The sequence below is a fragment of the Haemaphysalis longicornis genome, unplaced genomic scaffold (assembly GCF_048455015.1).
Source record: "Haemaphysalis longicornis isolate Haplotype H1 unplaced genomic scaffold, Haemaphysalis longicornis Haplotype H1 scaffold_7, whole genome shotgun sequence".
NCBI lineage: Eukaryota > Metazoa > Arthropoda > Arachnida > Ixodida > Ixodidae > Haemaphysalis > Haemaphysalis longicornis.
Window position 1 is genome coordinate 110,501,963 of NW_027526422.1, and position 66,011 is coordinate 110,567,973.

Here is a 66,011-nt window from a genome sequence, read left to right on the forward strand (position 1 = left end):
TTCGTGCTATGAGGGCAATGGTGAACAAGATTACATCATTTCGTGTGATATACGCATCTGTGGCTCTGGTAGCGGAGGAAGACTTCCATTGTTCCTTTTCAGGTTCTCAAGATGCAATCTTCGCAGCTTTTGTGCAGCCATATTGAGAACCTTGGCATTATGAGCGTTTTTCACGGGATTCTAGTCGAATTACAGAATCTAGTCGAATCACGGGATTGAACTTCAGCGAAACTTCAGCGTATTATGCTACGTATTAATCTTTATGCTCAAATTCTTTTATAGAACATGGTTTCATCCCTGATAAGCTTAAGATCGCCCTGGTCAAGCCGCTCAATAAAGGAGGAAGCTTTGAAAGGATTGAGAATTACAGACCGCTACCTATCCTACCTTGTATCGCACAAATCTTATAAAAGCATCTTTTCCCTACAATGAGCCCTTTTCTCCAAAATAATAACCTTCTTTCAGATTCTCAGTTTAGATTTAGGGCAGGAAAGAGTACTACAACGCTTTTAGAAGAGTTCTGTGATCATATTTATTCCGCCTTTGATAATAATGAGGTCTCCTGTGCTCTTTTCCTGGATGCCAGCAAAGCATTTGACTCTCTTTCTCATTCATTATTGTTTAAAAAGCTTGAACTTGTGGGTTTTCGGGAGGTCCTTTTCTTAAACTCTTAACAAAATTCTTCCACAACCGGGCTCAAATTGTGCGGATAAACGGTTTCTCGAGTTCCAAACGTTCTTTGCAATCAGGACTGAAACAGGGGTTTATTTTATCGCCAATGTTGTTTAACCTGTACGTCAATGGTTTTGGGTTCTGTCACAACGAGGAGTCGCCTGTATCAGTATATATACAGACGACACTGTTCTTCGGTCTACTCACTCTCTTTACAGTTCAGCGATTCACTCACTTCAAACCAATGCAATTGCGGCTATGCATTCGTATTCCTACAACGGTAGTTGTATTAACACAAAAAAAATGTGTGTTCCCATAATCCTCACAAGAATATTGACTGTACGCCGATTTTACTCCATAACTCAAGGTATAAAGATTGCCATTGTACTCCTCTTCCTTTCTCGACAAGCGTGAAGTACCTAGGTGTATATTTTGATAGCGACATGACGTGGAACACCCAGATGAACTACGGTTGTAACAAGCTTCGGGGCGTATCTTGGGTTTTAAATAATGTTCATTCCTTCATGCCAGTCCCAACACGCAAACTTATTGCGCACTCACTCGCTTACAGCATTCTCAGATATGAGATATCTTTGTTTTACCATTGCTCTTTCACTTGGCGTTCAAAAGTAAACTGTATATTGAAAAACATTGTCCCAAGCGTTGCAAACAATGTAGATATCCAGGTTAACGTTGAGTGCTTCTCTTATTTCAGTATGCCTACGTTTGATGCCCGGTTTTTTTAAACGAATATTTTAAAGAACTTCTGGTGCAGCTCTTTTTTCTCCCATCATGTGCCGGTGCGAGCGTTCAGACATAGTCCTCGATTGGTTATACGGCATTGCTACACACATTTTGGATCCTACGTTAGACCTCACTATGTCTAAAAAATTTTCAACTCCTTACCCGGCGAGAGATTTTCTATTTCTTCTCTGTGCGGCCTGAGAACGTATCCGCGCAAAAAGTTTTCTGTTTTGTCTACCTCTAACAAATACCATTTATTGCCTGTGCTGACTGCCGGGTACGGCCCCACAAGCCTTGCATGGCTTGTGCTGACCCGATGTTGATTTGCATATTTCAAAAGATGAAAATAAAATATTACTATTACTATTACTATTACCATTCCGATTACTACGACGCTTTGGTTCCAAAGGTTTCTGTACATTATGGTGGGAGCACGTTCATAGTTTGCATGCAGGACCACATAGTCTGTGTTCACTTCATGAGGGAACGCAGCCATTCAAACATTTCTTGGTGAGCGCCAGCCGTGAATAATGCTTAGATTACATTCGAACCCGTGTGTCTGGCTGCAGTAATCTTCAAACAGGTTCTTACTGCTGTCTAAACGGACAACCATTTTCATGGCTCGTTTTTGTGTGGCGGTGTTTTGAGGGTTACCACGTACATTTCTTGTTTGTGCCTCTTAAAGAATATATACTTTATAATAGTATGCAGATGAGCTTTCACAAAAAAGATGGACAGTTGTTTCGAATTCCTTTCATTCGCGGAGTAGCGAATATTCAGATCTGACAAAGACATTCTGGTTTTCTTGCTTTCAGAAATTATTTACCCCGGCGCCCCCGTAAGAATCCCACTGGGCTGTACAGCGTCGGGAGATCTTTTACGGATGCCCTTAACAAGAGATTTTTTTAGTTTTCGCACACGTGTCTCCTACCAAGGCTGAGATCTGTCGATGACGTTCATGACCACACTACCCATCGTAGCAAATCCAAAAAACTTAAACGTGTCTTACGACCTATGAACGCGTTTATGTGTAAATTGAGTTTTGTGTATTGTTGAACATTACTTCTCCATAAGGATGTGCCCCGGTGATCACCTTTACTGATGGCGAGAAATAAACGGTAAAAAAAACGCCTCACGATGAATACTGCCTAATGCGAAATTTGTGTGCAGCGCAGGCTGCACCGTCCTCGGTCACAGGGCATAGCTGCTGCGTGTCGGGAAGTGATCACGTGATCAGCGGACAAACGGCACCGCGTACAACTCTTGAGTTATCTCGCCACCGTCACCGCCGCCGAGCATGTTGTAAATCCGGTCTGAACCTCCCGCTCAAATACCACTTGGTTCGGATGAGCCACCCAACAAGGAGCTTGTCTTGCGTCCCCTTCACAATTTCGCCAAGCTTCGGCGCTGATGAGCGTATCATCCATGTTCGGCGTACTGCCGTACCCCTTACACTTTTGTGCCTTACCACTCACACAGCCCCACTTTTCTCCGCCTTTTTCTTTCTGTCTTCCCCAGTCGTTTACAACACCGTCGCCATCGCGCCAAACTAGAGTTCCGGCCGCTATTGTGCTTCACAGTAAAATATCCTCCTTCACGGAACATCGCCACAAATTCACGTTTTTTTTAAAAGTCGAATTGCATGTGGGCATGACAGGGCATATGCCATTATTTTAAAAAAAACTTTACACAGTACCGAAACATCAAGGAGCCGTGGTACTCTCACAAAAAACAATTGGCTCACCAGGCACCGGCAGGATGAAGACCGTACAGAAGAATTTTTGGATCGCCGGCGGCCGAACACGTGTGCACTTGAAGAAGCGCCAGATAGACGTTGCCGTTATTTGCTGCTCAGATAGCATAGTACCAATGCTATAACTTATCGTGGCCTCTAATGAGTGCCAATGCCTGAAATGCCGAACATCTCTTGTTTGCAGGAACCGCATGTGAGGCCTTCGCTTTTTAGAAAATTTGTTTAAACATCCGCTATTCCGGGTAATTAAGGCTTTAAGGTTATATATATATATATATATATATATATATATATATATATATATATATATATATATATATATATATATTTACTTAATATATAATTATATTTTCAGAAACTGAACCAATACACAATTTTTGTACAGGCCACGTGTCTTGTGATGACGTAGATATCTGCGCCTTGGGTTTTTGTGCAGGGCACAACTGTGGTAAAACGCAAGCGTTTTTTTAAAGGAGGTGAGCATTGCCTACGATAACAGGACTTATTCTGACACTGGAAATATTCTCTGGTAATGATAATGTCATGTCACTCTTGAAGCAATATTTGTCAAGAGATCAGTTTGTGTGCATGGCTTTCCAAACTCCGTGTGTTTCGTCACAGTCAAATATCGTGACTAGGAACCCAACAGTAACGAATTTGTCAAATTTTCGAATATTTTAAGAGTCCGTGCCAGATTGCATATATTTTTAATGTAAAAATATTTCAGAAATACGAATTTAAATACTGGCGATATTTCAAAATAGGGTCAGTAATTTTTTTCTAATTGTAATCGAGGAAAATGAGTAATACAAATTCGGCGAAAAGTAACAGCGCTGCAACTCTTGCACGAAACAGAAACCGGCGTTTCTCGGTGTATTCCCAGAGTGCAGTAGCTATCATCATCACCATGTCGAGTCGCAACACCTTGCGCCACCAGAAAGCTGTTATTTTAATTTAGGCAGCCTAGCAGGCCAAGCCTTGTTTGCCGCTTTTCTCTATCGTTATTTTCGGGGTCAGTAGCCGTCGGTCGTTCTCCAGGCTAATCACGTTGGCGGGTAGGTATTCATTTGTTGTGGGTCATTTTGCTCTGGACGTCGTGCGAGATCCACTGATCTCGCACGACAATGCAGCGAGCGGCAAAGCAAACAAGTAGCGCGAGCAGTCATTTTCTTTAGTGATGATGACGACAGGAAGAAAAACGACTGTGCCGAATTTTGACCTTTTAGTGCATATAACCAAAGCCAGAACTTTCACTGATCGGTGCAATAACGTATCCGATGAGGTATTGGGCAAGCTGGAATATGTAGAGGCGTTTCTAAACGGTCGAGCAATCTGCACTAACCACATGAATATAACGTATTTCTTTACACAAAGCAGATTTGTAGTTAGCGCAACATTTCTATTTGAGAGTTTGCCTGTCTTCACAGGCTTACGTCATTTTCATTCCTAGTTTGAGCCATGGCTTATAACCGCCCTTTTAATTAGAACAATATTTAAAAATAATTAAAGCTGTCCGGTGGTCCCGCGTAGTTCGTTATATCGACATTTGACTGTTAATATACGTTGTTTTATTCGCAACGGAGAAGTGAAAAATAAGAGATTAGGAACACATCTAGGTATGTAGATTTGTTCTGCCACAGTTTTTCTTTAAAAATTAGGGTAAGTAAAAAAAGCGGCGTATATTTGTTAAGGTGTTCAATTTTTAAAGATCCATCATTAGGCTGTACCCCACTACGCTAAACGGTAACTTTATCAATGAGAAAGGAATCTTTTAATTCCCTCATTTTTACCTTCGAAAAGGACGTCAATATATTTAGGACTACAAATTGTTCAGTGCCGTATTCTGCTCAGCCGATAAATTGAAACCTTTGTTATCTAACCGGCTTCCATTTCGGTACCATAATTAAGGCATTTGTCCGAAGAGGCCAGGAAGATAATAAGATGAAGGAACTGCATAGCAGTCATCACAAAAACAAAACAGCACACCATCTGGACAGAAGGATAACAATAAAAACGCACAAGAACAATTTTTCTTCTCGTTCGATAGAGTTTTCGCGTAGCTTTGTTTAAAATAGCGAGCATGAATACGACGCGTTTATCAGCTTTTTTACACTGTCTAGCAGGAGCCTACAATTGTCACGTCTTTGGAAACTACGCTACAAAGCAAGGCACAGCGCAAAAGTGGAACAAATTCGCAAGTGATCCGGTGTAACAAATGACTACTCTCTTCTTTTTGCATTTGAGGAAGGCTAAAGCCAGCAACCCTGAAAAAGGCTCTTTTTGGTGATTGTAATCACGTCATTACATAGCTATGTAGGCGCTCTTTACACTACAGGCAGTTGTAGCGCCATGCAGGGCACTGGTGTTCGAGTTGCCCCATGGCGGCTAATACAGCGGCCTAGACTTAGAGTGGGATCAGTATATAATATTGCCCCATATCCAGACAAGCTACTCGCTTCTACGGTGAAACAAGAAGTTTTAAACAATGGCGTCAACTTTTTTGTGAAGCCTAGCACAGCTTGACCATGCGTTTTGCTGTCCATTCACAGCCTTTAGAACACATTACAGGCCACTAGCGGTGGGCGGGGTAAAAATAAAACTTAGATTTACGACATTCTGCATGTAAAATCTGAGAACTCCTGTTTCTGTGCTTAGCTTTGGAAATATTGTTTAGTTTGATTAAGAACCCCGTCACTGGCATGGCTGGCGTTGACATGTATTGTCTGGAACATTATTTTTAAGCAGTATGAGGCGGATAACTCGGTAATACGGGAATCAGGAGAAAGGCACATTGGGTAAACAGGAGATTATTTTCAGAGCGGTTACCGAAAATATACCTCGGCAACTGGCGAACAGATGCCAGGGCACTTGTACGAGCAATGTCTTTTGCACCAGTAAATAGCCCGTCGAACATCGAGCGCTTTGTTACGTGCACAGCGCATGCTCTAATTGCATCCACGTCTCCAGCTTTGGTCAAATGGTCAGCTCACCGTTTGTGTGCAAAGGAAGGAGTGTGCGAATACCCGTATGCTCCTTTTCGCTTTTCTTCCGGCTTTTACGAAATTTTCTCCCCCGGCGTTTGCCCCATACGTCCGCCACTGATACCCCGGAGCAGATTTCTTTCGCTCGTTTCATTTTGCCAGATGGAACAAATCGTTGATACACTTTTCCTAACAGCTACCATTGTCTGGACGAAACGTTTTGGGGAAGCATGGAAACATACACACAGACACACACGTACACGCACAAGCGCATATACATGCACACACACACACACGCACAAAAACAACCAAACGCCCACTCGCCTGCACACGCGCACGGGCGCGCGCACGTGCACACGCACATGCACATACACACGCCCAGTCACAACCACACACGCATACGCACACAGACGCGCACATGCGCCACACACACGCATACACACACATGCGCACACTCACACGCACATGTACACGCGTACACACACGCGCAAACATGCACTCGTACACACACACGCACACGTACACGAACGCGCACAGACGCACGGACTGACACACGAACACACACGCACAAACAAGTCCACACACACACAAACGTACACGCACTAGCATATGCACCCGCACACGCACACACACACGCACGCACACCCACACGCATGCACACATAAACACACACACAATTTTTTTCCAGGTCAAGTATCTTTATATTTGTTATCACAAGACGTAATGAAAAAATCGAAAAGCACCATGAAATACAAAATAGATTGAGTATTTTGTTTTCCATAATCTCTTTAGGTCCTCGTTTTGCTCTCTAAATGTATCAAAGACGTAGGAGCAGGCGGTACGCAACCAAAAGAACCAGCTGCATATACACTCGAGATGCAGCCTTTACAAAGCGAAAAATTCCCTTGCAGTGATGGAACAAAGCGAACCAATATTAAAGCACCAAAATGCCCCTACATGAAAAGCAACTATGTCAACAATAAAATACTTGAATACTATGGTGGAATTCGCCGTAGAGCCAAGGAGTGCAAATCCCAAAGAAATTTTTTAACCAGTGCAACCGGATTGTAAAACAATCTCTGTACCAATAGATGGGTGTAAGTTATTGCAAAATGTTTTTTGATTGATTGATTGTAGGATTTAAGTCGCCGACGGAACGCAGGCGATGAGGCGCGCCGTAGTAGAGGGCTTCGAATTAATCTTGACCACCTGGGGATCTTCAACATGCGCTGAATTCTCGTATGCACGAGCGTTTTTGCTTTTCGCCTCCATCAGAAAAGCGGCCGCCGCGGAAGGGAATCGAACCCGCGACTTCGTGCTCCACCACGCAACGCCTTAGTCACTGAGCCATAACGGTGGGTACACAACACAAATGGCAAAGTGAAAACAAGCAACTGCCTATTTATTGAAACGCCTCCTACGGTTGTACACAAAAAAGAAGAAACAAACACTAAAAAGGGAGGGAGGGAACAGTAAGGGACGGGAACAACTTACATTGTAGGTTTGCTCTTTTTTCCGTGTACTATGCCCAACACCCTTTGAAATATAAGAAGCTATGTTCAGTAGGGCAGGTTTATCGGTTTTTTATTAAAAAGAAGAAAAACGCAGCTATATATACACAAGTTTTCTTTTTGCTCTCTCTGGTTATCTTGCTTGTCGCGTAAAAAAGTTGTGCGCACCGCGAGAAAAGTTGGTGCTCTTGTGACATCGTTCCAAAAAATATGTCACAAGCTAGTTCTATCACGTTCTGTGCCTGTAACTTGCAGTCCCGCGGGTGACCACCATGAAGATTGGAGTCGCTATTTTCGCCATGGCATTTCTTGACTTCTTCTCATGTCGGGTTCGATGAGAGACATATAAATATAATGCATTTAGCTTCGATATTTGTTAACATACATTAGGATTTCTTGAATGTCTGCGCCCTTATTAAAAGACTTACAGAGAAAAAAGAATATTGCATGCTTTTTCATTGCAGCACTATAAAAAAATGCAAATGCTGAAAGGTATATTGCGCATATCTTCTATAGTTTCTGCGTATAAAATGGCCGCTTTTACATGAAAAGTTAGTGCAGAAACGTCCTACAAAACGTGCTTTTGATTTGTCAGAGACGTGGATATTTGTTATATTTTTGGGAGCGTTTCAGAAATTTCCTGGATATTTCTGATATTATTAAATGCCTGTACAAACTTCTTTTTGCGGTCACGAAAGAAGAACGTATTAGTCCGATGTAAAGTTGCACGGTGTGTGATGTTTCTTGGAATTCACCGTAGCAAAATATTCTGCCAAAATTTTCCGGTTCATGTTAAACTATCGTCCCGTTTGTGTCGAAGCGTTTCACGTATATTCCTGCTCTGATCGCAGAAAAAAAAGTCACCACAGAGTTTTTGAATATGCTGGTAATAGAAGAACACGAAGGTAGAAGTCTAGAAAATATCTTAGTCCCGTTGGCAGTTTAGACTTTGAAGCGATGAGAATCTGTGTCCTTAAGCGCCCAGAGACGTCTCAAATAAACCGAGAAGGGTGTTTGCCGACTGTACCGGCAGCACAAGGTACAGCAATCAGTTCGTAGGTGTAGCTGATAGGGGCACTGAAGGCAAAGGTTTCTAACGAATCACTAATTTATGTCCATTTGGAGAAACTTGTAATACGCCCGGTGTAACGCCATGTGCGAAGAAGGGCTAGAGCTCGGGCTACTATTACCTGCATCTGTTTATAAGCGGCGTTTTGTCGGGTACGTGAAACAGTTGCGGATATACATCCTCGTAACCCTCCTCGCTCTTTTCGACATAGTCCGGTCACTATTTTCGCCACTCAGGCAGTTCAAAGCAACGCCCTGTATGCGGCCCCAATACGACATTACCCAGTAAACACACAAGAGTACCACCTAAGTTAAGGAAAGTCTTCTCAGGACTCAGAGTGAAGGGGACGTCAGCAGTTTCAGCTTTCAAGGTCCCCATTAATGACAATAAATCACACAGCTTTAGGTTTTAGCAATTGTTGTAGGAGCAGATTTGGGGACACTTTATATATGCGGCAAATAAAAATTGCTGTTTATCCAGTGAAGTTCACCTAAAAAGTGGAATTTCTAGAGAGTAGAAATGTTAAGGCACCGGAGCAAAAACCTAAAATGTTGGAGGTCGGGTTTTTATCTTCTTTTACATTAAATTAATAAAGACGATAGTCTTAATAAAGACGACAGTCATTCTTGGGCTACTTCAACCCAGAAATTTTGGTCTGTCTGTCTGTCTGTCTGTGACTCGATTCAGCCACCCGGCCAAAGTAAAATTGATATTGCGATATAGTCTTTTATACTTACAGCCACATGTAAACGTCTAAGCCCGGCTTATATGTTCATACTTATCAACTTTGTTGAACAAGAACAAGACATTACGCAAATATAAGACAGGAAATTAGTACACAAGAGATATTTACAGTGTTCCTTTATTAAAAATAATGGATGCTTGGATTTTCGATAACAAATGATATTCTACATCGACGGCAGAAAACCAACGCCTCCTGGCGGCATACGAAAAATCACGCGGCAACAGCAACGAAAGGTACCACTAGCTAGGTTCCACGTTCTGCTTGAAACGCACGTGGAGCACGGCCACGCGGTTCTATAAACCTTGTAGTCGGCCGCCTCCATTCACACGCATCTCCGCCGTACCGCAGCGTTGGCATCGAGGAACCCAGCCTGTAGCAGTGGAACGCGATAATTTCAAATCGCCTTGCGCAAACCTCTACTGTGTTTACCTTCGGATGAGTGCGACGGTACAGGAACAGCATCAGAGGTGATCGGGGAAGCAAAAGAGGGCATTTCCTTGTCAAATGTCTACAAAGACTATTGTCATTTGACGACATTTGCAACGAAAGGAGCAGATACGCGGCCAATTTTTGTTTCCCTTTTTTTAAGGATCGTGGGATCTCAAGGAGTTCTATATACGACCTAACGTGGAATGGATTTGACTGGGCAGAAGTTTATGTGCTAAAAAAAGAATGCATATTGTGTGCAACAAGCAGATGTAGTCGTTCCTGGCAAGAACACTTCAAAAAAGAACAACTTCACTATAAAAACTGACAGTGGCTGTGGCAGCGTAATTAGGGCTTGAGATGATGTTTCGGCTCTTATCAGAAAATGGACAAAGATAAGCGCATGACACTCGGATTTATAGATTTTATATCTGACCCCATTTGGGGGGAACGCGAAAACAATGACTCACATTGTCATTACGATCACTGCAAGGCCGCTGCTAAGATATCTGGACATATTAGCAGCAAACATGCCGTTGGGATTTTATGTTTGACAGGAGTGCCTGCGTAAGTCCTGTAATATTTAATTGCGCGTGTGGTATCGTAATACCGTGATTTCAATTCCTTCATGTATTTTTTTAACAAAGCACAGCTTTAATTGCGTTGTGCGGATTTTTTTATGTTGATAAGGCTTTCAAAAGTAGCCAAAACCCGATTCTGTTAACCACCAGCTTTAAAATAGCGATTATCCTGTGCCATGCAGCTTCCAAATGCATGAGGTAAACGCTATCTTAAACTAGATGGGGGAAGCATTACAGTAGAAATATTTTATAGAAACATAGTAGCATATTTTATAGATACTATTTTATAGAATCTAAATTTTATATATTTATAAATTTATTTCATAAATTTTTATAGAAACTAAGCATATTTTACAGAAACTAAACATATTTTATAGAAACTATTCACGCCCGTTAGCATAACAATGTTCCAGTTTGATGTACCACCTTTTCAAGAGAAACCTGTCCCATGATGAAAGCATATTTTTTGAAGGCCTGTAATTCGATGCAACGAATAAATTTGCAAAACAAATATCAGCTGTTAAAGTACCTAAATTTCAAATGTATTCCGACAATACAGGTACACAGCGTCAAACGTTCTCTTCAATTTTACGCGCCCTCATTGTAGCATGCAGCACATGTTCATTCCTGTGAACTTAGTGTTTCCAAAACTATCGCTTTCAAAATTCAAAACAAACGTAACACAATGTCTAGGCACACCCAAAAGATTCTAAGACGGCACATCGCAACAAATCGGGAAACCGCTTTGTAAACAAGCGACGTGTGCTAGGCGGCTAGTCACACTCGGTGGTATTGGTGGTACCGAGTACCCAACCTATTCCTATTCTGCGCCGGATTTCTTTGTCGTGTTTGGCATGAACACTTAGCACCTGGTCAGGTTACTTAACATTAAGTCGACTGCTTTTTTTGTCGTTCCGTTTTCTGAAAATTTCCTACTTCTTTGCTTGCGGGAGGATGTGTTCCGCCACCTCAGATTATTTCTCTCCCCGTATCCAGTCAGTGGTTATCCTGGACTTTTGTGAGCGCATACCCCAAACTTTCTCACTGAAATATCATCTTCTTTGTTTGCCATAACTTCTTTAAATGGACCCAGCAACACTTTTTCCAAGCTTTTCGAAATCCCAAGTGCTTGCAGAGCGTAGTGACCCAACACACCCAGTACACAGATTACGGGGTCGCAAAGTACATCAGCAGAAAAACTGCCGATTGGAACTCAGGGACTTCCAATTAGATACTGCCAATCAGATAACTCAGAAATACGCTCAATAGATTTTCCTGTGTTTCGCGGTCTCGATGTTCTTCGACGGCCCCAATTACGTCACTGAGGCCATGTAGCGGCAGTTGTTCGGTTTTTCTTCAGCTGCCGCAATGAACGGTTTCAATGGCGTATTTAATTAAAAAAATAGTAAAAAATTTAAAAAATAGTACACAATAGTACACTACACTATAAAAAAATAGTTAGCGGCGCCCGGTTTCCATCCCACGACCCTGTGGGCGGAACGCGAGGTACATGGTGCTCTTCCCACTGCGCCACAAAACCGAGACAGAATCAGTTGCTACGAACGCGCCTTATATCCTTGACTCATTCAAACTACGTCAAGGTGCTACTGATACAACGCATGATGGGGCGATGATTACCACTTGCAATAATAAAAAAAGAAGCTCCCACTTACAGCAACAATGATGGAGTAAAGATCGTTGCGACAGCGAAGCCCCAAGCATACAACTTAGAGAGATTGACCAAGATTGGCCAATAAAACATAATAATAATCATAAAACATAATAATCATACGCGTTCCCGGCACGTTTCATGCGATTTCAGAATCAATCCAATGGAAACACCAAGTGAACCCCACGATGCGTCGCATCTACACAGGGTTCTCCTCGCGGGGAGGTGGGCGCAATTTTTTAGTACCGAAAGTGTCCTATTGAATCTCTAATAATGGTGTTACTTGGTGTGAAACAAGACAAATTAATACAGGCTGATCACGTCAGTTATTGCAATACATGATACAATCTCTGAAGCAAGCTATAAACGCTCTATAAATAATGTTATGTCCCAGTTGCGTGACGAAATAAAGTACCAGTTGCTGCATTTTACGTGAAGACCCACATGGGTAACAAACTAGAAAATATGCAAGAAAATTTCTTTATAAAATAGATTTTTGAGCGTAAAAGACTACACCATTTTCCGCAAAGTTAGCAAAGAAAATTTTAAAATTCTGAGGGTTCTTTCAGGGTTGGCGTAAGGCGTTGTATAACATTCCTCAGCGCTATTTTGATATTTTCTGTCAAGCTCTTCTTTGTCTTTTTGTATTTGTGTTCGTAAGCATTATTCCACGACTTGTCCGTCCCCCAAATCCAAGTACGTCGGTTCATTCGTCCGCCTGCTTTAGTGCTCACTGCAATTGCATCGCATCCGGGAACACTAACCCATCAGCATAAATGTCAGCAAACGCGAAGTGCACGAAACCGCCAGTTTCAAAATAATTTATTACCGCAATTGTTTTCCGTATTGGAGCTGATTCCGAAGCAAATGTATATATTCTGGCTAATATCAGCTGCTCTTGCTATCAGCATCCAAAGGCGATCATATCTCCCACGGCCGGTCTGGGATATCTACAATGTCTGTAAACACTGTAGTATACAGAGACTCGTGGCTTGACGTGCGCCAAACAAATTCTTCAGCTCCTTATCTTTTAAATGAAACCTGGTTTCCCAAAGTAGACGTGACCGCTATTTTACTAAAAATGACTGCAGAGAAAAATCTTTGACGCTATTTTGTAAAACCTGCTTTTTCATAATCTTTTGCCCCCCAGTAAAGCCATTACAATTTATTTCAGTGAACTCAAACAGCTTACGGTAAGCTTATTTGCTAAAATTGGGACATTCTTTATCGTAAGCACCTGCTTGTGCATAGGGGGTGGGTTAACATAGTCTCACGAGTGCTCAGGCACGACTTCATTCCAAGTAAAGATGTACTGACGGAAAGTCTGATTCTCATTGTAATGATTATACCTAGCAGCAACGATTTAGGTGCTCATGTTTTCTCGCGTTTTTTTGTGTGTCCTTTTGTAAACAAACACTAGAATTGTTAGTTTTTAGCCAAAGGAAATTACTAATTATGCATGAAAGACAACCTAAAATTCGACGCAATCTATGATGAACATGAAAAACAGGTATGTGCTACCGCTACGTTGTGTTGTTTGCTCCTCACCAAAGCGAAAAACAATTAGAGCGCACACAAAAATTCCCACGCGCTGGCGAAGATGTCAAGCGTTGCATTACCTTTATATTGGTTGTCATTCTCCAGTTTTCGCTTGTTGCCTCTATGATTTTATGAACCATAGTTGTTTTTGGCATCTGTGTGTGTCAGCATCTTCGCTTTTCTTTTTACGTCAGCGCCCTTTTTCAGAAAATGGCGCCACCTTACGCTTTTATGCTGGTAGGCTGCTGAGATACTGCCCAGCTGGAGCCACATATTTTGCAAGAAAAATCAAAGTCCACGTCCGTATGCAAGAAAATTAGTTCATATCCAGAGGAAACCACAAAACAAGGCCACGGAGGTCACTACCTTGCCCAGTGATTTTTCTGCTGTTTGCTCAGCATCATCAAAGTTTCATTGTTTTCTTACTTGTTTATATGCATATGTATGCACGGGGGTACTAACTCGATTAAGATAAACTTCATGTTTTTGGGACCAAGTACTGCGTTGCTCTTTGTAACGTCCACAACAAAAAACCTCCGCTTCTAACGAATTTAATCAAAAACCAATTCATTCAATATCCCTTCAAGTTCTTCAGGGACACTTTAGAGTAGGTACGCGAAAGATAAGTGGACAAATCAACTAAATGTAAGCCTGCCACAGGAAGGAACGCGCAAAATAGTAATAACAAACCCTCATTAAAATGAAGAAATGCGACAGCATGGGACCAGAAAGAAGTTGGAAATCTTGCTGTAACAGCTCTGGTAAGTCTTTTTTACGGCCGGCGTCGTGCTGCAGTGAATACAAACGCACTGAATATTCGAGCAGTAGGGGCCCCACCAGGAGGTGATCTCTGATACATGGGCGCTGGCATGCAAAGTGTCCACGTATCTCAGAGCAGTTCCAAGTAAAAATTCTCCGTCAACAGGTAGATATTGCTTCTGACCTGCATAAAAAATAACACCGGTGCAGTAGGAACAGTCCACAATGGCGAAAAGCAAATAGCACTGCTTATGGTAAAATAACTTTCTGCGACGTGTACCTGCTCAGAAATCAAAATATAGGTATTAGTGGTGTGCACGTAGTTACTGTAGTGCAAGCTAGATGACATTTGCTTAACAGATATTTTGTGTGCTTGGTGGTAGCTCAGAAAAACAGAAAAAATGGATTAAAAAAGCAGTGGATTCTCCTTGTCTTCCAGCGTGCAATTCACCGGCAAAGTTAGGAAAGTACATGTTGAATGGTCTGCCACTGTCGCTAGGTGTAACTAGTGACCCGTACGCAATAATGCGACCTTCTTCATTCCTCAACAGTGCTGCGAACGTGAAACAAAGTGGGACGTATATTGTACCGCTGTTCAACACAGGGGTAGAAAGCTCTTCGTGCTTTTTCACCTACTCCACCGTACCTTCCTTACTGTGTTCCTTCTTAAGAATAAGATTTGTTAATATTTTCTCAGAAAACAGCCAGCTAAAGACAAGGGTATTTTCCCCGTTATATAAGGAATAATAGCAATTAGAACCGCGGTGTGTAAGTCATCATTTCTTGCCGAACGAGATTACTTGATCTAAATATATAAAATATGTATTTATAAATGTTTCTGAGGTGTTATTGGGTGATGGTTGGGGGCCAAAAAAGCATGTGTAAATGAAACTATCCATAAAAGGTGGATTGAGGTCTTATTTTTTGCAATGAACATGCCGTAACACCCGACTAACTGCCTCAAACAACATCTTTTTTGCATTCTAGCAGTTGCCCTAAAATGTTTGGTGGCAATTGTATTTCCTGCGTCTGGCTAATAAGAAGCTGACGCAGCTAGGCGCCTACCGCCAGATTACGAAGCATAAATAGAATTTTAAGGCTGCATCCCATTTAACATGCTCTGGCACAGCACTTGCTGGCGTGAGGTACGTTTTCAACAAAAGAATATATTTAGAAAGCATACAAGTTTCCAGTTCTACAAAATATCTCTACTTCAAAAACCTGCGTACTCTCCACAAGCATGTCGACACCCCGCAATAAAGCGTCAGAACGCGAACGGAGCACTCATGAATAACAAAAGGCGAAGCAGCTACGGTATGTAGGCTGGAACAAACCGTTAAATATACTTTGGGCTGGTACTGAAGTCTATCTTCATATGGAATCTCGAAAATTATTTCTGTTTACCCATTACAAACACCAGTTTGGGCAATATATTGATACACTCGAGTAACGTAAATATTGTAAGACCTTCATATCTACTGTGATCAGACCAAATTGTTAGTGCCGTTTGTTCTGTGAAGATGAATGACCTCCGAAGCTGGACAGAGTCGGCGCAGTACATAAAACAAACAGCGCTAGTGTTTAATTTCCGATTGAGCATACTTAACCGCCCAATAGCTGAGCGAAACTTTGAAGGATTCGGGCAAAGATAAGGCTTTCTGTTTCCCTCCCGCAAGGTAGGCATCTCACAGCATATGTAAACCAAAAACAATCCGTTGGACTACTGAAGACACCAGGCAGGACGTGCTTGACGTCCGCGTATAAGCCTCCCGCCAGCGCAACGGACATGTCATCAGTGACGGCATAAAAGCTATAGCTTCGTGTACTTGTTCCCACTCGCGTGTTTACATGTGAAAGACACCGGCAAAAAAAGGGGCGGCCGTCGTGAAAGGGGATGCAGGAGAGGAGCCCAGTAAAATGGCTTCAGCGAAATAAAAACTGGGTGACAGACGTAAACTTCTTCGCAGTAAAGTTTTTCAAAAGCAATTCTTCGCATCCTATTAGGCCCCTAATGAAGCGGTTCTTGCCTGGTGGTCCTGCCGTTGACGCATTGGAGATTGTGCATTTAGGTGGGGATTGAGCACATCCATTTAGAAAAAAACATTGCCGCCTGTCAAACCTCGCTACAAGTGGTTGGCAGTGCAGCTCCGTACAACATGTTCAGGCGCTGCTATTATGGCTAGATTACTGTGAGTTGCTCAAGTAGGCTAACAACAAATGTGTTTGGTGGCTCTTTTATAGGAATCGGTAAAACACGAAAGTGAAATATACCTTCACAGGAGCATTTATTGTGCATCTATATGAACTTGCACGTCGCAATTTATATTACGTTGGTATGGCACCGTCAGACGCATCAACGTTAGACACTGGATTGTACGCGCAGGAACATCGCAAGATTCCGACTGAAACCACAGCCCCTGGAAAACCGTGCTAACAAAATGAAACCAAAACCAAAACCAAAAGCTGTACGTGGCGGAGTGTGCCTTAGTTCACGCTCGTCTTACGTACATAAAGACGCTTGCATAGAGGCACCAACTGTCGGCGCTCATTAGTGTCATGATGAACTACTTCGCTTCACTCCTCCTTGGCGGCAGCATCTCTCAGACGGAATCTAAATAAAGAAAGTACTGGGATTGATCAACGCCGCCTGTATAAACATTGCCTTACGCGTGTGAGAAAAATGGCCAAACAGCCACTCTCCTGTTTGCTCTCTCCTACCCTTCCACGCTCCATAGCCTTCCAGCGAGCTTTCGTGTCCGCCAGCCAGCGCCGCTTCTCGGAAACTATTCAAAATAGTGGAAAGTTTTTTTAGCGTTCCCGAGGCGGCGCTCCTACGCCTTCTTGTTTTTCACCTTGCCTGTCTGTCTTGGTCTGTCACTGATAAAACTTCCTTTGTCACGAAGCAAAACCCCTTGCGCTGCCGCAGGCTGATGCCGGCTTTGCGCGCTTATCTACACGGATCACAGGCCCTGAAATGTTCTGAGTGGGGCATCCCACCTCTATCCCCTCCACATTTAGGTATTTTTTTGACCCCGCTGTTTGCACTTCGCATCGGTACGCACTTCTAAAATTCAGGACTGTATTGTAGAAGCGCCAGGACAGCGTTGCGGGATCCCAGCTGCTTATCCTTTTGTTTCCTACTGTTTTCTGAAGTTTACGAGCACGTGATATTATTGGAAAGTAATCGTAGAAGTGGGCGCCTGAACAAAAAACGTGCACGCAATTTTTTCTTCTCTAAATACTCCATATAGAAAAATATCAGTAAAATAATGGCTGCCCCATCCGTAAATATCGTTTTTCAGGTAGCTATATGTATACCCGGCATTCAATATGTTCTTGCACTATTTCAGTCCGCCTCCGTATTTATCTTTGGAAAAATGCAGCAAGTATGAAGCGAGCAACACGTTGAACGAGATCCCCAGTGCGCCACAGAACTAGCGCCCCGTGGCGGCTAAGATGTAAGCGTAACCGCCCTTGAAGCCCAACAGGCAAGCTGACAGACACGTCGTAGAAGTGGGTGCAGCGTTCGCGACTCGCGAGCAGTGACGAAAGGTGAGATGTCCGCCGCCACGTGCCACATAGCGGATCAGTGCCTGAACTAAGCGTCCCTACCCTTCACATTGAAAAGCGCGACGCGTTAGGCAATGTTAATACAGGCGGCGTTGGATTGATAATAGGGCGTGTTCGTATAACTACTTGTGCTTGAATTCTTAGCGCAGTTGGAAGAGCGCTTTGTACCTCCCGTTGCGGCGAGGGAGTTCGTGGCTCGAATCCGAGCGCAGCGACGTCAATGGAAGTTTTTCTCGCGACGTCATTTCCGTGACAGACATGACGGTGGTCAGATCTTGTTGTACCCGGGTATAAAACAATTTTGCGTGAAAATTCGGGAAACTTCGCACTTTGGTACCAGAAACAAAGTGGGAAATCGATCTTTTGCAGCCCTTGCACATATTTATTACGGCCACCGTGGTGGTGCAGTGAATACAAACACATTAATTATTGTTATAGTGATGATAATAGAAACACTTTTTTGCAAATATTTAAACAGTTGGGTGCAAGACACTATCCATACTGCAAATTAGCGTTTGCTTCTTTACTTATATTCTCGGTGTATTTCAAACGCTCACATGTCGTGCGAACGTCGAGTTACCCTTTTAAAGCGTGTGAAAAAGTGACCATAAAATGATTGATGACTACTCACATTAAACATTTAGAAAAAAATTTAGAAGGTCGCACATTGACCGCCATCGATTCAAGAAAGCGTCATATTTATGTATTTCTTTGCGGTGTTTTGCGCAGGTTGCTCTTCTCACTCCAGTTAGATCATGCAGAATTAGGTGTTACTCTGTTCTATCGAAGGTAAACTCTTCTAAAGAGGAATTTGAATGGAATTCGGCAAACGCTTTTGAACTAATAATATTATTGTTCAAGAATAATAATACGAATGAAATTTTGACATCCACCTCAATGCAGCCATACAGCTACAAATCAAAGTTATTTGAACCTGGTGCCTTTACGCCATGAACCAGCAACTTATTAACGGGGCCACCCCAGAACCAGGAGGGGTAGTGGGTTTGGAGCAGCGGGCAACAGTACATGTGCAACCTTTGTAAACAAACGCTTTCCGTCTCTGAAGTCGAAGCAGGAGCTCTTGCGTTATGGTTGCGCGATCATCCAATTCCCGACGAAAAAAAAATCTGCGCTTTCATAGCGCGGGAATTCGCATTGAAGTTGGCCGCGTGTTCTAGGGCTTGCTAATGCGGTACACGTAGGTAGATGTGAAAGCCTCCGGACGAATCTATTTGATTTTGCCTTTCATGGTGCACTTTCAGCGGCAATTTAGGAAATACGTGTGAGGTGCAACAGCCCGGTCTCCAATGAAGAGACAGGGGCCGGCCGCTCTGTTGTTTCTCGGCACTTGCACCACTAATGCAAGCTGCGCCAATTTTTCTTCAATAATGCACAGAATTAGCGACCTTCTATTAACTTAGCTGAAGTCCAGGCAGACAAATGCAAACCGTTCCTTTTTTATGACACCCTAAGAACTTAGATTAGAGCTTGTACTGTACAAAACAGATTCAACGAGGTTTAAAATATTTCTCATGAAGTAGATGCAAGATTATTGCTTTCCAACCCTGAGAGCAGTATATACGTTGATGTGCACGATTGTAGAAACGTACCAAATAATACCCCGATTTAATTTTCTGGCCACTACCAACCTATGGAGCCCCTATGAAACGCCTCCAACAGGTCTCCGAGCTTCGCCACAAAGGGTACCGCAAGACCAAGCCGCCGAGTTGCGCTTCTTTGAGTGAACGTTCTTTTTAAATTGCTGCCGCGTCTTTATCACTGTCGTGGACACAAAGAGTGAAGGAATGTATCGTGTTGAAATCATTCTAGGTTGGCTATTTACCCCTTCTTGGTTATAACAAAACAAATTCGAAAGCTGAGACGTGTTTTACTTCTGACAAACAAAAATGGGACCCGTATGCCTCAGCGCCCAGTTGACCCATTTGTTCAGCTGCGTAATTGGCGTGGGTACGTCTTCTAGTCAAATGGTGCGAATAAACGTGCACACAGTGGGACATTGCTAACATTTAGTCTTGTTAGTGTGGACGTGCTTTTCGTGGTTGAGCAATAGCGGGCCCCACGAGGAGGTGAAGCTCTGATTCATAGACGCAAGCATGCAAACTGTCTACCTATCTCAGGGCAGTTCCTGTGAGAATACTTATTCAACCGGTAGATATTTCTTCTGAACCTTACAATAAGCTTAAACCGGGGTGGTAGGAACAGCCCCCGAATGTCGAAAAGCCAATAGCCTTGTTCCTCATAAAATATTTTTGTTAATGTATACACGCCCAGAAATACCAAAATATAGCTATTGGCCGTGGGTACGTAGTTATTGTAGTGCCAGGAAGACATTATTTGCCTAACAGACATTTTTTATGCCTTGCCGTGGCTCCAAAACACGCAAAAAAATTTATAAAACAAAACAAAGAATTCTGCTTGCCTTGCAGCGTGCTTCCATTCAGCGGCATAGTTGCGAAAGTGCATTTCGAATGCTCTGCTGCAGTCGCTAGGTGTAACTAGTGACCCGTACGAAAAGATGCGAGCTTTGCCACGGAGAAACACTGCTGAGAACGTGAAATAGAAAGTGGACGTATACTGTCCCGCTGTCGTACACAGGGTTGAAAAAAGCTTTTTGTCCCCGACTTCGCCGTAGCTTTCAGACTCTGTCGCGTCTTAAGTCAGACATTTTTCATTGTCTTCTCAGCGAACAGTCGGCATAAGCAAGGTGTATTTTTCCCAATTTTAAAATAATAATATTAATTACAACCAACATATGTAAGTCTCATACTTATTTGCAGAAAGAAATTATTTATTTTTGATATCTAGAAATGTGCATTTCTAGACGTTTGTGAGGGGATATTGAGTGATGGCTGGAGGCCAAAGAAGCATTTGTATATGAACCTATCCATAAAAGGAGAATTAAGCTCCTATTTTTTGCGCTGAACATGCCTTTACACAGCAGCAACTACATGAAACAAAATCTTGTTTCCGTTCTAGCAGTTCGCGCTAAATCGTTTGGCAGCACTGGTATTTTCTGCGTGTGATTACAAAGAAGCTGACGAAACTCAGCGCCTAACTCCAGGTTACAAAGCATTAACAAAATTCCAATATTCCAGCCTTTATACAGGATTTTGCATAACACATGCCTGCTTAAGATGCGGTTTATACACCCGTAGAATCTGTAACTTGAAGAATAGTTTAGGAAGCATACAAGTTGCCACTTGTTTAAGTTGTCTATTCTTCAAAGAGAGGTGTACTCTCCAGAAGCATGTCGACGCGCCACTATAAAAATAAGACCTCGAACGGAGCAATTCTGAATAACAAAAGGTGAAGCAAGTATATACGCTGGAACAAAGGGTTCAATATACTTAAGGCTGGTACCGAATTCTATTATCATATATTGGGAAGCTCGGAAATTATTTCTATATACTTGTTAGAAACACCACTTGGGGCAATATATATAAAGATTCGAGTAGCGTAAACGTAACATATTAATCTCTACTCTTATCAGACAAAAATATTAGCGCCTTCTATTCTGTGAAGATGGTTGCCCTGCGAAGCTGGAGGCCGTCGGCGCAGCACATGAAACAAACAACGTTTGTAATTTGCGATTCAGCATACTTCCCAGCCTATTACCTGAGTGAATCTTGGAAGGACTCTAGCTTTATAACAGCGAGAAAACATGGGGCTCTCTGTTTCCCTCCCGCAGAGTAGGCATCTTACTGCATGTGTAACGCACAAACAATCTGCCGGACAACTGAACACCATAGGCAGGACATGCTTGACCTCCGCGTATAACACCTACAGCTTCTTGTACTTGCTCCCGCTCGCTTGCTTACAAATGAAAGACCCCGGCAAAAAAAGGGGCGCAGTGGCGAAAGGGAACGCTGGAAGGGCGCCGAGTAAAGCGGCTTCACCGAAATGAAAACTGGGTGATAGACAAACTTCTTCGGAGTAAAAGCTTTCACAGGCCTTTTTTGGCGCCCGATTATTTCACCAGTGAAGCTATTCTTGCCTGGTGGCCTGTTCACACACTAGGCATTCTGTGTATTCAGGTGGGCATTTACCAATCCCATAACGGAAAATAAAAATTGCGCCTTTATGATCTCGTTAACAGAGGATAGCAGTGATGTTCCCTACAATGTGTTCAGGCGCTGCTAATATCGATAGGTTACAGCGTATTGGTCAACTCTACAGACGCGAAAATTCGGCAAACTTCCCAATTGAGATGCCAGACTCAAGAAAAAATGTAGCCTATGGTTTCAGTATCTTTACTTTGACTCTTTTAAGTCCCTACATCATCTCGGTAGAGCAGAAACTGATACCGCTAAGCCACGCCATCGCTCTCAACAAAGAGAACAACTGCATATCAGAGCTGGCGTAACCCGTATGGGCGCACCCAATACCCACGGTGCACCTCCACACCTCAGCGTCTCCCCACTTTAACTCAGCCAACATCCGAAGCAAATGCACGCGGTACGGACGCCAAAAAAAAATGCTGAGCGCCTGCAAAGCGATCATGCAGCAGTCGGAAAGACGACAGTTTTGTAACACAAGGGACCCAGGCACGATTCTGATGATGGAAAGCGTTTTTTTTTCTAGACGCGCCCAATCCCCACTCCTGCTCGTCATCTTCTTGCCTTCATGCACGTTCTCGAACACTTGTTGACCTAGTATTTTCGTCTCTCAACTTTGGTGCCCAAAGTTTTGCGCGACGCGAGGTACGGAAGGAGCTCAGGCCTAAACGGCTGCGCTGGTACAATTCCCTAGAAGACACGCGTGTTCGAAGCACGAGAGGTCCTATGGCCTGGAGTGTTGGAAAATGAACGCCTTCTAATCTGCGCTATTATCACATGGCTAACCCGAAGTCGACGCCTATAAAAACATTGTTTCTCATTTGGTACCCCAAAAACCTTTGATCTGCGTTTTGAATTCATTCCAATACAGAAAGTTGCCTATTTGGTGATACAACATAGGCATTGCACACGCGTCCTACGTGGCTTTAGGACGCAACTGCAAAGAGGCTGTCGGGCGCTTCGACGCACGGACTGGCGGGGGCCCTGGGGCGAGCAGCGCACGAATGAAATGCACGTGTCGCGCGGCGCCTTGAGACGCCGCGCATTTCGAACGCCTGCGCGCACCGGATCTCTTAACCACCACCACATGCGATGGCCACCGACGGAGACAACTGGCTTTTCCTTCTTCCCCGGCCGTCAGCGTCAGGAGGAAGGGAAGATGAAGACGGAGAGACGCGGTCCGGGCGCGGGAGAGCTCGGCCCGCCGTCTTCGAGCTCCGCGCGAGTCCTGTTTTTTAGTCGCCCGCCGGGCTGTAAATAAATGTACAGTTTTGTATTGGAGGCTGAGTTTGTCGGTTGGAGATACCCGGGGTCAGATCTTCAGCGCTACTGCTGCTTGGAGGAGAAGCCCCGGGGAAAAGAACATCATGAAGCTAACTGGCGCAGTCGACAGGATCTTCAACAGCGACGACTCAGCCGGCCGGCGGGCGAGACGGGCCCTCGACGGACGGGGCACGCGGAGAAATCACCGCCTGCTGAACGAGATCGGCAGGAGCAGTGAGCTCGCCACCCAGGTGGAGAAGCGGCTGGACCGGCGCTCGACGGACTGCTCAACGGTGACCGAGGGAATCCTTGCGGCCTGCTTAGTGGCGGAGAAGCAGCTTGACCAGCGGTCAGTGGAGGCATCAGCAGCCCACTGAACGCGGAGCGGCCGGAGCAGCGAGCTGTCGGCAGGCGAGAAGTCAGCGGGATTTGTTGGTGGACACCTCGGCGGAAGGAGCGGCGCCTAAATGGATACCCCATCTGCACCAGTGCGGCATCTCTACAGGCACCGAGCTATGCAGGTCAGTGCCTCACTTGATCCTGTGTGCGTGGCTCACCATGACATGAAGGGGATGCTTCATGAGCAGCCCTGAGTTAGCTAGACATGGTGAGATGGAGCTGACTGTGAGGGCTGACGAGGCAGCAAGCGTCAGAATTAGGTCAGCCATGTCTTTCGCTGACGAGATGGCCCTACTGCAGGCGAAATTAAAGGTCGCTGAGGCGGAGTTAGCAGCGGAACGCCTAAGGAGTGAGCGTTTGAGAAGCGCTAACAATGCCACCGCTTCACCGATCGGGCAGCAAGCACGAGGGTGCAGCGAGATGGATGGGAGATTAGATTGCATGAGCATGCTGGAAGGGGTGCTCGTAGATATGCCCTCCCAGGAAGCGCTTGTGCTTGATTGGTTCGCTGACGCCGAGGCCAGGCTAGACTGCTACTGTGTTCCGCCAAAATGGCGAGCAGGGGTAATTCTTCCCTACTTGAGCGTGAGGGCTAGACGGTGCCTAGCTGGACTCTCAGGGGAGCAGCGGAAGAGCTACGCAGTTCTTAAAGCAGCAGTACTGAAGGGGCTGAGGCTGGCTTCAGTTGAGCGTGAGCCCGTCGTCGCATCGTCCGGAGACGCAGAACATTCCGGGAGCGCGGCCGAGCGGCCAGTAGCTTTGCAGGATGCAACAGCACGGGAATCGCGCGAGCAATCGGATGCGATTGGTGTCGCGCAAAGTGCATCTTGTGCTTCTGGAGATACCCAAATTTTGAGTCGCGAAAATGCGATTGCCATGGGAAGCTCCAGCGAATTGAGAGGTGAAAGTGCAAGTCAGGGTACGGCCGCTGATTTAATGCAGCCCCAGGGAGTTGCAGGTAGGACTGTAGGAGTGGCTGAAGACATAGCCTCTCCAGTATTGCATGTCAGCGTTGATGCGGCCGCTGAGCAGCCCTCTGCTGCTTACGCTGACCAACGCTTTGTCGTGGAGAACGGCGTTCCGAGCGCAGAAGCGGCCGAACCCGAGGGTTCGCCTAGGGAGAGGCGACAGCGTCAGTCAGCTTCACCTCAGTGCAGCGTGGCTGCAACGTATGCTGACGAGCCGGCAGTGGTCCCTTCTCGAGCGAGGAAGCGAGGAGGAGAGGGGCCCCTGTTACTGTTGTGCGACGGGGTGCGCCGCATGGCAAGGGTGTTTACGGACGACGACGGCCGGTGCATACCACCTGCTAAAGGCCGCTCGCTCTGACTGAACTAGAGTGTTGGGGCTATATTTTGTCATGGTGACCTGCAGCCAGGGTCATATGGGGCACTGGCCGTGCTATTGATGTGTCGTTAACTGAAGGAACGATGGCGCACGCGCCAAAAGTGTGTGTGGTGTGTGTTTCGTGTGTGAAACATTCCTGAAGTTATGTTTCACAGTGGTGGTGGAGGCGTCGGGCGCTTCGACGCATGGACTGGCGGGGGCCCTGGGGCGAGCAGCGCACGAATGAAATGCACGTGTCGCGCGGCGCCTTGAGACGCCTCGCATTTCGAACGCCTGCGCGCACCGGATCTCTTAACCACCACCACATGCGATGGCCACCGACGGAGACAACTGGCTTTTCCTTCTTCCCCGGCCGTCAGCGTCAGGAGGAAGGGAAGATGAAGACGGAGAGACGCGGTCCGGGCGCGGGAGAGCTCGGCCCGCCGTCTTCGAGCTCCGCGCGAGTCCTGTTTTTTAGTCGCCCGCCGGGCTGTAAATAAATGTACAGTTTTGTATTGGAGGCTGAGTTTGTCGGTTGGAGATACCCGGGGTCAGATCTTCAGCGCTACTGCTGCTTGGAGGAGAAGCCCCGGGGAAAAGAACATCACGAAGCTAACTGAGGCGTTCTGTACTATCAAAGAAAATGCCGAATTCTTGAGCACAACGTGTCTGCCTTTGCACGCAAAAGCGTAGCTTCGTAACTTCCGTTGTTTACTCCCACCATTCTTACTGCTCCAAAAATACAGTGCATTTACTTATGTGTAATAGCTCATTATGCAAGCTGATAAGCATGGCAATCCAATTACGCAGCAGCCCATAAGACGTAATATATTCTAGTGTGGAAAATGAGCTATTGGGTCCTATAACCGTTCCTTTTTTCCTGATTATGTAACACATTTTAGTGAAATTTGTTTTGAAAGTCAGTGAGTTTTTCACGAGGCATTAAAAAGAACCCAAACTTCCACGCTGCCTTCATGTCCCATTTAAAGTAGAAACACTAATATAAACCGCAGGCTTAATTTGGCTCAGTTTCGACATGAGGAAAAGCTACCCTCTAAGGAATAAAGAACGATCGGTTGTGTCTACATTTTGTTTGAATACAGGGAGAGAGTGGTCTATAAATTGTCTGCCTTCTCAATCAACTGTGATTGAGTTTGTTGATTTTGATCTGTAAGCATGTTGGAAGTATCAACTACGTGCCGTGTGTAGCAAAAAGTGTAGTTCGCTTTTTTTCCTATGTTTTGTTCGCTTTCTGGATGGCTTATCTATCTGCACTCGTTGAAGATAATGGGGATTACGTGTGATGCAAAGAAATGTATCAAGGGAAGCTCTTTATTGTTTATTTTTATGCTTGACTTTGTTATAACTGCGGTCGCTTTGTCGAGCCGCTGTTGTTGAGTAGAAAGGGGCTGCGGCCTTGTCAAGCCATCTACTATAGCGTTTTGCATATTTTCTTTTTCTCCCTGTATTTATTAACCAGAGAAAGATCTAACACAACTAACTTTAGTGTTACATTTAAATTTGCGTCAAGCGGCTGACTGGTCTTATTTTTCTCTTTCTTGTTTTTACCCCATGCCACGAAACAGGGCAGAGGGTTAGATTTGTATAAAATAAATTGTTTTTTTCGTGTTCAACTCACCACGTGTCAGAAGCATTCGCAGACAGGGCTACAGGCGTTGCGTGCGTGCATACATATTGTGAACATGATTGATAAAATATACTGGGCTCACATAGGACACCTGTATATTTTCGACACGCGGTTACTCGAGCCACAGCGCAACCCCGGTTAATGCACACCAGTTACGGAATGGTTACCCGAGAACGAACACCTTAAATTCGAGCAACGGAATTGTTTGGACAGAACTGGCGCTCTCCGAAAAATTATGAGTTACGGAATTTACGCTAGTTGGAAACAGACACCTTACATTTGAGCGTGCAAAGAAGTTCAGTAATAGAGATCAAGGAGTCCTTATAATAAAATTTTCGTAATCCTGAAACTGTTTGTTTTTAAAAAAGGGAAAGTGCTCCTCAATACACTATCTCGGGGTTGTTCCGTAAACCGCAGATTTTTTACGGTGTGAAGAACAGGATTTCGAAGGACTGATCGTGCTGTTTGTTCTTGCTGGGGCCCACCGTTACGTTTTTGCCTGTGAATATATTATCCTCCAAGGTTCGACGAATGACAATGCATCCGAAAAAGGATTTGTTGAAGCCAAATGGCCCCAACGTTTTCGAATGTATGAATACTGAGTGCTGACAATTGAGTTTCATATATCCCAGTGTGTGGCGACAGTGTCCTGGAAAACACGTTTTCACAAAGATAAGCAAGGCAAAACTTTCAAATTAACGTTTGTAGCCATATTGGTCCTTTACAGCAAGAACGATTCTTTATACGGATACACATCGATTATCCAAACTATTCTGTACGAGCTTTCAGCTTTGAAATAAAGTGAATTTCACTGGTGAGCAACTTCCTCCCCTCAGCCACAAACGTAATTTATAGTTATTTTTTTGCTAAGTAAACACACAAGCTCAGTGTATAACATCGGATACAGCGGAATGCAAAAGTCGTTTTGTATCCTTACAATTTTCGCTGACGCTGCGTAGGTTTAATACCCCCAGTAGCTTAAAAGCTTCAATATACTCTGTCGCTGCGACGGGATTACTGGTCTCTCCAGGCTCCGGCTTGATAGCTTCAGAACAAAGATTTTTAAATTGCTAACGGTCCAGTAAACTGAGTTGTCAAAAGCAGTCTATACATGTGTTTTATTTCTTAGTGATGTGATGCATAATAGCTTGCCAAGATGAACGTCAGGTAATTGCTTTGAGGCCATATGTTTATCGAGACATCGAGATCCAATTATTAACGAGTACCTGGCTCCACAGAACAAAAACTGACAGTTCAATTATAAGTTCCAGCAGTTATATTTAACTTGAAAAACCCTGACCTTGAGTCATGGGATTGAACATTAGGAATTTTTAAATGTCACGTGTCCTTGCAATGAGACCAATATAGGCACAGCGGATTCGGTAATTTCTTCACAGGTTCATCCTCTGGGTCCACTGGTGAACTCGACACCTGCCATTTTAGGTGAGGTTTTTGTTTTCAAAAGAAACTGTTGCTGATAGTAATATTTCGTTAAGTTAAAGTTTTCGTCATAAACTAAACTTTTTGAAACGTTTTTGTAGACGATGAAACGTACTTTTAAAGTTGCAAAAATTCACCTAAATGCAAAGTGATACTTTCATAACATTTAAAAGAGTAGGAAAATTTTTTGAAGCTTTTATTACTTAGCGAACAGCAATTGTTTGGCCTAGAAACGTTAATAAATTAACCATGCACTTCAAGCGTAGTAAAAATTTTGGTGTAGTAAACACTGAGGTTCTCTGGTAACATTATCGATTTCCACAAAGTACCTCCAAGTATCTCGATGTCGTCACTCGAAAAATACCTCCGCAATTTAAACGCTCTACGTTATTAAAGACGATTGTCTTTTTGGGCATAATAAACGCCTAAAGTTTTTGCGGTTAGACACCATGTAAATTGATTGAACAAACCCTATCAAAGTTGGAAAATCGCTTTTAAAAGAGGGGATTTAGGCAAAATGTTTTCATGATACTGGAACTGGTGACACAAATTATGCGTATTGAGGTTGCTTTCTAAAACGAAAACATTCGAGATAAATGAAGCGAGATTTCAAATACCTGAAATTAGCGGCATTTCTATTTTGCACAAACACAACCTTGGTTTCTGCAGTAGAAAACAGCGGAGAGGTCATTACTCCAGATTATTGCATGCAAACACAAAGACAACGCCCGGTACTGCTTGAGGAGCAATGAAGATAAAAATTCCTTAAAGAATGTGCGCAAGCTCTTCGAACACAACAATCGATAAAATTTAGCAAAGTTTATTTTAGATTGGTCATGTGACGTATGAAATGGCATGGTAACCATGCAAGGAGATGGAGGGACGGGAAAACAGGATGTGGGTTGGTGGGGAGACAGAACCCTATTACCCTTCGACTTTTGTAGGAAAGAAAGAAGTACGCGGCGTTTTTTTATGGCGGCTTTTGCTTTGCTTAAGAAATAAAAGCGCATTTTTCAGCGATTAGGATTATGGGATACACAACCATAAGTAGTAACGAAATAGTTCGACAACAAATTGAGATTAAAGCACCTTTAAAAAGACGCATAAGAATTGAAAACTGCCTGAATTGTGCTAGGTACGCTGCGAACTACGGCCAGAAAAAGAGACTCCACAAAACTGAAAGCGAAATTTTATCACTTATTATGGCATGCATAAACAAATATTGCAAGCGCCAAATATTAAATCTTTTTTAGGACGAATCTTCCTGGCAGTTTTCAGGAAGAGGTATTACTGGGTAGAGCACCTCATAAAAATGACTCTCCCGGCACTCCCTACCAAGCGAGCGGTATTTTTCATTACCCGAACGTTCTGCGATGCTCAGATGTAGAGATTCCGCGAACAGTACGCACGACGACTATGCTCGTCTCCTCATATAAGTCTGGCTCACCTTTCGGACTTTTGGTCTCCTGCGATGCTACGGTACTAAGGTATTTAGAAACGATGGCAAGCAGTGCGCAAAGCTGCACTTTCGCTTTGAAATGCCATTTTTAATATATCTCGTAATACCTTAACTCCATCGAAAGATTGTGTCCACAAGCAGACAACGAAGTAAAATCGGCACGCGAGAAATTGAAAATAACAACCTCCGTCCACACTGATTAACAGTGCCGACTCGCAGACAGGCAGGTGGTAGCTTAAGACACGAACATCGTGCATAATTGCTATCGTAGTTAGAAGTGAGTGGGGACAACCATAACAGCCAATAGAAAGCAAGGAGAATTTTCTTGCTTCTCAGGTTTTAACCTTGTTTTGGGAAGCAGACGAAGGATTCTGTATTTGACCTACTCGTAGATCGGTACGCGAGCTGAAATGCCTTACTGTTTTCGGGGTACAGCTGTTTTGCGGCGACATTATTGGAAACAGTTTTTGAACTGACCACTACTATATGATAAAGTACCGCATAGCACGCCCCTGCGATACCGAAAACTTCGCCGCACAAATACTTCACAATCGCTTCAGACTTGTGGCTGTAAGCAAGGCAGCACATATTTCTTTATAAGCACAGGAGGATTAAGATTGAAAGGAATTAACCACAGTAGCTGCTACAAATCAAAAGACAAAATAATTTTTTCGTGCCAAATTAACGGTTTTAGATTTTTTCAGTCTACTCTAATGATGAAAAACATCATGTAATGGGGCAATTGACTTTAACAAACCACGTAAACGGATTCAAATATTTCTTTGAAAGGCACTACTATAACAAAAATGGTATGTCGCGTGCAACTCAAATTTGTGCCTGTATGGCATTCTTTGCACTAAAACAATTTCAACTTCACCCCTTTAGTTCGATGCTGAGATGATTTAACATTGTGATGTAAAACATCGTTGCATATTTATGGGTCTAAAAGCGTTCCTGTTCTTCCAGACTATCATCATGAAGTTTCAAGTTGTGCTTCTTGCCCTGGCCATTTCCGGCCTCATTCTTCTGTCGGGTAAGAAGGTTTACAGAAAAACGTATGATTAGCTTCAGTCCTAGGGTTCGTAAACCTCTTGCTGAAAAGTTTAAGTGCGCTTGGACAATAATCCAAGCATTACAAGCAAACGAAGATGCACATTACGTATCGGCGCACGTGACGGGGAAGGATGTACTCAAAAAGGCAGAACGCTCAGTTTATAACAGATCGATTTGAAATTTAATCTCCAGGAGCCACAAAAGGGTAACTGAACCTTGATTGATTCAGCAGAGTTAAAAGGACGAAGGACGTAATTTTCCGCCTTTATTAATATATCAATAAAAGACAGATTCTTTCACTATAGGCACCTACCATATTCATGCAACTACCATATGCCGATTTCGATTTAGGCCCCAGCGTAACTCAGGCAAAAATGCATATCCATAAAGGATCAATTAAGAACATAGCTTATGCCCGGCTAGGAAATAAGCCTTTTTTTAGTGTTTAGCCCTTTTCTGTTTGTGTTTCCTTTTTTCTCCTGCACGCCGATTTCAGCAGTTTTGATATATAGTATGCGAGTCACGGCTTTGGCGCTGGGCCCTTTCTGTATTTTCTTTCATAAAAGATAAAGGTTGTCACCTTCCAGATTTTAGTGCCGCCCAGCTAAAACGTTTGTTCATTCAAAACGATACTCTCTGTACTATTTCCTCAAGGTATGCTTTCTTCTTTTTTTCTTAGACAGCTAAAAGACGGAGCCGAAGCTCTAGGTGGGCGCCGCCTGACGGGGCCCCGGCCCCTTTGCAGGTTTCTCAGTTTCCCACAAAGAATCTAGATTCTTCAACTGCCCTAATGAAGCTCTGCAAAAAACACATGTGGTGTTTTGACCTTTCGTGGTATTTTGACGTCTTGAAGGAGACAGCAGGGTGCCCTCGATCTAAACAAAGCGATGTCTGGTTTTATTTGCTATAGAATACAAACTTAGAAACCGCTGCGAACTTTTGAGGTTGACTTTGACCCTCTACATTACTGTAGGCTCCGCTGATACAAAACAAAAAAACATATATTCAGGTATTGTTAGGCTGGTCTTTACCTTAAGAAGTGGCTTCTTGAAAGCCTCATTATGCTCATTACTTTGTTTTCAGTCGCCCGTCATGCAAAGTGTGTAGATTCCCCGCTGTCTGTTTTTTTTTTCGGTGCCTTCAGAAACCACAGTGGAGGCTGCTCCAGAGGTGAGAGCCGATAGCCCCGCCATGGAACGCTCCGATGGAGCCGCTCCTACCGAGCAGGAGCGGGCACCTCTTCCCCCAGGCTGCATTGAATCACTGTGCGGCTAGAAGATGAAGATGGGTTGAAGCAGTGATAAGAGCGGGCTCGCTTTCCTCGTACTTGTCTAATGATGGCACTATCGCTGCTAAAATAAACAACTTGTTTTGGCGCCAGTCTGTTCATGCCTGATAATTTTCATGCACCAACAATTACCATGGTATACCACTGTTGCGTGAGAAGATGTGTATTGACTCTTTGGTTGCAGATGATTTTGGCGTAGCTGGGTAGACTTTGGTGTGGGGCTGTAGCCTCGTTCTTGAAGGATACCGCACATATTTCTAATTATTCTGCAAAGAATGGTGTGCTGCAGATGGACAGAATTAGCGGGTATGTGATGGCCCGAAGATTAGGCCTTTCCCCACTGTGAGGGTAAACGTCGAAATTGGGATCTTTAGGCTAAACATTGAAGTGGTGTTCAGATTCTTGGCATAGTGTAAGACGTTCTTCAAACTTTTTCTAACCTCCCGCCTAAACATACGACTACATTCCGCACTCCATGCTTCAATAATTTGAGGGGAAACTCGTCAACAGGTATCTATACAAACAATCGCCCCAATAACCGATAGAAAGAACAGCCCGAGGAAGCACTTTTAGTGGCGCAGCTCCTTACAGGCGGCGGCTGTTGGCGTCTCCTGTCATCGTCGTCGTAAGTGTGGTCTCATGAAGTCATGGTACTAAAACAATGGGAAACTCTTTTAGGACTTGCGGTAGAATGTAACGTGTACTAAAAACACCCGCACACTCATTTACACCTCTCGCTACAGGGCTGCGTGCTTCAAAGAAAATAGACTTTACAGCAAAATTGTATAACTGTACCTCTCAACGGTTTCATCACCGTCGGCAAAATGCCAAGGCGCCAAGAATACACTCATACTCTGCATGCTTCGCCCCTCTCCAGGTTTCAGTTTAGTGCAGTTGGCCGGAGATTTTTTTCAATAGAGCAGTTATTGCGGCGATTTTGTGGATAAACTAAGGGTACAAGTTTACGGCGTACGACCCTCACGAATCAATGTCTCATGACAACTTATTAACACCAATCAATTTTTGTAGTTCCTGCAGTTACACTGTAGTTATATTAACGATATTATCTGTAGGTTAATTGCAATGCTTTATAAAATAGAAAAAATACACCGCTGGTGTACACCCTTTTTGAGACGCTGCCCCGCAGAGAATGCGGTGATATGCACGAAGGTATCAATACATAAATCTATAACTTGGTACGCACCAAGCCATCAATAACTAACTCAAAAAATATTTTAATGACCAAAAACAAGGGGAACTGGGTACAGCAAATCCTTGCCTTTATTACAAACTGGTGTAAGCACTGTGGAAGCTAGCTACGTTTTACCTGACAACATAGTAACGAGCCCCTGCAGCAGTGAATGGGAAAACACTTTAACAGCGAGAATAAATGCTTTTAGCATTGTAGTCGTCACTAGCGCAGTGAAATTGCCTTTCTACTTGCTATCTTTCTTGTAGCGTATCCTTTGAACGAACGTACATTAGCTGGCCTGACATTTCTCATACACGCTTGAGTCAAACTAAAAAGATCGGACAAAGTGGCAAGAGGTTATCGGGAACTACTCAGATAGAACGTACTCTTCTGTGGAATGATTCATTTAGCTGCCACCTTGCCATGGCAGATGCCAGACTTTTGAATTCGTGCTCCGAATCGCAGGTGACATGGCTATTATTTAATTTCAACGCCACACTAAAGAAGTGGAGTTCAATTTAATTATCTTTTAGTATGAAATATCTTGCAACCTAATTGTTCCACTAGAAAAGCCATGATAAAACTGCGCAGCTTACACTATTTGTGGAAGGGTGAAGAAACAGCAAAGCCGGCGGGCCTTTGTCCTTTCTCGGAGCCCCGGCTGTTGCTTCATTGTCACCATAAGGAGCCCACCAGATCCACTTGAGGTCGAGGGTCTCTTTCCTCGACCTCCATCCGCTCCTGTCCTCTGTCGCTTGAGTCTACTGTTTGCCTCCGTATTTTCTTATTTAACCCATCCATCGAGTAATCGGCCTCCCTCCTTTTTTGACCATCTCCCGGTGTTTACTCTGTCACCCTAGTAGCCTACGGACTGTCATTTTGCCTAAATACGTGGCCAACCCAAGTCCATTTATTCTACTTTTTGTGAACTTGATATCCTCTGCTCTAAACTGTTCCCGATCACGGAAGCTTTCCCTTTCCTAAGTGTTACTCTGATCCATATTTATCCGTGGCCCATTTAGCCGACAAAAGTTTGGTTTCTAATTGTTTAGCAGGGCGTCCAGTTTCCGTTCCATTATTCATCACTTCATATCTATTATCAAACTTGTCTCTAATAGTCCTCAATTTCTGGTAGGTCTGGAGTGTTTCATCGTAAAGCTTTCACATTTTACCGAAAGTGGAACGCGTAATCAGGCGCTAGAACTTGCGCCCAAGTCCAACGACACCGCCGCGCAACGAACAAGAAAGAAATGTTGTGTCCATGTCCCTAGGCAATTGCCCAACTCTGATGCTTAGTATTAAGCCTCAATGCCAAAGTTGAGGTAGATGCTGAACAATAGGTTAATAAATAAACAGCCACATATAAACGTCTAAACCGGGTGATAACGTTCATACCTCTCAATATGGTTGAGCCAAAGCAAAATACTATGCTTGGGATGTTCGCAGGTTTTGTAACGAGATGGAACCAGGTTCCATTTCTACTACGGGAACTGTTTTCTTTTAAATTGGCTGCACATAGTATTGTCCGCCGCGCAGCTAACCCGTACACCCTTTCCTTTTGGGTAGGCCAGTATCTATGTTTGGAATTTGCAATTTAATAGTCAGTGTTTTATTCCAATAATTGATTGATTGAGTGAGTGGTTGATTGATTGATTAATTGCAGGGTTTAACGCGACACGCTGCACAGGCGGTGAGGCGCGCGAAGGGGAGGGCTCCGGATTAATTTTTTTCCACCTGGCGATCTATAATGCAGGCCGAAATCTTGAACACCCACGGGCGTGTCTACTTTTCTCCTACGTCATAAAAGCGGCTGCCGCGGCTGGAAATTCAACCCGCTTCATTGTGCTCAGCAGCACAACATCATTGCCACTGACCCACCTTGGAGGGAGCACATTTTATTCGCGGGGGCATCTCCCTAACTACATTTTAAGAGCGAAACTTTGTACCTCTACCCGCCAAGAGTTCTGTAGCGACCGTCGGCGTCAACTCCAAAACTCCCGTGAACAACTAAAATAAATTACTGGCACCGCAAGGAATCGAACTTGCAGCGAATAATGAAATGGAGCGAGATCCCGTTCTTTTACCAACTGAGCTAGGGGCGCACGCGGTCAGGTAGGAGTCAGGTGCTGTTCTCTCCGAGCAGAGCTGGGGTTTACCACCATTATTTTTTTCTGAATGCTAGGTGATAGCCCCATGCTGCCTTTCGTGCTGCCTTGCGCTCCACTCGCGGCAGGGGTAGCGGCTGTGTCCGCACCAGAGATTCGTGCATTTCGTACTCGAGAAGAGTTTAGAACTGAGTTCAACGCCGATACCAACAACCGACTGCAATTCGTAAAACGCGGTTTTATATAATGCTCACGAAGAATGTAACTGCTGCGAAAACGCAGATTCTGAGTGTGTATCCCACCGATCATAACGCCGTTTCGAAGGTCGAGCTGTAGTGCAATATCAATGAACGGGTTACAGGTACACTGTAACTTGTGCTTGGCGCAAGCCGGCCGTAGTAACCTGTGGTAGTGGTTTAAACGAATCGCTTCCCAACCACCTCCACAAGGTGTATTGGCCGGCCAGTTTTCGAGGAAAGCGGCATATGTTTAACAACCCGGTTTTTGCTCCGGTAAAACGGATTTACACGGCGCCTCTCCGGTGCTCCTCCTCCCGCACGCCGATGCATCTTTCACAAGTTTCCCAATCGGCTGATAGTTGCTCTAGCACCTTTATCAGAAACTCCACTTTTCACTCGCATTAAGATGTGCGCGTGTGGTTCGTTCCGAATAAAAGTAGGGGAAACAAAAAGAGCATCGGCAAGTACTGTAGCGCTAATGAACGGAAAATCAACACAAAGCTGCTACCCCAGAAAATACAGCGCTATCTGCTTAATTTCAAACGTGATTTCGTTGATCGCCATTTCGGTGCCAGTTTGGAACTTTGGGATAAATTCTGGTTTTATAACGACCCTATAAAAGTCGTAAACGCATAGGATTTGGAAGGAAAGGAGGCGGCGCTTCGTGTTCTGGTCAAGTGATTCCCGCAAAGAACTTGCACCTCTGCATAGTTGATTGTGTGCCAAACCTGCAAGTGATGTGGCGGCCACGAGTCGTTCGCTCCTTGGAGAAACAAATATCATTCGATGAACGAGGCCGCGTATGCCAAAGGCAGAATCAACGTCGCCGCAGAGCATCACTAACCGGGTAAGCTGAGGCAAAGCGCCGAAGGTTGAGCCGTCAAAGCGACGCACAACAACGCAACACCGACAACGCCGCGAGGATGCGCTGTTAGCACGCCGCTAGGCAGGACAACACATCCTGAGGTGCGCATTCAAAATTTAAAAGAAATTTCCTCGATCGTCAGTTTGGCGTCATTTGTGAAGTGTACAATAGATTCTGGTTTGACAACGACGTCTACAAAATCGTAAACTTTAAAGATTCTGGCCGAATAAAGCCCGCGCGTCGGTTCTGGTCGAAAACTTCCCTCAAAGGCTTCGAACGGTAAGGGGTTTGTGGTGTGCGCAACGTGCAAGGTGTGCTTACAATATAGCGTCATGCTTTAGTACGCGAAAAGCTTCGCCTACGTATTCCCTCCGCGACCATCACATCTTCGTCGGAACGAGGTTGAGGGGCACCTGATTGCACCCCCTTTGCCGTTTATGTGCATAAGGCGTCTCTCTTACGACGGTGGTCAGTACGGTCCGAAGCCAGATAGTTAACGCTTCCATCGATGTGCGAAAACACCTGGAGTCCCTCCCTCACAACATCTCGGACTACAGTGCGGTAGAGGTTTATATCAAGCGCCGACTCATGTACAAGCCGACTTACAAGCCAGGAGTTGGCAAGAACGCTATCATGAAGACCTGGTTGGAGTACTTGATGGTTGCGCCTTTGCAAAAGTGCTACAAGGCAGGGCTCGATCCGAAAACTTTAGAGAACATCCCGGGAGATGCTCCAGTACACGCCGAAGAAGTTGAGGCATTGACTGAGGGGACCGAAATCAACAATATCGTACTACGCGCCTTCGCCATTCACTACGTCAGTTCGGCAGTCGTGTACGACAAGATCTTTCCCGTGGGAGGCGCTCACTAATTAGTGTTTGTATCGGGGAGGGCGCTCCTCCCATTTCGTTACTGCGCTACGTGCATGGAGAGTAATTGGCGTTCCTTCAAATGTACAACGGGCGCCTTCGAGGAATCATTAGTGTACATCCTACGCCACTAGACAATGCGAGAAGCGAGATATGGCACACTGACAGACGCGGTGCTAAACGGGATCATGTTCTCTATGTGGCGATGAAGGTCATCCGCTGCAAGGTTTTCGAGAAACCTCTGACCTTCCGTGTTGACGAGGTCATTGACAATATCACAAGAAGGCAGTTGGAAGACGGCGACTTCGAGCGAGAGGCGGTCATCCCGGACTTGGCGTTCATTCGAGGCATTAGAACACAGTCTATACTGGCAGGAACAAACGAAGGAAGCATTTTCAGTGATCAGGCAACTGGATAAGCAGTGGGCTTCTTTTTAACCACGTCTGCCTCGGAAGTGTGCTGGAATTGGCTCATCGCCATGCTACACGTTGGAGGGCGGCCAGTACTGGCGAAATGCAGACGTCCATCGAAGGCATGCTCTCCATGGACAGCACCGAACTCTGGAACAACGATCTGGTAGCCTGTGAGATCTACACCAACAAATGTTTCACCGCATTCGTCAATATTCCTAAAGACCGTGAAGTCTCTCCATTAAATTCGTACGCACCGGTATATTTCTTTAAAAGAGCCGAGTTCGAACAGAGAGGAAGGCCCCAAGTCTACATTCTGCTGTGGTTGCAAAGTGCGCCGGAAAAGGAGTTCAGCGTGACGATGCCAGCTGCAATGGATATGGTGAAGTTTCTCACGACTCTGATGTCTTGCTCTTGCGCAGAGGGAGAACGCAAATCAATCTGCATGCCTTCACTTGCATCAAGCGAAATTGCCAGACACGCAGCTTCGCTGCACCGTTGATACCCAGTGACGAGACGCTGGTCATTATGCCGTTTCCGCCGACCTATGCACGAACGAACTTGAGGCGCGCACTGCTGAAGCAAACGTATCAATAGATGCACGATGATCTGAACCACATCAAATACGACAACATCCAATAGTTCTTTGGCCGTTTTGGAGTCTCGTCAAAGCAACATTACCTGGAAGTTCTCATAGCTGGAGTGGCCAGGCCCTATGTCTGCACAAACGGACATTAAACAGATGTGAGTCAACCCACTCAATCCTTGGATAGGGCCGGTCCTCGATTCGAATATGGTCATCCAAATTATTCACGGCCACTAGGATTGTGCGACCTACGGGTTTATCTACGTTATTAAGGCAGAGACGGACATCTGGGATTTGCACAAATCTGTTATCAGGATTCTCTAGGAGAACGCCGAGATGTAGTAAGCTCAAGTGCTCAAAGTCCTTTGCATCAACATGCTCAAGACGATTGAGATGTGCCCTTAAGAGGCGGCTTGGTTTCTACTTAAACTCAACATGTCGGTGAAGAGTAGAGCCGTGGTCTACATCCGACGTGTCTACCCGAACAACGAAGGTGAGTTCGGAAAACCCTGCATAACAGTTTGCAGAGGACCTCGATGGTAGCTCGACGCAGGTCGGAAAACGTAACGCAATGCTAAAGTACGAGGAAATACGCCTCTCTATAGAGCTACTTTAGCATTAAACGCAGGATGAGTCTTTACCTGCGTAATATAGGCAATGCAGTCTTAACGCAAGACACTAGGACCATATCAGTCAGGGCCAATCTTTAGGCCCTAGTTATCCAACTTGCGGCATTTTTGCTTTCTATTTAGGAGTGATTTGTCCTGATGACAAAAGAAAGTGGCTGAGATAACAAAGGATGTGCTTTCTTTGTAAGGGCATTCGCAATTTAAACCCATAATGTTTACCATCGGCGGCTTTGCGGTATGGCTTCTCTGGCGCACACAAAGAACCAACATGCACAGCGACATCCTGTGGCACCTGTATTACTGTTCAATTCATAGAGTACTATTGGAAAAGCACAAAGCTCCCGATTACTGGAGGTTGTGGTAACGCGCTTTTGTAATTATTGAGCGTACAAAGACGCACTGTTACACTCTGGAAAAAATTTTAACTACGGCGAAGAGGTAGTATGGGAATTTAGACAGCATAAAATAATAACTTTAATGGTGTGGCATGATAAATGAAGGGGTGGAGGTCGGATGTCTGACGGAAATTCCGAAGAGCGGCGAGCAAACACCGCTATTTTCTTCGATTGGAAAGAGTTGGGTAGAGCCAGTCTTTAAGATTTTGGGTTAGCCTGACAATCCTTAATTTTCAAAAACTCCTTGTCGATGGTTGGCAAAGCAAGGGTATTTCGGCCAAATGTGTGCAGTGTCCATTTTGAAAGAGGTAATATTGCAAACACTAAGTTTACAAGACTGAACGTATGCTGCGTGCTACAATGACGGCGCGTAAAACTGAAGAGAACGCTTTGACGCCGTGTAATTGTTTTGTCGGAATATATGAGTACTTTACGTATTTACAGCTGATATTTGGTTTGCAAATTTAATCGTTGCATCGAATACTGAGCTTTCAAAAATGTTTTTTTTTGTGGGACGCATTCCTCTTGAAAAGATCGTACACCAAACTATAACATTGTTGTGCTAGCGGGCGTGAATAGTTGCTATTATGTTTCTATAAAATATTTCTACTTTATTGCTTCCCCCATGTAGTTTAAGATAGCGTTTACGTCCTGCATTTGGAAGCTGCATGGCACACTAGAATTGTTATTTTAAAAGTGGTTATAAACACCATGGAGTTTTGGCTACTTTTGAAAGCATTTTCAACACAAAACAAAGTGCACACTTTCATTAAAACTGTGTTTTGTAAAAATTATTGAATGAATTTAAAATATGGTATTACGAGAACACAGGCGTGACTAAATATTCCAGGCCGTACGCAGGCACTCCTGTCCTACATGGAATCCTAATGACATGTTTGCTGCCATTTCGTGTGAATACCTTAGCAGTGGCCTGGCAGTGATTATAATGACAATGTGAGGAATTCTTTTCGTGTTTCACAGAAATGTGGTCAGATATCAAAACCATAAATCCGAGTGTCATGCTCCTGTCTTTGTTCTTTTTCCGATAAGAGCTGAAACAACAACTCAAGGACTAATTACGCTGCCACAGCCACTGTCATTTTTTATTGCTGAAGTTCTTATTTTTTGAAGTGTTCTTGCCAAGAACGAGGACAACTGCTGGTTGCACACAATACGCATTCTTTTTTTTATCACAAACTTTTTCCCGGTCAAACCAATTCCACATTAGGTTAAATTAAGCACAATTGTGCTTAATTGTGCTTAATTGTGCTTAAGCACAATTGTGCTTAATTGTGCTTAAGCACAATTAAGCACACTCAAATTAAGCACAACCTTTCACTTCAACCGCTCAGCACTCGCCGCGACATTTCCCTTCTCTGCCTCTTTCACAAATACGTATACAGCAATAGACAAACCCCACTTCACCTTGATGTTCCTTCCGTTACTTCACGTAGGTTGCATAATCACCTCAGTTTCACGCGGTTATATGGCTCAACTGATTCGTTCAACTCATCTGCTCTCCCTCGCGCCATACGTTTGTGGAATGATCTTCCAGACAGCATCGCATCAGCATCAGACAACAATACTTTCCGTCAATTACTGCTCACTCACTTTTTACAATAAGGTCTTGCCACTGTTTTCGCATTTTTTTTTCTGCCGTGTCCTGTATCCCTTTTTTTTGCCTCCAATTTTTTTTTCTCTGCTGGAAGACCAAAACAATCTGTCTTAGCTTGGGCTTTCTATTTTTCTTTCTTTCTTTTTTTTTTTGCCAGTGTCGCACTTTGTGCCTGAGTACGAACATTTCATGCCGACAATGTCTCTTTACGTGCGCAAGTATTGTTCTGCGTTTTTTCCTGTTATCTTTCCATTGTGCATACTCGAGACTGCAGAAACTGATTGGTGCTATTCGTCTGCGCATATTTGGGTATCTTTGGTTGTTCTCCTGTTTACCTACTAGCGTGTTAGCATTCAGTATACTTGCAATGTTTGTGCGCAGTTTACGTGTGTGCGATATGATATTGACTTTTCCTTTTCTTGTTATCGTTTTCGAACTTGCACGTGTATTGCGAACCTTGTCATAAGTTGTTCTGATGTTTTTTTAACACGTGATTTTGTGATGATTGATCTGTAACTTTTTCCTTTGTTACCCCCCTTACTCAATGCCCTGAACAGGGGCCTGTAAGGTATTTTAAATAAATAAATAAATAAATAATAGAACTCATTGGGATTCCACCGTCCTTAAAAAAAGCGAAACAATAATCTAATATGAAACAAATAAAAACCCAATCTCCGACATTTTAGGTTTTTCCTCCGGTGCTGTAACGTTTGTATTGTCTAGAAATTCCTCTTTTTAGGTGCACTTCACTGGATAAACAGCAATTTTATTTGCCACAAATGTAAAGTGTCCCAAAATCTGCTCCTAGGACAATTGATAAAAATTAAAGATGAGTAATTTATCGTAATAAATTGGGAGTTTCAAAGCTCCAACTGCTGACGTCACCTTCACATTGAGTCCTGAGAAGACTTTCCTAAACGTATGTGGTACTACTGTGCGTTTGCAGGGTAATGTCGTATTACGGCCGCATAAAGGGCGTTGTTTTGAACTGCGTGAGTGGGGAAAACGGTTACCGGACTATGTGGCAAAGAGCGCGGAGGGTTACGAGGATGTATATCCGCCACTGTTTCACGACGCAACTGTTTAACGTACCCGACAGCACGCCCCCTCAGTAACAGATGCAGGTAATACTAGCCCGAACTCTATCCCTTCTTGGTACATGGCGTTACACAGGGCGTATTAGACGTTTCTTCATATGGACGTAAATGAGTGATTCGTTATAAACGTTTCCCTTAATTGCCCCTATCCGCTACACCTATGAACTGATTGCTGTACCTTGTTCTGCCGGTACAGTCAGCAAACTACCCTTCTTGGTTTATTGGACACGTTTCTGGGTGCTTACGCCCGCAGATTCTCATCTCTTGAAAGTCTAAACTGCCAACGGGACTAAAATATTTTCCAGACTTCTACCTTCGAGTTTTTTTATAATATCAACATATTCAAAAACTCTGTGTTGCATTTTGTTGTACGATCAGAGCACGAACATACGGGCATACGGGAAACGCTTCGACACAGATAGGACGACTGTTTAACAAGAACCGAAAAATTTATGCGGGATATTTTGCTACTGAGAATTCTAGGAAACATCACACATCGGGCAACTTTATAACGGATTATTACGTTCTTCTTTCTTGACCGCACAAAGAAGTTTTTACGGGCATCTAATATTATAAGAAATATCTAATACATTTCACAAACGCTTCCGAAAACATCCACATCTTTGGCAATTCAAAACCACGTTTCGTATGACGTTCCTGCAAAGACGTTTCTTGTAAAAGCGGTCATCATTTTGTACTGAGAATCTATAGAAGATACCCGCAAAATGCATTGCTGAATTTCCATTGCTTTTATAGTCCTGCAATGACAAATCCCGCAATATTTTTTTCCTGTAAGTCTTTTAATAAGGGCGCAGGCCTTCAAGATATCCTAATGTATATCCAGAAATATCGAAGCTAAAGGCATAATATTTATATGTCCCTCATCGTTCCTGACAGGACAATAAATCAAGAAATGACCATGGAGAGAATTGCGACATCACGGTGATTACCCGAGCGAGTGCAAGTTAAAGTTACACAAAAGATTGATAGTAATCACTTGTGATATATTTTTTGGAAGCGTGTCACAAGAGCACTAACTTTTCTTGCGGTGCGAACAACTTTCTTACGCGGCAAACAAGATAACCTGAGAGCGCAAAAAGAAATCTTGTGTATGTATAGCTGCTTTTTTTCTTCTTTTTAATAAAAATCGATAAACCCGGCCTACTGAACTTAGCTTCAAATATTTCAAAGGCTGTAGGCATAGTACACAGAAAAAAAAACAGCAAACCTGCAATGTAGGCGCAAAAATGTTTTCTGAGCACAAGGTCGCGGGTTCGATTCCCGGCCTAGGCGCCCGCTTTTCTGATGGAGGCGAAAAGCAAAAACGCTCGTGTGGACGAGATTTCGGCGCACGTTAAAGATCCCCGGCTGGTAAAAATTTATCCGGAGCCCCCCACGAAGGCGCGCCTCATCGCCTGCCTTGCATCGGCGCGTTAAACCCTACAATCAATAAATCAAACAAAAAACGCTTTGCAACACCTAACACCCAGCAATTGGTACAGAGATTATTTTAGAATCGGGTTGCACTGGTTAAAAATTTACTTTTCGATTTCAGTCGTTGGATTTATGGCGAATTCTACAATGGTATTCAAGTGTTTATTTGTGGACCTGAGTGCTTTTCACGTTAGGGCATTATGGGGCTCTTCATATTGGTTGCCCTTTGTTCCATCACTGCAAGCAAATTTTTCGCTTTTTAATGGCTGCATCTCGAGTGTATATGCGGCTGGTTCTTTTGGTTGCATACCGCCCTGCTTCTCCGTCTTTTATACATTTAGAGAGCACAACAAGGAATGAACAACATTATGAAAACAAAATATCAATCTATTTTGTATTTCGTGCTGCTTTTCGTTCATTTCATTACGTCTCAATTGTTATCACAAAGGTAAAGCTGGAAAAAATTATCTGTGCGTGCATGTGTGTGCGTGCGTGTTCGTGCGTGCATGTGTGTGCGTGCGTGCGTGTGCGTGCGCGTATATGTGTGCGTGTGCGTGTACGTGTGTGTGTGTGAGTGTGTGTGCGTGTGCTCGTGTGTGCGCGTGTGCATGCGTGTGTGCGTGCGTGCGTGCATGTGTGCGCGTGCGTGTGCGTGTGTGGGTGCATGTGAGTGTGCGCGTGTGTGTGCGTGTGCTTGTATGCGCGTGTGTGTGCGCGCATTGGTGCGCGCGTGCGTGTGTGTGTGCGTGTGCGCGTGCGCGTGTGTGCGTGTGTATGCTTGTGTGCGCACATGTGCGCGTGCGTGTGCATGTGTGGCTGTGTGTGTGTGCGTGCACGTGCGCGTGCGCTTGCGCGGTCGTGTGGGCGTTCGTTTGTTTGTTTGCGTCTGTGCGTGAGTATGCGCGTGTGCGTGTTCGTGTGTGTCTATGTGTGTGTGTCTCCCTGTGTGTGCGTTTCCATGCTTCCTCCAAACATTCGTCAGATCTTACAGGCAACTTCAAGCGTTTACGTTTTAAAGCGTGGAGTATATGTGCCTGCGCATGCTTTTCGTCCAAACCGTGGTATTGGTTAGGGAAACTATATCAACGATTTGTTAGATCTGGCAAATTAAAAAGAGCGAAAGCGATCTGCTCCGGGGTATCAGCGGCGGACGTCTGGAGGAAAAGCTGAAGAATAACGTTTCGTAAAAGCAGGAAGAAAAGCGAAAAGGAGCATACGGGTATTCGCACATACCTTCCTGTGCACACTAACGCCGAGCTGACCATTTGACTAAAGCTGGAGACGTGGTTAGAATTAGAGCATACGCTGTACACGTAACAAAGCGCTCAGTGATTGACGAGCTATTTACTGGTGCAAAAAGACATCGCCCGTAAAAGTGCCCTGGCATCTGTTCCCCGTTAACCTTGGTATATTTGCTTTAACAGCTCTGAAAATACTCCCTTGTATACCCAATGTGCTTTCTCACGATTCGCTTATCACCTAGTTAGTCCGCTTCGCACTGCTTACAAAAGTAATGTTCCAGACAACACATGTCCACGCGAGCCACGCAAGGGACGGGGTTCTTAATCGAAATAGTTTTGGAAGCTAAGCACCAAAACCGGAGTTCTCATATTTTACATTCAGAATGTCGTAACTGTCAATTTGAATTTTCACCCCACCCACCGCTAGTGCCCGTTTTTTGTTCTAAAGGCTGTGAAGTGACAGCAAAACACTTTTCCAAGCTTGTGTTTTGTTTCACGACAAAGTTGGCGCCGTTGTTTCACACGTTTTGTTTTGCCGCAGAAACGAGTAGATTGCCTTGATGTAGTACAATAGTATATGATGCCCTTACTCTAATGTCTAGGCCACTGTATTAGCCGCCATGGGGCAGCTCGAACGCTAGCCCTGCATGGCGCTACAACTGCCTGCAGTGTAAAAAATGTCTTGATAGCTTTGTAATCACGTTAATAAAATCACCAAACCGAGCCTTCTTTCCCGCTGCTGGCTTCAGCCTTCTGAAAAGCAAAGGGAAAAGGCTGGCTATTTGTTAAGCCCGGTCACTTGCGAATTTGTTCGACTTTTGCGTTGTGCCTTGCTTTGTAGCGTAGCTTGCAAAGACGTGACAATTGTAGGCTCCTGCTATGCTGTGTAAAAACACTGATGGACGCGTTGTATTGATACTGGCTATTTTAAAAATGCAACGCGAAAACGTGATCGAAAGAGAAGAAAAAATAGTTTTCGTGCATTTTTTACTGTTCTGCTCCGGTCCAGATAGTGTGCTGTTGTTTTTTTTATGATGACTGCAATGCAGTGCTTCGATCATATTATCTTCCTCGCCGCTCCAGCCGAGTGCCTGAATTCTGCTACCGAAATGGAAGCCGGTTAGGAACAAAAGGTTTCAATTTATTGTCTAAGCAGAAGACGGCACTGAACGATTTTAGGTGTTAAATGTATTGCCCTCTTTTTTGGAGATAAAATTGTGGGAGGTTAAAAGATTCCTTTCTCATTGATGAAGTTACCGCCTGAGCATTATTCGATACAGCTTGATGATCGCTCTTTAAAAATTGAGCACCTTAAGAAATATACTCCGCTTTTTTTACTTAGCCTATTTCTGAAAGGAAAACTGTTACAAAAAAATATTTATACCTAAATGTGTCCCGAATTGCTTATTTTTACACTTCGCCATGGCGATTAAAACAACTCGTGGCGAATAAAACAACTCGTAAAACAGCGCTCGTGTTGTTGTCCTCTTCTTTCTGTCCTGGTTTTTTGCGCGCTGTTTCACCACTATGAATCTGTACCAACTAGCCCAGTTCGCGACACTTTTGAATAAAACAACTTCCGTATGCCCTCAAATGTCGACATAACGAACTACGCAGGCGGCCGAGAATCTTTGGGTATTTTTAAATATTTTTGCAAAATAAAAAGGGCGGTTATAAGCCATGGCTCAAATTAGGAATGAAAGTGACGTAAGCCTGTGCAGACAGGCAAACTCTCAAATAAAAAAGTTGCCCTCACAACGAATCTGCTTTATGTGAAGAAATACGTTATTTTCATCTGGTTAGTGCAGATTGCTCGACCGTTTAGAAAAGCCTCTACATATTCCATCTCGCACAATAGCTCATCGTGTATGCTATTGCACCGAGGAGTGAAAGTTCTGGCTTTGTTTATATGCACTAAAACGTCAATATTAGGCACAATTTCATCTTCTGTGTTCGGTGAACCACAGCCGTTTTCCTTCCTGTCGTCCTCATCAGTAAAGACAATGACTGCTCTCGCTACTTGTTTGCTTTGTTGCTAGCTGCAATGTCGTGCGAGATCTCTGGGTTCCGCACGACCTTCACAGCAAAATCACCCACAACAAATGAATACCCGCCCGCCCACGTGATTAGCCTGGAGAACGACCGACGGGCTACTGCACGCAAAACAACGAGAGAGAAAAGCGGCAAACAAAGCTTGGCCTGCTGGGCTACTTACATTAAACCAGAGCTTTGTGGTGGCGCAAGGTGTTGGCACTCCACATGGCGATGATGATTGCTACTGCACTCTAAGAATACACCGAGAAACAGCTGTTTTTTTTTTCACGCAAGAGTTGCAGCGCTGTTACTTTTGGCCGATTTCGTAATACTCACTTTCCTCGATTACAATCGGGAAAAAAGTTACTGGCCTTATTTTGAAATATCCGCAGTATTTATATTCTTAGTTCTGAAATATTTTTATAAAAAAATATAGGCAATCTGGCGCGGACTCCTAAAATATTCGTAAATATCAAATATTTGTTACTGTTGGGATCCTAGTAACAACATTTCACTAAAAAAACACACGGAGTTGCGAAAGCCATGTACACACACTGATCTGTTGACAAATATTGCTTCAAAAGTGACATGACATTGTCATTCCCGGAGAATATTTTCAGTGTTAGAATAAGTTATGTTATGCATAGGCAACACTCCCCTCCTGGAGAACAACGCTGGGGTTTCAACATCGTTGGGCTCTGCACAAAAACCCAAGGCGAAGATCACAAGACACATAACACATCCGTCATCACAAGACACATGACCTGTACAAAATCGTGTATTGGTGCCGTTTCTGAAAATATAATTATATATGAAGTGGATATATATATATAAAAAAAACCTTTTTCAAAGCCTCAATTACCCCGAATAGCGGATATTTAAAGAAATTTTCTAAAAAACGAAGGCCGCCCACATGGGGTTTCTGCAAAGACTAGATGTTGGGAATACCAGGCATTGGCACTCATTAGACGCCACAATCAGTTATAGCATTGTTACCGTGCTATCTGTGCAGGAAATAACGGCAACGTCTATGTGGCACTTTTTTATCGCACACGTGTTCGGCCGCAGGCGTTCCGAAAATTCTTGTTTCCGGACTTCATCCTGCCTGTGCCTGGTGAGCCAATTGTTTTTGTGAGAGCACCCCGGCTCCTTCATGTTTCGGTATTGTGTAAAGGTTTTTTTTTTTTAATGGCATATGCCCTGTATTGCGCACATGCCATTCGACTTAAAAAAAACGTGAATTTGTGCCGATGTTCAATGAAGGGAGATATTTTATTGGGCAGCACAATGGCGGCCGTAAATCAGATTTGGCACGACGGCGACTGTGTTGTAAACGAGTTGGGAAGACAGAAAACGGCGGAGGAAAGAGGGACTGTGCCAATGGTAGATCGCAAAAGTGTAAGGGGTACGCCAGTACGCCGAAGCTGGATGATACGCTCATCAGCACAAAGGCATGGCGAAAGTGTGAAGGGGACGCAAGACAAGCTCCTTGTTGGGTGGCTCATCCGAACCCAGTGATATTTGCGCGGAAGGTTCAGGCCGGATATACAACATGCTCGGCGCCTGCGACGCGCGGCGAAATAACTGCAGAGCTGCACGCGGCGCCGTGTGTCCGCTGATCACGTGATCTCTTCCCGAGACGCAGCAGCTGTGAGCTGTGACAGAGAACAGTGCAGTCTGCGATGCACACAAATTTTGCATTAGGCAGTATTCATCGGGAGCCGTTTCTTTTACCGTTACATTTCTCCCCATCAGTAAAGGTGATTACTGTAGCACTAGTTTATGGAGAACTAGTGTTCAGCATACAAACAAGTCGATTTAAACATCAAATGCCTTCACAGGTCGTAAGACATGCTTAGGTTTTTTGGATTTTCTACCATGGGTAGTGTGGTTATAAACATCATCGACAGATCTCTGTGTTAGTAGGGCCAAACCTGCGCGAAAATAAAAAAAAATTCTTGTTAAAGGCATCCGTAAAAGATCTTCCAACGGTGTACCGCCGAGTGGGATACTTACGGGTGCGCCGGGGTAAATAAGTTTCTGAAAGACAAGAAAACCAGAATTTTGTTGTCAGATCTGAATATTCGCTACTCCGCGGATCAAAGGAATTCGTAACAACTGTCCATCTTTTTTGTGAAAGCTCTTCTGCATACTAATATGCAGTATTTATTCATTTGGAGGCACAAACACAAAATATGTACGTGGTAACCCTCAAAATACCACTACAGAAAAACGAGTCGTGAAAATGGCTGTCCGCTTACCCCACTATAAAAACCTGTTTTATGATTACTGCAGCCAAACACGCCGTCATACAAGTCATACAAGCTTTATTCATGGCTGCTGGTAAGCAAGAAATGTTTGAAGGACTGCCTTCCCTTATGAAGTGAACCTTAACTATGTGGCCTCGCACGCAGGCTATGAACGTGCTCCTACCATTAGTTATACGAACCTTTGGATCGAAAGCGTCGTGGTAGTTCGATTAAAATCCCGTCAGAAACACTCAAAATGCCAATGTTCTCAATATGGCTGCACAAAAGCTGCGTAGATCGCATCTTCAGGAACGGGAAAGAAACAATGGGAATCTTCCTCCGCTATCAGAGTCACAGGTGCATATATCACGCGAAATGATGTAATCTCGTTCAACTATGCCCTTAATGGCACGAATATTTAGCGTGTCAATTTATTTAAATCCATAAGAGTTCATCTCACTTGTTACCTTTCTTTGCGAACGCACGTGGCTTTATATTAGCGGACACCTGGAGAAGGTTTTGTTTTTCTATTGTTCCTTACTCGATGCATATAAACACAGTAGAATTATCCCGCACATTTTTATTGTAAGGTCAAATGTTGAATATCAGGGAATAGTTTTTATTCTTATCGATCATACTTCACCAAAAAATTTGAATCAGTGCAACATAAGAGGGCCCGCTTCATATCAGGTCAAGGCAAGCGTTCGTGGCATTCCATCTATGCATCCGTAAAAAAACCTCGGCCTTCCGGAAACAAAGTACAAAATTTTGCATATTGTATTCTTTCATAAACTTTATCAGAAACCTAATCATTCCAACAACTATAAAATACAACCTCGCGACGTATATCTCCGCGTATCTACCACGAACCCATGAGCCGCCGGAATTTTCTTCTACTCACCCATCCCCCTTTTTTTCTTCCCTTCAACAATTAGTGACCTAAACGCCTTCCCACAGCATATTGTCGTCATCAATAACCCCAATAACTTTGCGAAGGAACTTGCAGATTGTTTTGCGGGTGCAACAAAAATAAGGAATAATTTGGTCGTGGTAAATCTCCCGTTAATAGTAAAGCCTGTGTCCTTTTATATATGTGAATATTTACGTCCACTTTGGCGTTTTTATTATCTGTTGTTATTTTAATACTGCAGTTGCTTGTGTACGCGGAGTTTTATTTTCAAATATACCTTTGTGTGTTACGTTATAAACAATAATTTAGATGCTTTTCCCTTGTAGGATATATTAGTGTACCATTTGATGATGTTCCACATTATGTAATGCCCGAGAGTCCCTTGAGGGTAATAAAAATGAAAGAAAAGTTGCCCCTGGAGTGCTTAAAATTCTGTTTCATTAAACAATGTAGGTGCAACAGCACTTCCCAGCTACAAAATATTGGAACTTTGAACTGAATAACGAGCCAATATATCAGCAAATCCTTTCTTCCCGGCTGCCCTCACTCTTCTGTTGAGGATTTGAGTTTCGGTTGGGTTTCGGTTGAGTTTCGGTTGAGCATTCGGTACACAAATGCGTGTTTACTGTTATCAAGTGGACATAGCTTACTGAGGCAATCACTAAACCTGAATTTTTGCCAGAAGCGGGACTTCGTCGGATCTGTCATGTAGCCCTAGAAGGTGTCCAAGAAAACTACGGGGAAATGTAACTGCAACAGAGCGTCTGTATAAAGAAGTTAATAAAACGGATACTGAATGTTCATTCCTAATAAACCAAAGAAATACCGCGCTTCGCGAAAGCTACAGGAAATTTTAAGACAGCATACTAATAATTAAACCTCGAATCGGTTGGGCATATATTTAAGAACACAACTTGTAAATCTCTGCGGCTCTAATTTCCAACCAAGAATGCCATGGTTAAGACAGCAAGAACACGTCAGTTTATTTTGCATGAACGAGCCCTAGCACTTTATTAGGAAAATAAAGCCGATTAACGCCGGTATCTGAAGCGATTCTGTTATATGTATACACTCGTCCTCGGAGGAATATTTAGAAATGTTCATTTGAAAAAAAGAGGGCAAGGGAAGAAGGGGGGGTGGGTGCCAGATTGTTTTGAATTCCATGATGACATTGTCCGATTAAGTTATTTACTGTGACGGATAAGCACGTTTCTTTCGATGGCTGTACTCGAGAAACGTTTCCAGCAAGCATAAAAACCAAAATATTCAAGATTACGTCGAACGGAAATTTGGGAATCACCTTTCCAGATAGCGAATATATTTTCGAAGCTACAGAGTACTATAGCTACCTTAGCCGAATTGTAAGGAGTAATCGAAATCATTGTATTGTATATGAGGAACAAAATTATTCTGGCTTTACCCATTTGATAAGCATTGTAAAATGCTTGTGGTACTATACATTTTTTTACTAAAAATGCTGGTCCATAATTGCGGTGTCCCACTGATGCCCTATGAAGCAGAAGCTTGCAGGCTCGCTGCTGAGTTCGCTGACGGGTAAGTAGATCGGCCTAATCAGCCACGGATAGATGAAGGCTAGAGGCAACACTCTGTGATAAAAAACGAGCATGGTGTGCTCAGACCATGATCATGCGAACAAGATGTTCTAAATAAAATGAAATGAAACAAACAGCATTGATTTGGGGATAAAACATGGATTCGGGGGAATAGGTGGAGGATCTTTTTAACCAACTAGTTACTGTGTGGTGCCAAACAAAATAAAGGAGAGCGAAGATGGGACACTGCACAAGCGTTGGTCTAATGTGTGACGCATGACACGTGAATGTGACGTCAAGTGTGTTGGGCAGTGCCCGCGGTCCCTCAGATATCTAATTCGGGAAAGCTTTGTGTGTAACGTCCCCAGTCTGCTCGCTTACGTGTTTATGCCGAAATATGACGAAGCAAAACAGAAGAAAATCAAGTACGAAGTAGCAGTGACGATGTTAGATGAGCATTGCCAGTGTTTCTTCATTGGTGCTTGCAAGCAAGTCTTTAGAGCCATAAAAATTGTATTTATGGTTTACAGCAATATTTTTTGGAGTGCTTTCTACTAGTGGGCTACAATACTACAGAAACCGCATCGATAATTTTGTTAAAACATTAAGAGACGTTGTTTTTAACCTTAAGACAAGGCTTTCTCCCTTCGTGTTAAAACAAACCGGGACAACTTGCACTGGTTGTGCACAGCTGGTGTAACAGCAGAGCAGGGGATCACCTTAGCTAATTCCCACACTTCGCAGCGCGTCCCTGGAGAAAAGATCAGAAAGAGCGAGTCTATGCGCGTTAGTCGTAGTGGGAAAAGGAACCCAGTACTCACCCTCGACATTAAGGGCTGTCGAGCCGTCGTCACGGCCGACTGAGTCGAACCTGCTTACATCGCCTTCCTCGGATGTATCCAGGGCTTCCCCGTCTCAAAGATCGCGTCCCGGAATTCGTAAGCTCAACTCACTAAACACGTAACGTGGGCAACACCACAGGCTCGATTGTTTGATGGATTGAAGGGTTTAACGCGCCGACGCAACACACCGATGAGGGTGGCCGTAGTGGAGGGCTCCGGAATATTTTTTGACAACCTAGGGATGTTTAACGTGCGGCGAAATCCCGCACACACGGCTCTTTTTGCTTTTAGTCTCCACCGTAAAAGTGGCCGCCGCTGCGGGGAATCGAACCCGTCCTCGTGCTAAGGAGTGTAATGCCTCAGGCAATGAGCCACCACGGCGGGAACACAGCGGACTCACGTTATGCGGGGGTCCCAGGTGGGGGGGGGGGGGTGGAATTGAAGCAGCAGGCACACGCGTGTTCACTCCGCCGAAGACTGTGATGAATACGGCGGTAGCTCCTCATTGGGAGCAAGCTCAGCCGCATGCATGAAGGACGGCGGGTGCTCCTCCCGAGGCAAACCCTCACGTCCGCTCAGTATTTTTGACGCTAAATATACTCCACGAAAGTAGTGCTGGGTGGCTGCTTCCGGATAGCTTTTAGGGGCGAACTCTCTTAGGGCCTGGGGCTCTTCGCGTCTCCTGTCGTCGTAATTTTCGTCGCCATAGTCGTCGTCCTATGTATTCGCCCTTCTAAAACAGCGGGAAACTCGGTTACTCTTCGCGCTAAAACATAACGCTTACTAAAAACACGCCGGAATACTCGTTTACTCTTAGCGCTAACCACCTTCGCACTTCAAAGACAAACGACGTTTACAGCAAAGCTATATACCTCTCCCTCCCAACGGTTTCATCTGTGTTAAAAAAAGCGCTAACTCGCCAAGAATACACTCACACACTGCATGCTCAACCCCTTTCCTGGTTTCACATTAGCGCAAATGATCCCGAATTTTTTATGTATTTTGGTTGATGAAGACAGACCACGTTGACGAAGACAAACCAAGCTCACTAGGACAAACCAATCTCAGTCCTGCTGTTAAAACCCTGTTTATTTCACCCGTGCTATTTCTCTAACTTATGGTTACAACGAAGAATACTGAAGCTGTTTGTGGTCCGCACCCTGATCTCATATTTCCCTTCCCTGCGTAGTTTTACGGCTTGTGGAATAATATTACAACAGACATGTACTCTGTAACTCAGTCATTCTCTTTTAGTTCCTGCCACTTACACCTTTAACAATGGAAGTTCACTCTACTCTCCCTGCCATTGTAGCAGCGTGCACGTGAGCCGAGTACTTTCACAGCGGTTTAAAGACTCTGCTTGAAAAATCGCTAAAAACTTCAGATTAAATCGATCACCTTACTGTTTCCTAGCTTGAGTTACGGTAACCATGAGACAACGGGATGTATTCTTCCTTGTAAAGGGTAGTCCAATGCCGCACTGCGGATTTTCACTAGGTTTCACAGTAAGAACGCTGGGTTCATAGTACGAGCAAACGTTTTATTCCATAAGCCTCCCTTATTTTTGTTGTTTAAGTAACTGGTTGACTTAATCTTCTATTTCTTAGTTGAAGTCACAGCATTCGACGAAAGAAGCAGCATCTCAAAAAGGGCGGGCTTCGGAGAGGTACATTACTGCTGATGTACAAAACATTTTCCACCGAGGCAATACAATTTGAGGTCATCCTAGTAGCACAAACACCAGAAAAACCAAAGAAACTGTCCGCTTTGGTTAGGGAACAGGAGTTTTTTTTTTATTGCATCTTCAAGTTGTATTCCGTCACTTGGTACCCTTAGTTATTATAACGATACCTGCCGTGAGTACTTTTTAAATGGGTGCCGGTTGACGACTTTTTTGAGAACGTTTTAAAGCAACGGGATTGCAATATAGTCATTTAGTTAGTGCAACGTTAGTAAACGTTCAAGTGAAGCCTTATGCCAAGGCACGCAGCTTCACACCTACATTAAAAAACACACTGAGGATGTCAGCCTCACAATAAGGTACCGCCTAACCTTGGAACCCTCGCATAACTGCTAGTCCTGCTAGTGTGCTGCACATCATTCTTTTCAAAGAACATAAAAATGTATGCGGTACGCTTTACACACTAGGGTACTACAACTTACTCAAGGTTGGCTGTTAAAAATACATTACAGATATTTTCACGCAATAAAAGTAGAATATGGCAATTCTTGAAAGATGAAAACTGCTTCGTAAACACAGACTGAGGAAAACAGCAGTTGTTTATTTAGCAGCTATAGCACCATAACAGGAACCTGACGATTGAAGTGATGGGGCACTGAGCACTGCGTTAAGCCATTTCAACTTCTAGCCACACAGGGACTCAATGCAGCCTGGGGGAAGAGGCGCCCGCTCCTGCTCGTTGGGTGTGGCGGCTTCGGAGCGTTCCATGCCTGCGCTATTGGGTCCCATACGGCGAATAGCTTCCACTGAAGTTTCTAAACATGACAAACAGAACGCAGAGCATTGCATCAGTCAACGTTTCGTGATGCCCAACTCACAACAGAATAATCAACATGATAAGGTATCAACGGAGTAACTAGCCTAGCCAGCACAATGACAATTGAAGGTGTAGGCCCATTTAATATCGGCTAAACCTACAGTATTTTCAAGGGCCAGCGTTTCTTCCTAAACTGTGTAGTGGTTTTTGTTTTATTATTTGATACCGATAAAACATATTTCGCTCTGTTTACCTTGACTACTAGCTGCTGTTACATTACAAGACGTCCCAATAGCAGCAAAGCTCGTATCAACGAAAGTCCTTTTTGCAACACCACAGACCTTTTTTGGGACTGAAACCTAGCATTACCTTAAGAAATTGCCCAGGAAATACACTTCTTAATTTACAGTTGTTTAGGGTTGGTGGCATCAGAACTTAAAAAGTTTCAGCCGTGATTTTTATCAAACAACCCCGTAAGAAATCCAGCGAAGAATCCGTGCCTTGCACAAAATAGAGCAATATTAGGGTTTAAATTTCCGTGCGACACACAATAGTTACTACACAAAGAAAATAAACGGACCCTGAAAAAGCCTGATGGCCTAGCCGACGAAATATCCTTTGGTTATTGTGTTCCCGTATGCTACTCTGTAACTTATTCAGCCCAATAGATAAGTGGAAGCCCAAAACATGCTTTACGAATATTTCAGCCACCCATAATGGCGTAATCAAATATTTATTTCTTTTTATATTCAGACTACCAATTCACTTTTATGATTCCTCAACATTAGGACGGATGAGGCAATATTAGTTGGCCATCTTTGACGCAGCCGGAGGCAAAATTTTATTCTTACCATTTGGAAGCACCACGATATGCTCAGGCCACATTATTTGCAGCTACCTATTTGAAAGTATTTTTATTATGTACTATGCTTGGATTATCGCTAAGGGATATTCATAACGGTTTTATCTGGAGGATTACGAAGCCTAGAACTGAAACAAATTATACGCTTTTCTGTAAACCTTCTTACCTGACACGAGGAGAAGACCGGAAATGGCCAGCACAAGAAGAACGACTTGAAACTTCATGGTTGCAGTCTGGAAAAACATTAACGTTTTGTGACCAAACTATAAGCAACAGAGTAATATAGCACAATGGTCGGGCATTACAGCATCGCAGTAAATTGTCGCAGGTACATAAATTGTTTTAGTGCAAACAACTCCATAGAAGCAGCCAAAAATGCTATAAGCAACAGAGTAATATAGCACAATGGTCGGGCATTACAGCATCGCAGTAAATTCTCGCAGGTGCATAAATTGTTTTAGTGCAAACAACTCCATAGAAGCAGCCAAAAATGCTATAAGCAACAGAGTAATATAGCACAATGGTGGGGCATTACAGCATCGCAGTAAATTCTCGCAGGTACATAAACTGTTTTAGTGCAAACAACTCCATAGAAGCAGCCAAAAATGAGATAAAGCTTCTGCACCATTGTTGTCGTGGTGGTGTTGTTCAGATGAGTTTATAAATGTCTTTGCATTTTACTGAACACTATTTTAATAATGAATGACCATTAGGTTTAGGTATTAATTAGGTTTTGGTTTCCATTATAAAACTGCGCTAAAAATAATTTTGAATACTCAGTTGACACTCGGTACTGTGTTAACTGTTGCGCACTCTTACTCCAAATGTGCGTCTTTTGAGATAAAGCCGCTGCGCCAATGTTGTCGTGTTGGTGTCCTTCAGATGATTTTATAAATGTATTTACGTTTTACCGAACACTATTTCATGCATTGATGAAAATTCGGTTTGGATAGGATACACGGAACAAATCAATCATCCATTATAAAACTGCGCCAAAAATAATATTCAATTTTCAGTTGACAGCGGGTACTGTGGTAACTGTTTTGCACTCTTATTAGAATATCCGTTTTTAAGAAGCTGGCATAAATGCCTGCCTTGAGTCCTTGCAAATTTGGCACTGATTGAGAATCGTTTGTTTCAGCACATTGTTGTTTAGGTTAAGTACATGCGGTTCCTTAGTTTTTTTGGAACGCGTTCACCAGTTCAATACATACTTGCGTATTTCCCGCTGGGATACAGCTGCCCCTTAAGAAAACGGTATAGGGTTTGACGTCGCGTGCTCCCTGCTACAATAAAAATCTCTCGTCTCGTTGTTAAAACAAGGGTAAATCGGCCAGAAGCAAACAAATTTTTCTTGGCTTTTACCTTTACATGCGGTTTTCGTTGTTCCCCCTGAGTATCTACTGTTCTAGCAAAAATATAGAAACTTCAGCTGGATTGGCCCTGTGTGCCTCCATGCCTGTGTCCGCGCGTTAAGACAATTTGAATGGGCCCTTCTATTCCGGAGTGGGCATCTTCACTTCGCTCCCTGCTTCTGGAGATAATTGTTCGATGGAGTTAAGGGGTTAGTGCGACATAATAGGATGGGGCGCTCCAAAGCTGCTGTGCAGCTTTACGCACGGAGCACCAGCATATGTTCAATTCCTTAAGAGCGCGGAAAGGCTGCTGCCCAAAATGACAGCCGGTAGATAGATGAAAGACCCAGGATAGTTTTTTCCCGCACTATTCGCTTACCGCCCTCATTTCAGCCTTACAGCACCAATTCTGCCATCGCAGATGCTGCAGGCTCTCTAGCGAGAGGATGAGCAGCTACGTCAAGACGCACTCTACCTTGTAATACGTATTCCTGAGATTGCCAGCAGGACTGGGCAACACAGAAAACTTTAGATTTCAGCTTTCACTTTCGATGGAGGTCTGCCGCATTCAGATACAAGCTGTGTGTTGCAGTTTCCTGGAATATATTTTTCGCCTCTATTTGTAGTGTCCCTTGACCAACGCAGGCAGTTTTCATTTCTTATGCGCCTCATTTCAAATGTTTTTATCTCAGTTTCTTACTAGGGCTGTCTTGCTATTACTTGGAATTTGTATCACAGAGTGCTTCTCAGGTAGACGAAAAGTTATTTATTAAACGAAGCATTCCCAGTTACAATCAAGGTCGCGTACTTGCTTCCTTGGCTGTAAACGTCAAAATGCATAGTTTTCTGTCGCCAGGAAATGTAACGCCTTGTCTTATCTGCCATCCAGCCCTTTATATTGGTACCCTACCCTTTCCTTCGTCCTGAGACGAATGCATGTTGAAGTTCGCTGAACCTAATGAAATTGTCCCGTGTTCGCATTGCTTGTAGACAACCTGCCAGCAACGCTCATGTCGATTGTTACTGCAACAGTTCAGACACCTTGAACAGTAGACACCTTGAACAGCTATTTATTAACGTCTTTCTTGCCCAACGAAGTGGTTTTAGTAGCGGCGAAATCATTCTTATGTCTTTAATGTAATAATGATACTATCTTCAAACACTTGAAGTATTTTAGCTATAGGTAATGGCTTTTTTAAGCTGAGCTATATCGACAATCATAACGAATGCCCCCTATTTTCATATAAGAGAAATGTGTTGCCCTCATTTTGTACTTGGTGAAGTGGTCTTCCATCTTTAATGCGGGTGGTTGCATAAATTTAGAGGCAGACACACAGACGAACCTTTTTTGTTTACAGAGCCCAAAAAATACCGTCGCCTTTAAAACGTTGGAGAAGTAAAATTGCGGCCTTTTTTTATCGAGCTAAAAAATACTCGTAGTGTAACAAATTCCTTTGAAGCCGGTAGAGTTAATAATGAACCCTTAGTGGTTGCTGCGGAAAGCGTATAGCTTAAGAACTCAAGTATGTATTTTTTATAACGCCTGTGAGCTAAACAATTCCATGATTTCTATTGTAAAAAAAGGGTGGAAAGAAAATTATTGTATTTGTTCAATAGATTTTTAGTGCCTCATTTTTCATCGCTTGAAACCTGGCGTATGTTGTCAACGTCGGCAAAACTTTTCCTGAAAGTGGATTTAACAGCAATATTTTGGACTAGAAAAAATATATGTACTGCAAAATTTCGTTTACGAAATTGAAAAACTCACCTTTAAATTGATAGGTACCTAGAGTCACGAGCAGAGAGTCAAGAAAAACCTGTGAAAATGTTTCCGAATTGGATGAGCTTATATTGTCCCTCTTGAAAGGACACGTGACGTTCGAAAACTTTCCATTATTGATCGTACGGCAAGAGGTCAGTAATTCTGAAATTGCAGTTGGCTGTAAAAAAAACTTACTAATTGAAACATCAATTTTTCTTCTGTGTAGCTATGTACTCGTTATCAACAGAGTTGATGTTTCAATCAAATGGCATGCCAAGCCACAGCCTGCAGTTGTTTCAGACAAGCCCGGAGTTCTAGCTTTAATTTGCTGGCTATCATTCTTGAGTTCACTGACAAAAGAAATAGATGTACAGGCTGTTTTTGAAAACTGAGTGAACTAGACCACGAGCTACACAAAAAGTGTATGTTTTGATGATATCTACCTGGAGCGTGGGCAGCACAGTATTCTTGCCCCAACAGCACACTTACCTTGAAGCCGTTCAGCTGACCGAAAATTGGCATAAACGCGAGATACGTAAAAAGTTTAGACATACAGCATTTGGTGTGTTCTCGATTATGGGACGCTATACACTGAGCGTCTGCAGTATTCGGCAGAAGAGAGCCCAGAAATGATATTCTGCTACAGAGGAGTATGTTATACATTCACCAGCGACTTTCTCTTCATGTACAAGTTCACAGCTCGGGGGTAATATTTCTGGTAAATATGTCGTGGCCATACGATAACCTTCAGTCCAGGGTAAACTAGCAATATTGGTAGAAAACGTAACTTCGGAATGAGGGGTTTTACTACATGGAGAAAACACGCGGGTAATGACACTATCCGCGCTGACGTGAAAAAGAAATTGAGTATTGAGTATCCATTCATTCTGAACATTTGAAGCCAATTTGCCTAAACAGTTTATTTTCCAGATAGATACCCAATGTTATAACTAACACCATAATATAGTTAGGAGCCATGGACATAAAGGGAGAACCCAGAAAGGAAGAATGCCGACATGAATAAATCGAAATCGCCCTGGTTCTTCGAACTTGACGGGTCACAAACGGAGGCCTCCGCGCAACCTGAACGTCCCCGTGGAGATTTTGTGGATGTATAAAAAGTACACCTGAAAGGTTCATTTCCACAGAAACTTGACTTTGTTGGCCTTCGTAAATCCGGAAAGTGTTCATTCATACACACTGTCATAAGGCGTAAAAAGCTTAAAATCCAGATGTATAGGTGCATACAATCTTCTGAACCATGCGGTACTGGCATATGGTGTGGAATCTCTTGAAACATCGCAGTATTAGCATAAATTGCAATATTTGCTCGTACAATTTGTGACCACGTAATTTGCACAGTGCTATAAAACAAATTTGACCTTTTTTTACTCCGTGTAGGTAGATGACCACTGAGGCTCTTTCGCACGAAGCTCTTTAGAATTCAGGTTGTAATTATGAGCATATTTGATTTCCCGTGAGCGTTGAGGGTAGTCATTATCAAGGATTGCTCAGCCATGCATGCACAAACTTTATTTTCCTTTTTTACCTTGTCGACTTATCACTTATCTAGTCAAAAAGCACATGAATGTAATTGCAGGTAACAGTTGTGAATGAGTTGTGAATGACGTGCGACGTGGTTTTATCTGCGTGGTTAAGGTGCACAGATCGTGATGATTTTTTGCAATAATTTGCACAACACTATGTCTGGAGCTTTCGCTTGAAGTTTCCGGAATTCTTGCTACCACACATAAACAATACGTATGACCGCAACTGAAACATTTCTTTTCTGTTGTATAGGAAACCGGGCATATATAAAATGCTTTGATGTTTTAAAAGCTGCGTACCACACAGTTGGGCTTGACATCTCGGACGAACCACCCAGCGTTACCTTTATTTTAGGGTGCGCTCTCCGTCGCAAAGATTGCGCGAAATGTGTATAAAACTTGTTTTATCTTTCCGAGGAGCTTTGCTCAAGGTTATCTAAAATTTTTATATAAGATTTTAGCCACTGAACATTTGCAAGAAAAACATTTCAAAGTGAGGAAGTATTGACGACGATGATTTTTGACATGACAAACCAATAACACTATATAACTGTTGAACTCGGGCCAGACTTTGTACCTGTTAAGTTTGGTGCCGGATGACAAGTGATAACAGGTTTCGGTACCAAGTAAAAGTTTAGTTGGTAGACATTATCTGCCAGGGAGCGGGAAGGTAAGTACGTTTGCAATTTTGGCGGCGCATTAACACCACCAATATACGACACATTGTTTCTATTGATATTGTGTATTCGTACAAGTCTCCAATTCTTCACAAAATTACGTTATAAAAACTAACCCCACCAGAACTTTTTGGGCGTCCAAACGTAATGAGCATTTGCGCAGTTGGGCAGTATCAGTGGGGAACAAAAGCTGGCCTGATATTGCACACTGGTCATCAAGAGTTTGTGCCAAAAAAAATGAAGTATTATATTTTTATTCATATTTTAAAAAGAAAAGCACGGCTCCCCACTTCACTCCAGCCCTTCCTCGAGTAAATCACGCCAACTTGTGAGGACATGGTCAAACACGTTTATTTTCACATTTTTAGCTGAAAGTGATCGTTCCATATTAGAAAGCATGTAGTGCACTATTATTAGTACTACTGTACTAAATGCGTTCGGTTCAGTCTGAAAGCAAACTCATCTATCGCACGGTGAATGCACCACCTTTTTTTCTATTTCCGACCTCTTCCTTCAAAAACTTGTGCCTTTGGCTCTATAAGAGGAAACAGTTCACACTAATTTTCCCACATACCGATCAATATTAAAAAAGAACGCTGCACTCAATTTCTGAAATAATGTAGATTAGGTTGCTGAACATTAAGCACAAGCGCGTCACCCCTCGAACGTTTCAATGCAGGCAAACGTTCAGCTTACATATTAACGATGGTCAGCAGGTATTCAGACATTTTTCCTCAGTGAAATTGCTGGGATGGATTAAACAGCCAAATGGGGTATTTTAAATTGTCTATACTATACCACCATTTTCGCCGACGTATTCAGAGTCGCTATTTTTATATATGCCTGATAAGCTATTAAGCGGCGTCTTTTTATAGCAGCATAGTTTTTACCGACATGATGGACCACGGTTTGGCTCGCCGCTTCCAATATACGTTGTTTTCTTTCAAAAACGATGAAAAGAATAGCCGCGCAATGCCTTGCCTATGTTTGGGCGAAATAGCTGCCAATATTTGTGAATCTCTGTTTATGTCCCGGTTTTCTGTGTGTTCCCCGTGATAAGCCACTGGATATTTTGGCCACCATGTCCAATCCATTACTCCCGCCATATGATAAGCGCATTCAGTCTCACAAACGTCTCAACCAAGTCTCGTGCATTTTCGCCAAACAACCGAGAAAGATTTGTCGCGCGGTGTGGGTCTCGCGTCCTACCGCAATATATTTATTTTTATTGATAAAACAAGATCTACACTATGTAATGCTGTCAGCCTCAGAAAACTCCCATCATTAGCCTCGAAAGGAGGGACAAGTTCAGGAAAAAGTCTGAGTATCTTACGCAGCCAAAGTTTATGCGCGCGTAGATACACTCTCAAAAGACAAATATGTAGTGAAATTATCAGCGCTTAGAATTGAAACCCCTAAACGATTCCAGAAAAGTGTCCAAATACCGAATTTTTAATAATTGGCTGATCCGTACACTATATTGTGATGATGATGGATTATGCAAATACTTCCTTACGGGCAATAACAACCGACAGCACCAACACCAGAGTTTTTATACAAAACATTTTTTTTCACATGGGAAAGCAAAAAAACCCATGCGATCAGCAGAAAACCCCTTGTGATACACTTGTGAACGCATAAGCATGGGTAACACGGCCGCCTTTGTCAGATAAGTGCGGTCAATGAATAAATGTATCTAGCTCCGACAGCGTTTCCTTACGTGGCACTACCTTAAGGTTTACAATTGAATGAACCATGTTTAACAAGAAACACGTATAGATCCCGTTCAAAGGATACGGTACAATTAGGTTGCACAATTTTTCGCACCCACAGCTTTCTAGAGCACCTATGTGGAATTCGTAAAGCCAAGAACAAAAAGGTCGGCCACGGAAAGTACATTTCGCTATTCTGGGTCTTTTGTAATTTGCCATGCTAAGTGCAACATGCCCCGGGCGACAGGCATGTCGAGGGAACAATTACAAAAACAGACCCCAAAACGCATGAAAAATCATTCGTGTGCTCAAAGGAACAACTAGAAAATATACTGAAAATCCGACTGCCACTGCTCGTGGTCTCCCCTGCGAGCTGGCTGGGCAAAGGCGGTTTCGGCTGCCTAGCTTTGGTCGGTGGCTAACGGTAGCGGTGAGTAGGAGCCAGGTCTCACCCGGGGTTGCAAAACCCCAAGAGAATGGCAGCGACTCCCTGGAACTGTATGGGCCAGTTCCAGCCGCAGAGCCGATGCTGGACGCGGAAGCAGGCCCGGACAGTTTGGGTGGCTACCGAGGTTGGCTCTGAGAACTTAGCATAAAAGCGGTGAAAAAGTTCCTATAATATGGGAACGCCGCAGTTACCCCATGCGGGCACGACTGCTCGCTGCCGACACGAAGGTTCCCGGACAACAGAATTCAGGGCCTCCAGTAGGTGCTTATGGTGGCCAAATTCTCTGGCCTTTAGTAGCGACCAGTCTAGTAGGCGCGCACTAGCTGGGACCGACGAAAAAGGAGATTAGTACGCTCCTTGGCGAAAATTCTCGTTCTTAGTATTGGATGTAGGGTGCTGGTTCCTTACTCTTAGGTATGTCTGATTACTGCTGCCCGTATGGGAAGAGGGAGGCTCTCTGGTGGGCTAGCAGTTGGCACCGAGAAAACATAAGACGTTCGTCAAAACCCCAGTTACCTCGTTAGATCCCGAAGGCTCTTCCTTTGGAGATAGTACCCAGGTGTACATAGTAATCGACAGTCGAAAAGGTAGCACGTACCATTCTGTCGCACAAGACTACCGGTTTCCGAAACTTAGAACAGGCGAGGACTAGTACCTGAGGTCTGCCGAACGTCTTCTCTAGTACTCGGGGGATCTGGCGGGTGTTCGTCGAGCGGCTCAGTAGCGAAATGGGTCTGGATGATAGTGTCGCCACACCTGCGGGGGTTCTCCCTGTCTTCGCTGCTCGGAGCTCAGCTGGTACGGAACCTATCGTGGGGTCCGCCAAATTCCAATTCGCTGTTTATGCCCATCCTGAGCAATCAGGCCTTTTATAGGAGTCAGACCTCGAAGGATTATATCTAAAATCTCGCTGTCCCCATTCCCATTTAAACTCTCATAACCCATTCCTATACTCCCATTTTCCTTCTCCTTCATCCCAACCCCTTCCGCTACCTTCCCAGGGGAGGTCAAGGGAGTCTCCCCGGCTCCGCTCTCCTAGCGGTGGTGTCGCTTGGTAGTTTTCCCCTTTTATTTATGTCCACTTCGGTGGTTAAAAACATCTTTTGCCCCTCGGCCAATTCTTTTATATTAATATTGGGCTAAGCCTGTTATACTCAGTGGCACAGGCGGAGACATTAATTATTTTATGTTCTTTTTTACTTTGCCTCATAATATCTATGTACTTCCGATAGTAATTCCGCACAACCCATCCGGCCTTAAATGTAAGTAAAAATGTTTAAGTATTTTATACTTATATTGTGAAAATAAATGAAAATGCCCTGAAACTTTTTAAGTGACGCGAAACCCAAGTTTACATCGACCTAATTTGTTTTTTTTTAAACATTATGGCCAAATAGCTTTCGAGCTGCCAAAAATACAAAGTTTGTAATAAACATATCCGTGAGTATTGCTAAATTTTTATTCATAACATATATGTTATCTTATTAAAATGCTAATGCACAAATGAATACTCCAGGCCATGATGTGCTACCTTTTATTATATAGCAGTGCCGCCCTCACCTTATCTTTTCCACGCGAGTTAATTATTATGGGGTTCACCATGCCGAAACTACGCAGGTTACGAAGCGGGCTTAGAGAAGGTTTCCTGAGTAATTTTGACCACTTGGGGATCTTCATCGTGCACCGAAATCTCGAATACAGGGGCTTTCTTGCTTTTTGCCTCCATTAGAAAAGGAGCAGCGACAATTGTGACTCTAACCCGTGTCCTTTGGCTCAGCTGCCATCCGGTGTACTCAATAGTTGCAGGAATGCGCTACTAACTATATAGTAAAGAGCAGTCCCTAGAGATAGCTACCAGTGTGCTTGCTAATCCTGCAGTTGAACATTTGCACACTTCATCGCCATATGAGCCACAGTTTACTTCCACAGCACTAAGTAAGAGCCTCTCCGCAATGCTTGTAGCTTTCGAATCTCAGACGTAAATTTCTTGACATAAAAGCGGGTAGCGAAGTATGGTGCCTGTGTGTTCATTGTAGGGGGATAATACCAGCACTGTCAACAACTTTGCTTGAAAAACCACCTACTTGAAGGAGATGCTGTTTGAGGCAGGTTAGTGTTCATCTAATTTACTTTCGTAAAATATTTTTCAAATTCGGAGACTTCTTACCTACTCAGTATATTCTTATGCTCTTATCTAAATTGTGTATTTTTGAAGCCAGATTTGCCTATGAGTAACGAAGACATTAGGTTGTTCACTTGTTTTCAAATTCGATTTTTTTTCTAAAGTGCTAAATTTATATCATTATAGCGGTTAGGTGCCTTTACTTGCAAATCATGTATTTTTACACATGGCACCGGGCAAGGATGGACCGTTTTCGCTGCTTTTTATTTGTGCTTGCAATGCTCCTTTTTCACGCTTTTTTAGTTGAGTGTTCGTTTTATGGAGCTGTATACGTTGCGTATTCTTTTATTGCGGCAATTGCTTTCATACCATTTATGTTCTAGATTTGGTACTTTTTGGTTTCTCAAAATTTTTCTCGACCCATTAAAGCAATTTACGATCATAAAAAGATTACATATCCTACTTCCGCAGGGCATCGTTCTTGATCGAAACACAGGGCGTGACTCAGTATACTATTTTCTAAATTTGTTATTCACATTTTCCACATTCCTTTCTGGACTTGTTCATTTCGGACTTCGTTTTGTAAAAAATATGTACAAGCTGCAGATTGTGATTTATTAAACTCATTTTGTTCACTAAAGTTATCTTTTCTCTGGTTCTTTTCGGTGGTTTTCCACAATCTATTTCAATAAAATGAGATCCATTTATGCTATTGTCACGACTAAACGTGCTACTTCCGCAAGTAATCAATTTTGTGAAAATTCAAGGCGTTGCACAACCTGCCTATTCTCGCTAA

General features: G+C 43.6%; 2 long non-coding RNA genes across 2 annotated transcripts; one reads left to right on the plus strand and one right to left on the minus strand.

The window, feature by feature from the left end:
• Window positions 1–28,050: 28,050 nt before the first annotated feature.
• Window positions 28,051–32,060, plus strand: LOC144144847 (uncharacterized). Its single transcript, XR_013317355.1, has 3 exons — window positions 28,051–28,171; window positions 30,594–30,660; window positions 31,825–32,060. It is a non-coding gene; the product is annotated as an uncharacterized LOC144144847 (long non-coding RNA).
• Window positions 32,061–54,494: 22,434 nt separating this feature from the next.
• Window positions 54,495–58,854, minus strand: LOC144146811 (uncharacterized). The gene is made up of 3 exons (XR_013317720.1): window positions 58,716–58,854; window positions 55,759–55,825; window positions 54,495–54,728 (listed from the first exon to the last, which is right to left on the minus strand). It is a non-coding gene; the product is annotated as an uncharacterized LOC144146811 (long non-coding RNA).
• Between the last annotated feature and the right edge of the window lie 7,157 nt (window positions 58,855–66,011).